The sequence below is a fragment of the Artibeus jamaicensis genome, unplaced genomic scaffold, assembly GCF_021234435.1.
Source record: "Artibeus jamaicensis isolate MK-2021 breed Jamaican fruit bat unplaced genomic scaffold, CSHL_Jam_final contig_1998, whole genome shotgun sequence".
NCBI classification, from domain to species: domain Eukaryota; kingdom Metazoa; phylum Chordata; class Mammalia; order Chiroptera; family Phyllostomidae; genus Artibeus; species Artibeus jamaicensis.
Genome location: NW_026521407.1, coordinates 9,172,091 through 9,244,179, shown reverse-complemented (window position 1 = coordinate 9,244,179; position 72,089 = coordinate 9,172,091). Strand labels below are relative to the sequence as shown.

Here is a 72,089-nt window from a genome sequence, read left to right as displayed (position 1 = left end):
ACAGGAGTTAGAGCTTGAACTGGAACCCCGTGGCCTCAGGGTCCATCATTGTCCCACTACAATACTGAGGACAGTATCAGAGCACTGGGGATATTTTTTAAGGTAAGCCATTTTATGAACAACTTCTTTTTATTTCTTTTTCTCTAAAGTCTTTGTAGTGGAAGACATTGCAGCAACTCATTTAGGGTTAATAAATTTAGATTTTATAATTTATATTATTAAAAACAGCATGGCTTCAGTAAAAGATGTCTTAAAGTTATAAACTTTCCTGTATATAGCTGTACTCATTTAAATGGGGTATTTCTCAACAAATTCAGTGAAGAATCAAGCACCTCATCTTGTGGAATTAATGTGTGTACAATACATCAGAGGAAATTTTGCTCATATTTCTTCCCTTAGGGTCAACAGTATAGATTATAATTAGCACATGTTGCACCTGGAGAAGAGACAATATAGAGGATGAGAAGAGTATCATCAGTCACTTAAAGGAATTTCATGTGAAAGGAGGAAAAGCTGTTCCGAGGGGCCACACAGATGAAATAGGACACTGAGTTCATTTCCTCTCCCCTCACCCCCACAGGCCCACTGTGAATGGGGAGAAAAGTGTGAAATGAGAACAGGAAAGTTAAAGTCAGAGTTGCCAGGGTGGATTAGAGAGAACCCCAAAAGACCTATTTCTTGGGTGGGATGGTTGCTAGAAGGAAAGAAGAAATAAAAAGCTTGTATACTATCTTCTTAACTTTGAATCAACATGAGACAAGGCTAGAGACTTTTACTAATGGAGGCATACCTCAAAGGAGATGGAGAGAGTAAACAGAAATATGATAGAGACAGAAATAAAAACTAGGTTCTGAAACTGACAGGGAAAGAACAAGATTCAGGAAAAGCAGACATGCCACTCTGTGTGAGGCACTAGTCAGGGTGCTGGGACTGTTTACAAGTGACTAAAGCACAGTGTCTGCCCTCAAAGGGCTCTCATTCCCGGGCAGAAGTCAAAGGGAACACCCACAATGGGTTGGCCTTGGAACTGAACTCACGACCCCAGACCTGGAACACTAATAGATGTAACCCTGCCTTCTCTGACCTTGGTTCCTACCTACTCCTCCCTGTCACCCATGTCTTCCAAGTGATGTAAAGACTGTGTTAGGAATGTCGAGCAGTTTACAGCCTATTCAAGGAGTGTTTGGTAGAGAGAAAACATACGATGGGCAAATGTGCTTATGGGAAATAATATTTATGCAATGTTAAAGGGGAGATGACTTCTTATATACCAGAGTGGGTGATTAGGCAGAGACACAGAGAGCAGAAAAGAATGTGATTGTTCCAGAGTTAAGATGAACCTGTTGACTATTGCAGGTATATTGACCCATAAATGAGGAACCCTCGGGTTTTCCCTTGCAGGTGTGGGAAACCCTGAGTTTCCAGGCCCACGCGCATCTCCTGCCTGTAACCTTGGAGTCAGAGGAAACACATGCCTGGCCAATGTCTGCCACTCCCTCGCTGCCCATTACTGAGCAAGTCATTTCTATCTGAGTCTCCTCATTCATCAAACTGTTGAATATAAGAATAATATATGCATCGTCAGTTTTCTGAGAATGAAATAAAAGTGCCCACCACAGTATCTGACACAGGAGTCAGTCCATAGAAATATTAATTTAATCCTAATTGTCATACTCCATAAAGACTTCTGCTTTCACATGGGGAATCAAAAGTTTAGAGAGAAGTTTGTCATTTCAAGGTGACCTATTTAAAGTTCAGCTCCTGTTGCAGATCACTAGGCGCTTGCCTAACTTCTTCATGGCTGCCTTCATGTCCTGGTTCCTCAGGGTGTAGATCATGGGGTTGAGCATGGGGGTGATGACTGTGTAGCTGATGGACACAGCCTTGTCCATGGGGAAGGGGGTGAAGGGCCGGGAGTAGATGTAGATACAGGGAATGAAGATCATAGACACCACGATGATGTGGGTGGTGCAGGTGGAAGCTGCCTTCCTCCTTGCCTGTCCTGAGTGGGACCTCAGCATCACCAGGATGACCGTGTAAGAGACCAGAAGGAAGAGGAACCAGATAAGAACCAGCATCCCACTGTTGGAGATCATGAGGAACTCTAGGAGGGAGGTGTCAGTGCAGGCAAGTCTCAGCACTTGCGGAACATCACAGTAGAAGTTATCTAGGACATTGGGGCCACAAAAGGGCAATGGGAGCATCAGAGCCAGCTGGACAATGGAGTGGACAAAGCCCCCTGCCCAGGCAGCCACCACCAGCCCCACACACAACCGAGTATTCATGATGGTGACATAGTGAAGGGGCCGCGAAATGGCTATGTAGCGATCATAAGCCATCACCGAGAGAAAGAAGACTGTCCCACCTCCCAAGAGATGGAAGAAGAAGATCTGGGCCATGCAGCCCTGGTAAGAGATGGTCTTGGTCTCATGAAAGAAGTCCACGAGCATCTTTGGAGAAGTGACTGTGGAATAGCAGAGGTCTATGACAGCCAGATTTCGAAGCAGAAAATACATGGGGGTGTGGAGCTGGGAGTCAAAGGTCACTGTGACCATAATAAGGAGGTTTCCCACAACAGTGGTGACATAGACAAAGAGAAACACCAAGAACAGGAGTTTCTGGAGCTCCTGGGTCTGTGAGAACCCTAGGAGGACAAACTCTGACACCCGTGTGGTGTTCTGTAGTTCCATGGGCTCTTTCCCACATACCTGGGCAGAAACCTGAAAAACAAAAATTGTGAAAATTCCATTATTTTCCTGTAAAGTATCAGGATGGAGTTGATCAAAGTCATTATTCTGTGCCATTCTAAGATGAAACTTAGAAGAGCCTTCCATGGAGATAAACACATTTTCCAGGCTCTTACAGACTTACCTCCCTAACCACACCCGACCTTGTATTACAGGCCTATATGGGTCTTTTTCTCTTTGAACTACACTATCCTTGTCCATGGGTTTCATACCTGATTCATACCCACTGTGCCCAATATGTGCCTTGTGAACCATAAGCAACACAAATACAGTTGGATGCATCAGTGAAGAATAAACATGTCAGCCAGCAGCTGTCACCACACATATTATCAACCTGGGTGCAAAAGTCTTGAGTATGGAAAGTAGAGACTAACTGTTGTTAAATAAACACATAGATGCTTCCTCATGGCAGAGGTTTGAGGAAGAGAGGTGTGCACTAGAGGAAGCTGTCACGGACAAATTCAGAGACAAATGTTTAGGAAAACAGCAGATGATCTTGGCCATAATACAGCCTGGACAAAGACTGCCTCTCCCACTTTTCCACAGAAATGCTTCTCTAATGGCATCTGTCATCATGGGGCCCTCTGCACAGGGAGCTCAATGCAGCCCAGGGCAAATGCCAAATTTCCTTGAATTCTCATGTCTCCTATTTTAAAATTTATGTGCATTTTCCAATGTATCTCTAGACAATCTTTGACAGGGCTTTTAAATGTTAAGCATTGTGGCTTGTAAATCTTTGGGAAGTCCAAGGTGTTATATAAAATATGGGATAGAGAAGAAACATTTTCTTTTGTTTAGTGACAGGTCTAGAAAGGATTCACTTGAAAAATAAACCGTGTTAAAACTCATTCCCTTGGGTTACAGTTTCCCTAAATTGTCTAATTGTTCAGGAAAATTGGCTGAGTCCCCGCCTGGGCCCATAATGGAACATAGAAAGAGGACCCCTCCTTGTCTGCCACCTCAGACACAGGAGGGACAGCGGAGCCACACTGAATAAACACATAACACTTTTTTGTCTGTCAGCTTCTGTAGGCAAACAGAAATCAGAATTATCTCTATAATTACCTGTGAGGTGTTAGCAGTTCTCAGAATATTGCCATGTTCATCTCATCAGAAACTTGGATTTATCCTAAATATTTGTGTAAAAATGATGTTTCCAGAAGAGGCACTCTGTTTATTCTGTGGCTTCACTGGCTCCCAGCAGAGAACCATTTGAAAAGCATCTCCATGGGCAGCCTTTTGAATGAAAATGGTAGGATGATTTAGGGTTAGAATGGGCTCATCCATGCCCACTAGGGCAGGAAGCCCTGAGGCAGGCAAGAGTGGAGCAGACACTCCTGGACAGGCAGGAGAGAACTGGTCTCCCTAGACTGCCTCAAGGTGTTTGGTGGAATCCCACAGATCCCGCCACCCTATGACAAGAAGAAGAGGAGTGTGGTTCCTGCTGTCCTCCAAGTTGTATGTCGTGAACCTACATGAAAGTTTGTCTCCCTCGGGTGCCGGCTCATGAGGTTGGCTGGAAGCACTGGGCGGTCACGGCCACTCTGGAGAAGAGGAAGGAGAAGAGCCAGATTTACTACTGGAAGAAAAAGCAGCTCAGGAGGCTATGAAATAGGCCTGAAAGAACATAGAAGGGGAAAAATGTATGACAAATATTGAGGTCCTCCACACCCATGGACTTCTGTTCTGAGCCCAATAAAATTGTTAATTCCTTTCTTAAAAATCTATGGTTCTTCACTGTCTACAGGAAAGAATTCACACTTACGTGTGTTTTAGGGGGTTCCACACAACCTGGCTCCCATCTTCCTTTGCAGATCCATCTGCTGCTCTGCAAAAGTAGTAAAACATTTATTGTTAGTGATAGTAATTGTTGTCATTGTAGTTAGAAACATTTATTATTTACTATATGCTAGGCCCAATGTTAAGCATTATTCTGCTTAATTCTCATGCATTATTCTCATGCTTATAAAATATAATAATTACTATTAATTACCCCCACTTTACAGATAAGTGAACTGAGGCTTAAAGAGGTTACATAATTTTCCCCAGATCACACAGAAAATGAGTAGCAGAGCTCAGACTCTGAACCAGCTCTAATTAGTCCCAGAACTGCACTCTTAACTAGAATCATCTTTTCACTTGCTCCCCTCTAAGAATCCTTGGCTTCATGTAAACTGAGCTCCTCGGTTCCTCTGGCCTCAGAGTCTTTTGCCAGGCCAGTGCCCAACCTGATCACCTTCCCATCCTGTTCACCTATTTGAATTCTACCCCTCCCTCAAGGCCCAACAGTAATGAGCTCTTCCATACATTACATGTATTCAAGTATTTCCATAAGGATGGCTCTGTTACCTCACACATGCTTGCGCTTCAATGTGAATCTGAAGTTTAGTGCTACACAGTTCCTAGTGCACATATAAACTTTCTCATAGATGTTTCCCCAAAGAATGCCTGATATTTTCACAGTGGATGGAGCTCCAGGACAGGTCAGACCACTGAGAGAGGTGAGAGGGGATAGAGGAGCCACCCCATGAAAAGGGTTCAGTTTAAAGGACCTTGAAGGGCACCCAGGATTCTAATGCCCAGCATTACCAGCTTCATGAACCTAGAAGCATCAGCTTAGCATTGCCAGCATTCTTTCTACACACTCATAAGAATCTTTGGAAATGATTCTTCCACCTACCTTCACAGAGAATAGATTTAGAGGAATTCTAGATGGGAAAGACAACAAAGGGACATAAAGGAAGGACACGATATATACATAGGGTAATGGAAGGATTCCAGGCCCTTTCCTATTGTTGCTAAATCTTGCCTCTCATCTGTCCTGCTCTCAGAACATCAGTCCACATGAGACTAAGAGGGAGAAGGGGAGAAGGAATAAGTGGTTCCAAAAATAGAGGCAAATCTAGTTGGTGGTCATCTTGGGAGCATTAAGAGGTTTTATTAGACACAAGATTTAAGGAAGGATAAGATGGAGGTATAGCAATAAAGAAGGAGTGAAAACCTGAAGTGACTGGGAGAGGCAGCAGACAGGAAGAGGAGAAAGGTAGTGTAATAAAAGACTAGAAGGGAAACATTAGAGGGTAGGAAGTATGAGAGAGGCCCTGTTTTTTTCCCCTGGGTGTGGAAAGAAACTGTAGATTGCATGTTGTAAGTAGGGAAGAAACTAGTATCATCTATATTCTGCTCTTTCTCCCACCCTCAGTTCTAAATTCCACCCAATGCATAAGCCAATACAGATCAAAGCCTTATTCCCAGATAAAATGCACTGTTCCCCAAATCCTGGCCCCCACCATTCTTGCCCTGTGACTTCCCCATACCTTCCCTCCACCCCATGCTTATCTTACAATAGGCTTTGGCAGGAGGCTTCTCAGTGCTGACTTGTCCATAAGAAGGACACTGGCAGCATCACCTACCTCCAGCCCAAAGTGGCCAAGTGGACTTAGAGCCCCCCATCTTCCAAGCCACCCTTCTCCCACAGCTCCACTTTTCTGGCCTCTCTAAAACCAGGAACACATATAGGATTGGCCTTCAGGGGAAGGACTTTCCTCAGAGGACAAAACTTAGGCTTAATTTGTGAATTGAAGCTGGGCTCAGGCTGCTCAGGGCAAGAGCAATGGGAGTTATTAAAAAGTATGTGAGCTGTTGCATCAGATGCACCCTTATAAACTCTTCAGGGGCCCTGGTTATAGGACCAAGATGAAGAAAGATAAGAGCCCTTAAGGAAAATAAATTCTCAGGAAGGTGTACAAGAACTAAGTCCCCTGGGGTCAGCACCATGGACAGCGCAAGGCTCCTGCCTCTGCTACCAGCAAGGAAGTGGGAAAAGTGAGTTGTGTCCTAGGACATGGTCCAGGTCACACCCTTTACAGAGGAAACACAGAAGCCTTTTTCACATGTACGATTCTTAAGGTCTCTCTCACCCCAGCCCCTGATCTGTCACCCTTACAGCTGTAGAGACCTTCCCAATATAAATTGGCAAGGTTTACCTTCACGATATCATTTACACACCACAAAATGCATCATTTTAAGGTGCGCTGCTCAGTGGGCTTTAGCATATTCACAAGACTGTGAAACCATCACCAGCATCTGACTCGACAGCTGCATCACTCCAAAAAGAAACCTCATATTTTTTCAGCAGTCTCTACACATTGTGTTTGTTCCCCAGTCTCTGGCAATGACTAAACAACTTTGTGTCTGTCCTCATGAATTGGCTTATTCTGGATATTTCATATACATGGAATCATATAATATGTAGTATTTTGTGTCTTCTTTCTCTTAGCATAATGTTTTTAAGGTCTATCCATATTGTAGCATGTATCAACTTCATTTCTTTTTATGACCGGGTACTATTTCATTATATGGGTATACCACTTTTGACTGTCCATTAATCAGTTCTTGAACATTTGGATTGTTTCTACTTTTTGACTATTATAAACAATGTTGCTATACATTTGTACATAAGTTTCTGTGTAAACATATGTTTTGAAATATCTTGGGTTTATGCCTAACAGTGGAAGTACTGAGTCATATAACTCTTATGTTCATCCTTTGAAGGAACTGCCAGCCTGTTTTCCAGTGAATGTACCATTTTATATTCCCAGTAGCAGTATATGAGCAGTGATAATTTCTCCACATCATCACCGACACCTCTTATTATCTGTCTTTTCATTTAAGCTATCTTAGTGTGGTTGAAGTTGTATTTCATTGTGGTTTTGATTTGCATTTCCTTAATGGCCCCTGGTATTGAACATCTTTTTATGTGTTTGTTGGCCATTTGTATATTTTTTGGAGAAATGCCTGTTGAAGTTCTCTGTCCACTTTTAAATTGTGTTATTTGTTTGCTTTTGAATTATAAGAGTTCTTTCTCTATACTGGGTATTAAACTCACTAAATGTGTGATTTATAAATATTCAATATTTTCTCCCATTCTGTAGGTTATCTTTTCATATTTTGATAATGTACTTTGATGTACAAAAGATTTTAGTTTTTATGAAATCTAATACATTTTTTGCTCATGCTTCTGGTATGAAATTTTAAAATATGCTCACAAATTTGTGGTCATCAAAGTTTACTTTTTCTAAGAGTTTTATATTTTTAACTCATATTTAGATAGTTAATTCATGTTGAGTTATTTTTTATATATGGAATGAAGTGAGGGTGCAACTTTATTGTTTTGTATGTGAAGCCAGTTGGCTCCACCATTTTTTGAAGAGACTATTTTTTCTGTATTGAATGGTCTTGGCACCATACAATGGTGCCAAGTAAAATCAATTGGCGTAGATGTTTTAGGTTATTTCTGGACATTCAATTCTATTCTATTGGTCTACATGTTTATCCATAGGCTGATACTACACTGTTTTAATTACTGTAGATTTAATAAGTTTGGAAATCAGGATGTATGAGCCCTCCTACTTTTTCATTTTCAATGTTATTTTGGTTACTTGGAGTCTTTTGTAATTGCGTATAAATTTGAGAATTGGATAGATCATTTCTGAAAAAAAAAAAAAAGCCATTGGAATTTTGATAGGAGGCCCTGGCTGGTGTAGCTCAGTGGATTGAGCACAGGCCTGCGCACCAGAGGATCGCGGTTCAATTCCCAGCCAGGGCACATGCCTGGGTTGCAGGCTACTTCCCTGCAGGCCAGTTTCCAGCAGGGGACACACAAAAGGCAACCATACATTGATGTTTCTCTCCCTCTCTCCTTCCCTTCCTTTCTAAAGATAGATAAATAGATAAATAAATAAATAAATAAATGGTATGAAATATGAATAAAATTTAAAAAAAATTTTGATAGGGATTGCATTGAATCTGTAGGTCACTTTGAAGAGTACAGCTATCTGAATAATATTAAACTTTTCAGTCAGTGAATATGAGGTGTCTTTTCATTCCTTTAGGTCTTCATTAATTTTATTTAGCAATATTTTGTAGTTTTCGAGTATTCAAGTGTTTTGTGTTTTGGCTTAAATTTTTTCTAGGTATTTTATTTTGGGGGGGTGCTATTTTATTTATTATATTTTATTGATTATGCTATTACAGTTGTCCCTCCCCCCCTTTATTCATCTCTGCCCTGGCCGCCCTCCCACCTGCATTCCCTCCCCCCTTAGTTCATGTCCATAGGTCATACCTATAAATTCTTTGGCTTCTAAATTTTCTACACTATTCTTAACCTCCCCCTGTCTATTTTCTACCTACTATTTATGCTTCTTATTTCCTGTATCTTTTCCCCCATTTTCCCCCTCCCCCTCCCTGCTGAAAACCCTCCATGTGATCTTCATTTCTATGATTATGTTTCTGTTCTAGTTTGCTTAATTGGTGTTTGTTTTTGTAGGTTCAGTTGATGATGATTGTGAGTTTGTTGTCATTTTACTGTTCACATTTTTATCTTCTTTTTCTTAGATAAGTCCCTTTAACATTTCATATAATAAGGGCTTGATAATGATGAACTCCTTTAACTTGACATTACCTGAGAAGCACTTTATCTGCCTTTCTATTAAAAATGATAGCTTTGCTGGATAGAGCAATCTTGGATGTAGGTTCTTGCCTTTCATGACTTGAAATATTTCTTTCCAGCCCCTTCTTGCCTGCAAGATTTACTTTTGAGAAATCAGCTGATAGTCTTATGGAAACTTCTTTGTAGGTAACTGTCTCCTGTTCTCTTGCTGCTTTTAAGATTCTCACCTTATCTTTAATCTCAAGTAATGTAATTATTATGTGCCTTGGTGTGTGCTTCCTTGGGTCCAACTTCTTTGGGACTCTCAGAGCTTCCTGGACTTGCTGGAAGTCTATTTCCTTTGCCAGATTAGAGAAGTCCTCCATTATTTTTTCAAATAAGTTTTCAATTTCTTGCTCTTACTCTTCTCCTTCTGGCACTCCTATGATTTGGATGTTGGAATGTTTAAAGTTGTCCCGTGGGTTCCTAAGTCTCTCCTCATATTTCTGAATTCTTTTTTCTTCATCGTGTTCTGTTTGAATGTTTATTTCTTCCTTTCACTCCAAACCATTGATTTGAGTCCTGGTTTCTTCCCCATTGCTGTTGGTTCCCTGTGCATTTCCCTTTAATTCACTTTTCATAGCCTTCACTCTTTCCTCTATTTTGCAACCCTGCTCAGCCATTTCTGTGAGCATCTGAGTACCAGTGTTTTGAACTGTGTATCTGATAGGTTGGCTATTTCTTCATCACTTAGTTCTATTTTTTCTTTGATCTCTTCTTTCATTTGGCCATTTTTTTTCTCTCAGCACACCTGTTACATAGTAAGAGGCAGAGCCTTAGATATTCACCAGGTGGGGCAACCCACATTGCTGCCTTGTGGGCTGTGGTGGGGGGAGGGGTCCAAGAGGGAACAATGCTACTTGCTCAGGTCTAGGCAGGCTTTCAGTCACTTTCTCCACCACCCACAAGCAAATTGGGCACTTCTGGTGCTGATTCCACAGTGGGTGGTTTTGTGTACTTTCTAGGACCCTGTGGGTATCTCCATTGAACTCTCCTATGAGGCTGAGATTTTCCCCCACCACCACAACCCCCACAGGTTTTTTCAGTCAGAGGTTTTGAGGTTTTATTTCCCCATGCTGGAATCCTGGGTTGCGCTTTGTCTCGCTTCTCAGTTATTCCTCCCAGTTTATCCACATGCAAATGTGGTGTTGTCTGGTCCACCAGCTGCCACCTCGCCTGGTCCACAAGCTACAGCCTTGCCTGCCCCAGTCCTCCAGTTGCCACCTTGCTGTGAGTCCTCTCCACCCCAGGTGCCCATCTCCATTTCTCCTACTGCTCTGGATGAATGTTTCTTCCTTAAGAGCGTGGTTGTCAGACTTTCGTACAGTTCAGTTTCCTAGAAGTTCTGGTTGGTTTTTGTTTTTAAATTTGTTGTCCTTCTTTTGGTTGTGCAAGGAGGCACAGTGTATGTACCTATGCCTCCATCGTGGCCAGAAGTTCTGGGTACTATTTTAAATGGTATTTTAAAAATTCTTTTTATAATGGTCTTATACTAGTTTATAGAAACACAACTGATATTTGTGCATTGATCTTCGCCCCTGCAACTTTGCCAAATTCGGTTATTACCACTAAAGTTTTTTTGTGGATTCTATAGGAATTTCTTTATATAGAATCATGCCATCTGCAAATAGTTTGTTTTCTCTTCCTTCCTAATGCGGTTGTCTTTTATTTCTTTCTCTTACCTAATTGCTCTGGCTGAAACTTCCATTACAATATTGAAAAGCAGTGCTGAAATAGGCATTTTTTTTCTATTTTCTCATTTTAGTGTGGGGTGGGTGGGAGGGAGTTTTTACCAGTGAGAATGATGTTTTTCTTTGGGTTTTTCATAAATGACCCCATTATATTCCTAATTTTCTGAATGTTTTTATCATGAAAGGGTTTTTTAATTTTTTCAAATGCTTCTTCTGCATCTATTGAGATGATGATGTGGATTTTCATTCATTTTATTAATGTAGTGTATTACATTGGTTGATTTCTTTTATGTGAAACCATCTTTGCATTCCTAGTGTAAATCCCACTTGGCTATGGTATGTAGTCCTTTTCATGTGCTGTTGGATTTGGTTTGCTAGTATTTTTTTGAGGATTTTTGCATTTATATGTATAAGAAAGACTAGTCTGTGGTTTTATTTTCTAGCGGGGTCTTTGCCTTTGGTATCAAGGTAGTGCTAACACATAGAATGTGCTAGGAAGTGTTCCCTTTGCTTCTATATTTTGGAAACATTGAGTAGTATTGGTGTTACTTCTCCTTTAAAAGTTTGGTAGAATTCCTCTAGTAAAAACTTCTGGTTTTGGACTTTTCTTTGTTGGGAGGTTTTTAAATACAATTTTTACTGGTTATATATATATAGGTCTGTTGAGATTTTCTATTACATTTTAAGTAATTTCTCTGTCTTTAGAAATTTGTCCACTTAATCTAGATCATGTAATTTATTGGTATATAATTCCTCCTGGTATTCTATTACAATACTTTTTAATTTCTATAAAAGTGGTACTAACGTTCCCACTTTCATTTCTGATTTTATTTATTTGTGTCTTCTCTCTCTGTTTTAAAAGTCAGTTTAGCTAAAGGTTTGTAAAATTTGTTCATCTTTTCAAAGGATCACCTCTGGTTTCATTGATTCCTTCAATTGTTTTTGTATTCCTTATTTCATTTGCTTCTGCTCAAATCTCATTATTTCTTACTTTCTTCTAGCTTTGTGTTTAGTTTGCTTTTCTTTTTTTGGTTCCTTAAAGTGTGACTCCACTGGACTAGGTAGGATTCAGAAGACATGTACGAGTGTCATGTGTCCTTTGAAATTTCACTTAAGCTTCTCAACTTCTATTCCAAAATCTCTAAAAGAAGGTACCTAGAAAAAGAACAGCAGAGCAATAGATGGCAAAGTAAACAACCATGGACCCCTACATACGAGTGAGAGAAATCTGTGCACGAGAGTTGCATGGCATTAGTAACTGTGAGGGAGGAAGCAGAGGGAAGCAAGGGGTGTCTGATGGACCTGAAAGGAAAATAATAAAAAATAGCCAACAGGATATACAACCAAAAGCAAGAAACAAACAAATACACCAACTCACAGACACAGACAATAGTATGAGGGTTACCAGGAGGGAAGTTGTATACAGAGATGATGAAGAGGGTAATGGGAGTCAAGTGTATGAAGACAGAAGCTCACTAGACTTTGGGTGGTGAGCACACAATTCAATATACAGATGATGTATTATAGAGTGGTGCACTTGAACCTCACATAATGTTATTAACCAACATTACCCCCAATGAGTTCAATTTTTAAAAATATCCAACAGGTATTCTCTGGAAAGTATGGCAGACCAATTTAAAAGTAGAAGCTGAGCCTTAAGTAGTGTGGCTCAGCCCAGGCTGAGCTTCATCTCAAAAACTGAAAGGTCTCCAGTTCAATTCCTGGTCATGGCACATGCTTCAGATGAAGCCTGGTCCTGGTTGGTATGCTTGTGAGAGGCAACCAATCAATGTTTCCTTCCACCCCTTCCCCCTCTCTAGAAATTAAATACCATATTTTACCATGTATAATATGCATCCATGTTTTTGGCCCAAACTTTCAGGAAAAAATCTTTCATTTTAATTTTTTAATTCAATGATTTATTTCTTTATATTTAGAAACAAAACTAATTATCATATTCTAGGGTATTGTTTTGAATACAGATATCATTATCACTTTGTAGAGCTACACTTTTAATACATAAGCATAAATAAAATAATTTAAAACATTTATATAAATACAGAATTAGTACTACCCATGTATAATGCACTCAAAAATTTAGGCAAAAAGTGCGCTTTATACATGGAAAAATACAGTAATAAATTGTTTTCAACAGAAGCTGAAACAGAGTGGTTCCTCCAAAGCTAGTAGAAAGGGAATGCCTGGAGCCTGGAGTCATCTCAGGCACAGATGCTCTCAGAGCCAATGAACCAGAGCCTCCTCCCAGCACTGACACCACACAGAAGAAACACCACTGGGAATGGGATCATACGAGATCCAGACAAGACCACAGAGACAAAGAAAAGAGAGGATACCGACAAAAAAGGTGGGGAAGACAGGGCAAGCTCTGACAGAGTTAGGAATTCTCAGCAAGAAACCACATTTTCGAATACTGCATAAAAACAATGGAAGGTTGGGATGTGTGAACCATGACCCCTTCTAAAAGTTCAGAAATGGTAGTTTCACCAAAAAATGAGCCACAGAAAATATAAAGGGAGAACCCCCACACAAAATTGTTATCAGAAATAAAAAACAAAAAGCAGAATAATATCCCAAGGACTATGAGATTACATCGGAAAGACATGTCCACCAAACAAATCAAAACTCTGACTTAGAGGTTCTAAGACCCCCTTCAACTTCTCCACTTACTACAAATAAAATCTGAGGACACTGGAAAAAGAACAACAGCTGTAGTTTGTGGAGGGAAGTCAAAACTTGAATAGCAAGCAATATGGGGATTGGTTTCCTGATCTTTCTTCTTTCCATTGCTATTGACGTAGACTCAAGAGTCCCAGAGGTGTACAGTGGACACAGACAGAAACATCACACCAAGAAAAGTCCTCTCTTTATGGCCAGAGGATTGGGAAAAAGAGCCCTTGCTGGCCTGAGAATGTGTAGGGAAAGCCCGTTTTATTTTTTGTTTACTTTTTAAAAATTTTTATTGACTTTACTGGGGTGACGTTAGTTCATGAAATGATGGGTTTCAAGTGTACAATTCTACAATATATCATCTGTATATTGTAGTGTGTGTTTACCACCCCAAGTCTAGTCTCCTTCCATCACCATTTATCCTCCCTTTACCCCCCTACTGCCCCTGAATTTACTTGCCCTCTAGGGGAAATTCTCTTGTTTCCCCCATTTCTCTGTTTCTCCTCCTAGTCCTATCCTCCAGTCATGGAAGCTATAATCCTGCAGCAGCTGCACAAATGCTACAACTATGACCAGGAACCCTCCTTTGCCAGAAGACTTGGATAAACAGGGTCCAAGTAACATGCATCCCCATGAATTTTTTCTCTCTTTACTTTCACCACTTTGGTCTGAGTAGGACCCAGTCATGGGAAGTTCGTGGTGACACAGGGAGACTAAACCTCTGGCTTTGTAGCAAGAGAAAAGGGGACCCTAGGAACCAGGTGGCATAAATCACAGAGTGCAAAGTGTGTTCCCACGCATAAATTTGTGCATGGGAAGATCAGACTTGAAGCAGGATAGCAAAGGGTTTGGGAACTGAGTTGTAGTGTGGACCACCACCCAGGTCTCAGACTGGCCCTTAGGTGGCACACACATGGTGCAAACAAAAATAGCCCCACAAAAACTTTGAAAAGTCTGCCAATATTGGAACTACAGGAGACACAAGACAGGTCAGGACCTATAGGGTTAACTGACAGCTAAAACAAACAAAACAAATCAACATTCTTCAGAGAGCTCGGTCTCACAATATATTTCCAGAATACAATTCAAACGTATGCAACATTAAAATAAAAAAGAGTAGGATAAACTCAACAACTTGCAAGGAAAACAGAACCAACAAATACCAACTCTAACATGAAGTCAATGTTGAAGTGATCAAACAGAGACTGTAAAGTAACTATTACCAACATAGCCCCTGAAACATGTGGAAAGGATAACAGTTCTCAACAACAACAAAAATTAAAACTCTAAAAAAGAACCCCATATGATAGTTTTAGAACTGAAAAACTCAACAATGGAAATACAAAGTTCACTTGAAGGGGCTCGATGGAGATGACATAGGACAGAATCAGTGAACTTGAAGATAGATCAATAGAAATTATCCAGTCTGAAAACAGGGAGGAAAAAGATCGAAATCATGGCCAAGTTCACACATAGCCAGAGTTTGCCTGGGAGACTGTATCTGGGCCTGATGATCTGGACTCACCATCTTCCACCTCTCCAGGGTCTCATTCCTTGTTTGTCTTCCCTCCTTTCTTTGCTTTAAACATCACTCCTTGCTGGAGTAAATGGGAATTACCAGGAGCCCAAGGGTTCTGAGGTCTCCTGGCTTCCCTAGGCAATTACCCTGGATTAGTTTTTCTTATCCAAAGACTCACCCTCATTGCTGTTTTAACTCTAAGGCTATTTTAGATTCACAAAATGTCCACGTCTGCCATTGGCTAGGTGCCTATCCTATCTCCTTGTCATATACTATCTGTCAGAGAGGTCTCTGTTATGGATTCAGACTTATTTTTATCTCACTCTCAAAAGCTGCCTTACTCAAGTTTGAGGGTATGTGAGTGAGTTGCATTCCTTTTCCCCCAAAAAATGCCTCTAAAAGTAACTTAGCCACTTTCCTCCAAGATTTTCAGCACTTATTCCCAGATCATTCTTCCTTATAGCCCTGATTTAAGTGCAAAGTGTTATAGCTCTGGTTTTTTTTTTATTCATCCACTCTTTCAGCCTACCCAGTGCCCTCCCATTTTCTTCCCTCCATCCAGTCCTTCTAGAACAACAATAGACAAGGGAGAAGGAGGTAAGAAGACACAGCACCCACTCATTCTGGAGGAAATTCTCATGGAGGTACTCAGATTGTTTGTGCTATACTCGGATAAGCACTGGACCAAGTGCCAAAAAAAACTTGGATTCTTACCATGGTTCTGCCACAAACAAGCCATGTAACCTTGAGCAGGATATAGAGTCATGGAATTTTGAAGCTCTATGAAGCCTTAAGGGGTCATCTAATCCAACTTTCTATTTTCACAAATGCAGACACTGAGGCCTGGGGACATGACAGAACCTGCCCCCAGTCGTGTGGTTGGTTAGTGGCATATCTGGGTACACACAGAACTGTAATATCACTGCTCTTTCCATCACCCCTTGCTGATTGCCTCCATTTCTTCATCCTGCAATGGGCAGACTGAGGATGATAGATGAGAACAAGCGAGCTAATGCTGCTGTGGGAATAAGGACAACAGAAAATCAAACATATATAAAGGACACATGGACAAAACCAAAGGGGGGCAGAATCAAGGTTGATAGGTGTGGATGGATGGTCTTGGATGAGTGGTGTGGGGAAAGTATACACAACTATGCTTGGAAAACAATTTTTAAAAAAGGAAAGAAAAAAATAAATTCTGTATAAAATATCATGTCATCAAAAAAATCATATTCAAATGAAAGGTTATTAACTTTATTGACAATCCCCACTGGAAACTGGTCTTCTGCTGTGTCCCAGCAGAAGATCAGAACCCAGATGAGTTCTGAACTGGCTCATCTGCCTCTCTTGGGGCCTGTAAACTTTTAAGGGAGGCACTGGGCAGAGAGCCACGGCCACTGCAGCTAATGAGGCTCACTGGAACCACTTTAAAAGTTGTGCTGTTCGAAAATGCCTGCAGTAAATACCCTGATCTCAACAATGACTGTGTTCAGGGATGTGGGGTTAGGAATGGTTTACCTTTTTCCTTTCTCTATTTCACAAATTGATTACAATGTGATTTTATTATTTTGACATGTCATTCCTGGTCTATTGTAGGCATTCAGCAAACTTTTGTTAAATATGAAATTAGTAACTTGAAATGAAATTTCTTGAAGAATCAAAGAGCCTCAAGAGACATGCCCAGGCATCCATGTGTAAGAAGTTGTAAGAATTTTTAAAAGCAGGGATGCTTACTCTTGCCAGTCCTATTTAACATCATACTGGAAGTCCCAGCATTGAGACAATAAAAATAAATGTGGAAAGGGAAAAGAACTAGAATAGCCAAAACAATTTTGAAGAGAATAAGGTTGGAGGAATCATGCTATTTGATTTTAAATTTTATTTATTTACTTTTAGAGAGAGAGGAAGGGAAGGAGAAGGAGAGGAAGAGAAACATTGATGTGAGAGAGAACATCCATCAGGTGCCTCTTGCACACACCTGACTACGTGACCAACTGGGGACCAACCCCACAACCTAGGCATGTGCCCTGACTGGGAATCAAAACTTTCTCTTTGTGGGACGATGCCCAACCAACTGCACCACACCTGTCAGGGTTATTATAAGACTTACTATAAAGCCACATGAGTCAAGACAGTGTGGTATTGATGAAGGGATAGACACACGGATCAATGAAATAGAATAGAGAGTCTAGAAATAGACCTACGTAATATGGCCAACCAGTTCTTGACAAAAAATGCAAAGACAACTCAAAGGAAAAAATGGTATTCTTTTCAACAAATGGTGTCACAGCAATTGGACATCCATATACAAAGAAGTTAATTTTGCCTAAAATTTCACACCTCATACAAAATTTTCAGTTCTGGTGGAAATCTTCAGAATGAATTAATATACAGAAATCTAAGCAAACAAAAAAGAGGCAATTATTAACTTCAGACAATACAAAAAATTGAGCAGTAATTATAGCACAATATATGGCTCACCTGTCACTATTCATTGTATTATCTTGGCAGTAAAACACTGAACCAGTGGTACAGGAGGGGCAGGATGGTGACAGTAGTCTGCCCTAAACGCAAGCAATGAGCGACACATTCCCCGTAGATAACTTGAAAGAAATATCAACATTTATGAGAGGTCAGTCTGGTTTTTATTGTCACTGCACACTAGCAATTCTAGATAACATCAGTGATAAAAAATACTCCTTTCCCAAAATATCTTTTGTCTTGACATATAATATTTGAAGTTACTGTTGAGCCTTACAAATATATTTGCAAGCATCAAATTAACACATTTTTAATATTTGTCCTTTAATGGACGTTTTCTTTTACATGGAAGTTAATTTGAGGGACTCCCAGTGGTAAGTTGGTCTCCAGCGCACATGGATTCAGCTACAAGCAATCGTTTTGATGGTAAATTTCTAATGGTTCAGAATAATTGTTCAAGTTCATTTCAGGTCCAGTTTATGTCTCCAACCCTGCCATACCTCATAGCCCTACTTTTAAACCATAGATTAAAAGTAAACAAGGCAAGACCTGGCCTGTGTAGCTCACTCAATGGATTGAGCACCAGCCTGCAAACTGAAAGTCTGCTGGTGTGATTCCCAGTCAGGGCACATGACTGGGTTGCGGGGTAGATCCCCAGTTGGGAGCCTGTGAGAGGCAGACAGTCAGTGTTTCTCTCACACACCCATGTTTGTTTCTCTCTTTCTCCCTCCCTTCCCTCTTTCTAAAAATAAATACATAATATATATATTTTTTAAATCATCTAATCCAGGTGTCACACATGCAGGTACGCCCCGCACTGGACGATGCTTCAGTGGAAACTGGTGATGATTCTTTTCGAATGAGAGGAGGTTGAGTGTACGCATGCGCTTTTGGGAGAGGGCCCAGTTAGGTATCTAGAACCTCACCTGCCACAGCGGGAAGTCAGTGCTCTGGGGCGTGAGTGTGCTAGCAAAGGAGAGCACGGTGGGAGATAGGACTGCACCTTCAGAGCGGTGAGGTTGGATGGGTGAGGACACGGAGCAAAGAAAGGCTAGCTTTCACTCAGAGCCAAGTGGTAAGATGACTTAAAGTTATGTGCATATAGTACTTAAAAAAATAATTATAAAATCAAAAAAACTTAAAAATGGAGAAACCAGTGTGAAGAGACTAGGCAGTCGGCTTTGGACACATTTATTTATATAATCTTGAAATTATGCTTATGAGACAGAATGAATACGTGTGTGTGTGTGTGTATCCCAGTGAAAGGAAATTCAGTGGGAGATACACACACACACACACACACACACACACACACACACCCACCTACCCACCCACCCCGGCTGGGGTGGCTTAGTGAATCTCCCAGTGAAAGGAAAATCCACAGGAATAACAAAATTGGGTGATTTACAAAGGGAGCGGAAGGGTAACTGTGCTAACTACCTCATCTTTTGTAGCAGGGAATCAATCAATACTGTTTAAAATTGAACCGTGAGATTTGAAAAATTAATGACCCTAACGTCTTTATGGTTTAATGGGTTTTATAATCATTTTTCTTTAACCTTGAGGGAATCTTTTAGTAATTAATACATTCTGTGATGGGAAAAATGTTTAAAGCACAGCATTTACTCCAGATCTACCTCAATTTCTTTTTCTGCTGTTGAGTGTGATGAAAATTAATCTTACACTTTGATGAAATGTAGAGTAGGGATCGACTTTCCCAAAAATCATTTCTGTCTAACCTTATCTAAAACTTTCACTTATTCATTCACTATTCTTTTGCATGTAAGCATAGAGAGATAATGGAAATAATGTTTACCAGAGTTTCTATCTTCACACATTCTAGGATGCAGATTTATTTTCCACATTTAAACAACTTGGAAATCTAGGGAGCTCATGCAGAGGCTGCTGGCTTGATGTCAGTAGTGAAGCAGTTGTCACTGCTGACACCTCCTGGTAAGACAAGGTGCCAGCATCAGAATTTTCAGGTGGGCACCAGTAATTTGGAAGAGTTCAGAGCACTCTTCTAACAGATTCTGTATCACCCCATACTCTTGAACACAAAGAATTATGTGTAGTCACACACACGACCTGGGGTCAAAAACTGTTTCAGCTTTTGGCTTGGAGGAGGTGAAGGTGCAACTTTCTCTGGTTGTCCTGAATCCTGGTTCACCTGATACCAGCCACCTCCAAGGAGCCACTGCAGTTCGACCCCAGTGAGGTCAAAGTCATACACCTGAGGTGCACGGGTGGCAGGTGGGGAAGTCGGTGCCATCTTTGCCCTGGCTCCTAAGATCGGCATCCTGGGCCTGTCTCCAAAAAAGGTTGGTGATAACATCGCCAAAGCAACACATGTTAAAAGGGACTGAGAATCACAGTGAAATTGGCCATTCAGGACAGACAGGCCCAGATTGAGGCAGTGCCTTCTGCCCCTGCCTTGATCATCAAAGCCATCAGAGAACCACTGTGAAACAGAAAGAAGCAAAAAACATTAAGCATGGTGAAAATATCACTTTTGATGAGATTGTCAACATTGCCCAACAGATGCGACATCAGTCTTTAGCTACAGAACTCTCTGGAAGCGATAAAAAGATCCTGGGGATCGCCCAGGCTGTGGGCTGCAATGTTGATGGACGCCACATTCATGACATCAACAGTGGTGCAGTGGAATGCCCCACTAGTTAAGAACTACAAAGGGAGCCCTGGCTGGGGTGGCTTAGTGAATTGACTGCTGGCCTGTGAACCAAAGGACACAGGCTTGATTCCCAGTCAGGGCATGTGCCTGGCTTGCAGGCCAGGTCCCCAGTGAGGAGTGCATGAGAGGCAACCACACATGGATGTTTCTCTCCCTCTCTTTCTCCCTCCCTTCCCCTCTCTAAAAATAAATAAATAAAATCTGTAAAAAAGAGAACTACAAAGGGAAATATTTCAATTAAAGATTATTTGAAAACCAAAAAAAAATGATTCAGAAGAGTTGAACTCTAAATGTAAAATGGCTTAAGAATATAATGCCCCATTTATTTCATTTGTAGTTTCCCTTTTATGTTTGCATGAGAATAATATAAAATATATATTTAAGTAAGTCTAAGAGCTCTTTCAATAAAAATTCCAAGTGATAAAAAGTACTGTGTCATGGTTTAATTGGCAGCAGTTTTTTTAGTGATACAAGAAATTATTTGTCTTAGAACCAAAGCCTAGATATATGAAATAAGGTATTTCCGAGTGACAGAACAGGATTATTCATTGCTTCCTTCTTTAAAGTTTTTCATATGCCTTAATTTTATAGTGAATATATAATAATAAGTATTAGATATTACGTGTGATATTATATGTTATAATTATGTATTATGCATAATATATTACTACATATTATAATACTATATTATGCATAATAGTTTTGCAGTATATTATATAGATATGTATAATGTACATAAAACATTTATGTGTGATATTATAAATATACATATTACATAACTAAGATGTAAGTTTTTCATGTGGTATAAATTTATAATAAATATGTAAACTATACATATTATGGGCTTTTTAGTATGACTAATATATCACTTGAACCATCTTGATATTTTTTCTCAGTCTTATCAATACTCACCCATATTTGCTTAGCTTAGTGCTCAAATTTCTCCACAACTTTCAGTTTTTCAGTATTTGGGCCATAGTCTGTGTCTAGGGTGGTTTCTTTCATGGTGAAAACAAATGTTTCAAAATCAAAAGACCCTTTCTTGCAGCAACTCCTCTCCCCACCGTGTATTTTCTGCTTCCTCATCGCCTTCTGTTTTTCTTCACCTTTTCATTCCTTCCTTAGTTCAGGAGCCCTAAGTGATATGACGCAGATGTCACCATTGTCCCTCGATTAGAAGAAACAGTCATAAGCTAATGATCGACAATGACCATTCAGCACCAAGGACAGTAACACATGGCTCTGAAAGTCACACAAGCTCCCAGTGGCCCCACAGGGCCTCTGTTTGGAGTATAGATGGTGGCAGAGTGACAGGAAGGACCCAAAGAATGGGCAGTTCTGGGGGTAGCATGGACCAGGGTGGGGATGAACAGTTGATGGCGCTGAACACAGATGCACCTAATCAGAACCATTCATACCCCATGTGTGCACCAAGCCAAGTGCACAATGCAGAGACTGCAGTGAGGGCTCCTGGGTCAAGTCCTGGAGCCTTTCACTAGTGTGAGACCTTATGTAACCCTTTTATTGCCCCCCCCCAGCCTCAGTTTTTTTCACCTGGAAAATATTGATGATAAGATCTACCACCTGGTTTATTGTGGGGATTGAAGTGAAATAATTATAGTTATGGTAGATGAGGCCTTAAAAATGACTACATAATCTTGCCCTCCTATATTCTGTGTGACCTTGTAGTTCTTCTCATCAAGAGGTGGCGTCTATTTATCAACCCCTTGAATCTGAGTTCATGACTTGTCTTAGCCAAAGGGATAATAGCAAAGTGATGGTAGAATAGACTTCAATATTGTTCATTATGGGGCTTACTTAGAACCCAGCCACCATGTGAACAAGGCCAGGCTAGCCTTCTGGATGATGAGAGACACGTGGCCCTGTTGCCCACCTCTGTCCAGCCAACAGCCAGCAAATGCCCTGGAAGCAGAAGCCCCTAGTGGGCTCACAGCTGACTGCAAGCACAGGAGTTAGTCCAGCCAAGACCAGCAGCACTGCCCAGACCACACTGCCAACCTGCCCAAATCATGAGCTAGTAAATACTTGTTTTAAGCCACTAAATTTAGGGTCACTGTTATGCAGCAAAATCTAAGAGCTAGACATGTGCTCCTTATATGTCCTGAGACCTACCCCTCCAAAGATAAAGTAGCAGGAATCAGATTTATCTTTCTGCCTGACACAACCAAAACAGCCAAGCAAGACTCTGGACATTGAATGGGTAATGAAGGACAGTGATCCTCAAGAGACAGGAAAAGAAGTGACGTGAACCCTGAGATCGCCCTGCTCACTGCCTAGGAAGTTTCCGGGCTGCAGTGCACAGGGGGAGACCCAGAGGGATCCTGGAGAACTCCTGAGCTGACCTAACTGAAGGTCTGGGGAGACCAAGATGGTTAGATATCTTAGGACAGAGAGCTGGAGAGGGGAGAGAGAACCCCAGAGACATGCAGAGGGTCCCCCTCAAGTATTCAGCAGAGTACTGATCAGTTCATGTGTGTGAGAAAACTCCAAAGCCAGTAAAGAACCATTGAACAGATGAGAGAACAGTGCCTGACACTTGCACAAAGCCAGTGACAGTGTCTGCTGCCACCAGCCAGATGGTAAAAATTCACAATTCACGGGCATTGAGTAGAATACTCAGGAAGGTCATGTCTCGGTAGTGGGGGATACTCAGTCCTGGACAGAACACGTCTCCAGACCTGCCTAGTAAAAGCAAGCTCTGAAGTGCTCAGACTCTTTCTAAGTACCCTCACTGAATCCCGGAAAATCCGATACAAAACCTAAAGCTTATGGATTGCTTACTAACTATACTCCAATAACTTACATATATGTCAGCATTTACACATATTACTATGGTTATATTACTTTATAATAACTCTCTGAAATAGCTGCAATTATTATCTCCATTGTACTGATGATAATGTCTAAGATGATACATATGAAGTGCCCAGCACGTAACATGTTCAGAAAATAGTGTATTTCCCTCACCTCCCCAACCTGGATCCCTGCATGCAACCATCAACAACCAAATGACTTTTCCCGAATTGCACATCCACTTCAAAGAGATGATGGCTTTCAAAAGCCATGAACTTCAGCCTTCAGGACAAAAGTGTCCTCTGGCTGGGATCCTGGGAAACGTCCTAAATGAAGAGTCGGGAGTGCTGGTTGCAGTCCTGGCACTGCAGCTGCCTTGCAGGGCCACCTCGACCCCAGTCTTCACCTCTCTGAGCCTGACCCACCCATCTGCAGCGCAGGGGGAAAGAGGTGGTTCAGTCACACTTCCTCAAAGCAACCCTGGCCATCCAGAGGCCAGGATGCCTCAAACATCCTCTGGCTAGTATTCTGGTTGTGGAGAATGGAAGAGTTGGAAAAGCAAAGTGGTATCTACTAGACTTTGCGTGTGTGCACGCGCACGCATGCACACACACACACACACACACACACACACACATACACACACAGGGAACCTCTTTGTTGAGGTCTGACAGGTTTCTTACACTTAGGAGATCTCTCTCCCGCCCCAGTGCAGCATTACCCACTTTGACCAGAAGATGGTGCTGCTTCTTCGTGTGCATTCAACTGCTTTTTTTCTGTGTGCACAAAACGTTGTCGTAGGCACAGAATGTATTCAAAGGGTTTTACAGTATAGCCCTTTATTTGCAGGACCTTACAGTCGAGTCACAGGAAACCAAAGATAATATAAAATTAGAAGGGGATTGGGACTTTCCTGGAAAGAAACTAAACATCAGAAAGTGCTAAGCACTATACCAGCTGCTTTACAACCCTTCTTTTAAAAACTGGGTGCTCTAGTGCTCAGAGATGATAAAGTACGAAATAGGTGCTTAGTAAATGAAGATTTGTTTTCCACTTCTTTGTAGCCTCACAGCACAGGGCACTTGCTTATTGATCAACAAGTCTGTGTCGATTGATTGATTGATTGATTGATTGATTTACAATTGCAGATAGGGACCCAAAGTCTAAGCCAGAGTATTGGGACTAAAGGTAGCATTCAGTTCAAACATTACCATTTCTAGATGAAACACGAGGTTCAGAGAGAGATGAGAATAAACACTATGTGCCTGCCAATAGTGTGGCAGGTGTTCCCCAAACACTTAAAGTGATAAAATGCTTTTGCCTACATGGTCACCCTACTCCATGAGGTGACAGTTTTTACCCCCACTTTACAGACACCGCACCTGAGGGCGTCGCAAGGAACCAGCCAAGTCACAAGGTGACTTTGAAGCACATGGCGCCATGCCCCTATGAATAATAGTTTATAGTTCGTATCCTTCTTGGTAGGTTGTCAAGCACTTTCGTACATACTTTTCCATTTATTTTAATCAACATAAGAATCCTGAGGGATTATCCTAAGTAGTATTATCCCTATTTTTCAGATAAGAAAGCAGAAGCCTAGCAAGACTGTCTGCCCACGCACACTTAGTTGTTAAGGGGTAGATGGAAGGATGAGGGCCACAGCCTCCGAATGCGCTCTTCTTCCCCAACATCCCTTTGACTTTACCTGAGTGTTCTTGGGAGTACGAGAAATCTCTGGAATAATTTTTCACTTTGCGCTTTCATTTGCTAACTTTCCCCAGTTTTACTGAGACATATTTGCCGTATGATATCATCTAAGTTTATTTGATACATGTATATATTTTGAAATATATACCAGCAAAAAAAGTTAGTTAACACATCTTTCACCCGGCATAGTTACCATTTTGTTGCTGCTGTTGCGGTGAGCCTATTAAGAAAGCTTGACCATCTTAGCAGTTTTCAAGTTCACAGTACAGTATTGCTAACTACAGACACCATACTGAATGTTACGTTACATCCCTGAAACTCACCCATCTTTAACTGGCTGTTTGACATTTGACAGGCATCTCCTCATTGCCCCCCACCCCTCAGCCCCTGGCAACCACCATTCCACTCTGTTCTATGAGTTCAATGTTTTTAGATTCCACACATAAGTGAGGTCATACAGTATTTGTCTCTCTCTGACTGACTTCACCTACCATAATATCCTCAAGGCCATCAATGCTGTCTCAGTGGTAGTTGTTCTTTTTTATTATATATTTTATTGATTATGCCATGTTTTTAAGATTTTATTTATTTATCTTTAGAGGGGAAGGGAAGGAGAGAGGGAGAGACACATCAATGTATAACCATTGAGGTCTGACAGGTTGCCTTTCATGCATCCCCTGCTGGGAACTGGCCTGCAGGGAACCGGCCTGCAACCCAGACATGTGCCCTGACTGGGAATCGAACCGTGACTATCTGGTTCGCAGGCCCGTGCTCAATCCACTGAGCTACACCAGCCAGGGCTTGCCATGTTCTTTTTTTTAATGAACTCTGGCCACTTTAAAACTAAGAGCTGCCTCCCAATTTCAGTGTCCCTGTTTGTGCTTATTGGTTGCTTTGGCCACTTTGATTATTCAGAGCCAATAAGAGGACAAGAACAAACAGGGATAGACCTGGTACCTAAATGATGCACTTGTACTGTGTGACAGTCAAACCTTCCTGAGATGCATTCTTAAAGGGGAGATTTGTAGGAGTTCAAATCAAGTGCATGGGGACACAGGAGAGATCCACCTGGCACACCCCGGTACAGCACACCCAGGCAGAAGAACCTGGGCGGTAGCTGGCAGGCACTTGTTCCTGGTGGGAGGGGTGACTTCGCTACAGAGAGAAAAAACAATAAATTAGCGTTGTTCATTTGAGTTTTATAGGTTTTATAATCTTGCTCCTATTTAATTTGAAAATTTGCCTTTGGTTTCATAGCCACATAAGAGCTATAAAGCTACATTTATACCAATTTTATGTTTATACATACATAAGCAATATTACAGTGGAATTAATTTGTTAACATAGGGCATCCCTGGGAATTTATTTTTCCCTTAAAAGGACTGTGCACAAGTCAGGTGAGAGAAACACAGACTTTTTTTTCCCTCTGGATGGGAAGGAGGCCTCTTTATACAGAATAAGGAAGAATTCACCCCCGGGCCAGACACCGGGCAGGAGAAGGGCAGTTTTTGGTCATTTTCAGCTGGGGGTGGAGGCAACTGCTTTGAAGCTAAGAGGTGGTTCCCTGCAGAAGATGGACGACTCTCACCAGGTTAAATGAGGAAGTCAAGAGAGTGGGGGAGCTCAGAAACGAGGATGAAATGGGCCCGCCTTCCCCTCACCTGACTCAATAACAGAACGCCCAGGGTCTATGTCTGGGCAACTGAGGGTGGTGACAATTAGGCCCAAGGTTTCCATCAGTTTCCTTTAGAATTTTACTAAACTCTTCAAACATTACAAAGGGAACATGCTCATTGCATCCAATTAAACAACTGAATACCAAAAAAAGTACTCTCTTCCTGCCCCCATCAGTATCAGCAGCTTGGATGCAGCTCTTACCTGGTCTCCATACTCACACAGCCATGTCCATACGACAGGTCCTGTTTAGACGGTGTTTGGTCACTGTGTGTTCAACAGTATAGGATCGTCCCACGTGTGGGTCTCTAACATCATCACACCTTTCAGGGGAGAGATCCTCACATTATTCTTTCTGAAGAGCTACAGAGCACTGGGCCCTGCAGGAAGAGGACATGGATACCGCACACACTTCCTCACCCCTTAATCTACATCTACCTTTTTGGGGTACTATTACTTTGTTGGTTGAATAGAGCTTTCCAATAAGTACTAGTTATCCAATATGTAACTAGTATGTGATTAATCATTATTTATGTAACTAATATATAAATAACTCCTTAGAACTCATATGCCTGGAGAGCAAAGCCTCGTCTCGTCTTGCTTACTTCTGTACCTCCAACACAGCACCCTGCACGCGGGAGATGCTCAGTGCGCATCTGTGGAAACAACACTTGAATGATGGGAAGTAGCTGTTGAACTCAGAAAGAATGACCCACATATGCTGACCTAGCTTACTTCTAGGAGTGCATCCAGAAGGGGCTGTAAGATAGAGAGCCGCATGTCCAAGGATGGTTACTGCAGCGTTAAAAGTAATGGTCAAAAAGGGCTGTCCATCCTTAGGGAAGGGCACGAGTACCCAGGTGGGGGCAAATATTGAGGTTCTGCCTCTGGGCTCGCCCTTCTCATCCCTGGTCACTCACAAGAGACAACCCTCTGGAACTGGAGGACATTTTTCCCACTCATTTTTTATTTTTTTAAGTGAAAATAGCACTTTAAAAAAAAGATTTTATTTATTTAGAGAGGAAGGGAAGGAGAGAGGGAGAGAAATATCAATGTATGGTTGCCTCTCATGCATCCCCTGCTGGGGACTGGCCTGCAACCCAGGCATGTGCTCTGACTGGGAATCAAACCACGATCCTTTGGTTCACAGGCCCACGCTCAATCCACTGAGCTACACCAGCCAGGGCCCCACTAATTTTAACCATTGTTTATTATGGTGTTCTTCTGGGTATCGTATATTTCATATATATTCCTTTATTCACGCTAATACTCACAAACCCACTGCCTTCATTTATATATTACTGTCTAACAACTTACCCCAAGGCTTAGTGGCCTCAAACAATAAATGTGTATTATCTCACAGGTTTTATATGGCCTACAGTACCGGCTTTTTTCACTGATCATCATGTTCTCATGCTCTACCCATGACATGAGCATGAATCAGTGCTCCATTCCTTTGCCTTAAACTCCGGCCCCCTACAGCCAGTTTCCTCCCCAGAGGATTCAAGTTTATCCAAATCTCTCTTTGTGCATGTATTTAAATGTATACGTATGTGTATTAGTTATCTGTTGTTGTGTAACAAGTTACTCTAACACTTAGTGGCCTGAAACAATAACACTTACTATCTCACACAGTCTCTGAGAATCAGAAGCTCTGGAGTGGTTTTGCTGGGTTCTAACTCAGGTTCTCTCCTGAGGTCGCAGTCATCAGAAGGCTTGAGTGGGACTTCCCAAGTGTTTTATTTACATGGAAGTAGGATCAGCGCTGGCAGTTGGCAGGAGGCATCAGCTCCGCTCCACCAAGGGTTGCGGTGTTTAGCAAATAAAAATGCAGAATGCAACTAGTAGATAAATAATTTCTGGAGATCTAGTGTATAGCATAGTGATTACAGACAAGAATACTGTGTTATAAACTTCAAAGTTGCTAAGAGACTAGCTAGATCTTAAATGTCCTCACCACATAAAAAGAAATGATAATTATATGAGATATATGCTACAGTGGTAATCATAATTCAATATACAAATGTACATATAAACCAACATGGTGTACCCTTTAAGCTTACACAAGGTTATGTCAATTATACCGTAATATTAAAAAAAGAAAAGGAAGACCCAACTACATGCTGCGTACAAGAAAGCCACTTAACTATAAAAACAGAAATAGGTTAAATGGAGAAAGGTGGGGGAAAGATATGTCATGCTAATATTAAACCAAAGAGAGTTGATTTCAGAGCTTTCAAAGAATATTACTGGGGATAAGGAGGGTCACTTTATAATGATAAGTCCATTCATCAAAAGTATATAACAATCTTAAATGTTTATGAGGAGCTTCAGAAAACATGAAAAAATGCTAGAAATTCAAGGAAAAATAGATAAGTCCAAAATTATAGTTGAAAATTTCAACACTCTTCTTTCAATAATTTAGAGAATAGACAGAGACCAGTAAGGATATAGAAGATTGTCAACAATTGGCCCAAATGACTTTTATAAAACACCCCGCCAGTAGCGGTAGGATATGCATTATTTTTAAGTGCATGTTGAAAATGTACCACGATAAACCATATCCTAGACCATAAAACAAGTCTAAATAAATTTAACAGGATTCAAATCATATAAAGTATGTTCGGTAACTACAATGAAATTAAATTAAAAAATCAGTAACAGATAACTGGAAATCCCAAATATTTGGAAACTCAGTAATTTACTTTTGAATAATCCCTGGTTCAAGGGGGGGAAAGAAAGTAATTTGAACCAAGTAAAAATAAAAATACAACAATCATATTAAAATTCATGGAGTGCAGCCTAAGCTTAGAGGAAAATTTGAGCACTAAATACCTTTGTTAGAAAAGGAGAAAGATCTCAAGTCAATGACTTCAGTTTCCAGCTTTTCTTCTTTTTCTAGAAGAGCACTTTAAACCTAAAGTAAGCAGGAGAAAGGAAATAAGAAAGAGTGGGGTGGACATAAATAAAAATGGAAAACATGAAAATTAAGAAAATAAATGAAACCAAAACCTAGTCCCTTGAGAAGATCAATAATGTGGATAAACTTCCAGCAGGACCGATCAAGGAAAAAGAGGGAAGACACAAACTAGCAGTATTAGGGTTGGAAAGATGACATTGCCATAGAGTCTTCAATACTGAAAAGACAATAAGGAAATATTATTGACAACTACGCCAGCATATTCTACAATCTAGATATGCAGAAATAACTTCAAAGACACAAACACCAAAGCTTACTCAAGAAGACGTGGGTAACCAAACGGACCTAAATCAAAGAAACTGAATTTGCAGTTAAAAATCTTTGCACAAGAAAACTCAAGACACAAATGGATTCACGGGTGAATTCAATCAAACACTTAAGAAAGAAATAATGGGTATTCTCCATAAACACAGGCAGAAAATTAAAGAGGAGAGAGTCGTTCTCAACTCATTCTATGGGACTAACATCACTGATGACAAAACCAAAGACATCACGAGGAAGTAAAACCGTTGACCAGTATTCTTCCTGGAAGTAGGTGCAAACCTTCTTCACAGGATTTTGGCAAATAAAATTCACCAGTATTAAAAGGATACTCCTCATGACCAAGTGGGATTTATACTAGTAATGCAAGTTCAGTTAAACATTCAAAAATCAGTCAGTGTCATTTTCCATATTAATAGAGTAAAAATGACAACTACATCGTCATCTCAGTAGGCACGGAAAAAGCATTTGACAAACATTAACATCTATTCAGGTTAAAACTCTCAAAAACTAGGAATAAAAGTGAACTTCCTTAACCTGAAAAAGGTCATCTTTTAAAAAAATAATGATCCTACATCTAACCTCATGGTAAAAGATGGAATGCTTTCTCCCTAAGATCCAGAAACAACCAGATGTTCATTCTCAACCACTCCTACTCAGGATATACTGGAAGGCCCAGCAAAAGCAGAAAAGAAATAGAAAAGCATACAGAAAGGAAATAAAAATAAATAAATCTGTTTCTTTTCACAGATAACATGATTATGTATACAGAAAATACCATGGAATTTACAAATAAGATCTTAGAACTTAAAAAGTGAATTTAGTAGGATCACAGATTACAAAGCCAATATACAAAAATCAATCATGTTTCTCTATACTAACATTGGACAACTGGAAACATTAGTGTTTAAAAATACTGCTATTACAATAGCACGGAAAAATAAAGTACTTAGATACAAATCTAATAAAATATGTGAAGAATCTGTATGCTGAAAATTATAGCAAGGTCATGGAGAAAATCAAATATGACAGAAAAGATATATTATGTTCATATATCAGCAAACTCGATATTGTTAAGCCATCAGTTGTCTCCAAGTTGATCTATAAATTCAATGCAAAATCCCAGAAAGAGATTTCATAAATATAAATGATTCTTAAATTTATATACAAAGGCAAAGAAACTGGAATAGACAAAATAATTTTGAAAAAGAATAAACTTGGAGGATTCACAAATTCAAGACTTACTATAAAGCTACAGTATAGTATTGACAAAAGGATAGACTCATAGTTTGATGGATCAGAAGAGAAAATCCAGAAATACACAGATAGGGTCAACTGAATTTTTACACAGATGCAAGGCCAATTTCATGGGAAATGAAGTATTTTTAAATATGATGTTGAAACAATTGGAAGGGATGACAATATGCAAAGGAACAGAGGGAGGGGAGAGGAGAAAGGAAGGAAAGGAGAGGGAGAGAGGGAAGGTGAGAGAATGGGCAGGAGGAAGAGGCAAGAAAAGAGAGAAAAGAAATAAATCACAATCCATACCTCACATCATGTACAAAAATTAACTCCAAATAAATCATAAATCTAAATGTGAAATATAAAACTTTCAGGAAAAAATAGAAGGAAACCTTTCTTTCTTTGGGGTATGCAAAGTGTTCTTAGATACACCAAAACAAAATGTGAAAAAGTAAATAAATAAATTAGACTTCATCAAAATGTTTTAAATGTTTGCTCTGTAAAGACAATTAAGAGTATAAAAAGACAAGCCACAGATTAACAAACATTATTTGCAAACTGTATACTTGAGAATGGACTCGTATCCAGGACATAAATTTTTTTTTAATTTAACCACGAGAAAACAAACAACCCAACTAAAAGATGAGCAAAGAATACAGATAGTGACATAGGCATTTGAAAATATGTTCAACATTATTCGTCATTTGGGAAGTAGAAGTTGAAACCACAATGAGATACCACTGTATACCTATTTGAAAAGTTACAACTGAAAAGGGAAATCTGACAATAGCAAGTGTTGACAAGACAGGGAGCCATTGAAAGTCTCATGCATTGCTGGTGGGGATGTAAAATGATGTGGCTACTATGGTAAACAGTTTGGCAGTTTAAAACTAAACATACGTTTACCATAAAATCTATCAATCACACTCCTACTTATTGGTACAAATAAAAATCTACATTAACACAAAAATTGTACACAAACATTTAGAGCAGCCTTATTCATAATTGCCAAAATGGAAGCCCAAATGTCCCTCGCCTGGGGAATGAAGACACTTTAGTAGTATATTCATTTTCTGAAATACTACGCAACAATAAAAAAGAATAAGTTAAGATGCACAGAAGAACATCAATGAATCTCACGATAATTATGCTGAGTGAAAGAAACCAGACCCCAAAAGAATACATATTGTATGATCTTATTTTTGAAAAAAAAAAATCCTAGAAAATGCAAACTAATGTAGTGGCCAAAAGCAGATCAGTGGCTGTGTAGGTCTGGGGCCTGAGAAGGAGGCAAGGAAGGGAAGGGGGGTTATGGAGGGCCATGGGAAGACTTGCGGGTATGATGAGAATGTTTGATATATTGATTGTGGTGGTAGTCTTACTGGTGTAAACCTGAGTCAAAATATCAAATTGACCAGGCACCGTGACTCTGTAACGCTGGCACCTCCTCCAGCTCACAGGACTCCAGCTGAAGGAGAAGGGGATAAGTAAAGAGGCCTCTATATACCGTGGCTCGTGCAAAGCAGACTGCCCGCTGATCGACCAGTGGCAAAGCACTGAGGAAACAGTTGGCTACTAAAGCCGTCGCAGGAGTGCGCCATCTACTGGAGGGGTGAAGAAACCTCATCATTACAGGTCTGGTCCTGTGGCATTTTGTAAAATTAGACGTTAGCAGCAGTCCACTGAACTTCTGATTCGCAAACTTGCCTTCCAGCATCTGGTGCGAGAAATTGCTCAGGACTTCAAAACAGATCTGTGCTTCCAGAGTGCAGCTATTGGTGCTTCGCGGGAGGCAAGTGAAGCCTGTCTGGTTGGTTGACCTTTTTGAAGACACCAACCCGTGCTATCCATGTCAAACGTGCAACAATTATGCCAAAAGATATCCAGCTAGCACACCGCATACGTGGAGAACGTGCTTAAGAATCCACTCTGATGGGAAACATTTCATTCTTTAAAAAAATTCTCTTCTTCCTGTTATTGGTAGTTCTGAATGTTAGATATTTTTTCCCCATGGGGTCAAAAGGTACCTAAGTATATGATTGCCAGTGGAAAATAGGGGACAGAAATCAGGTATTGGCAGTTTTTCTGTTTTCATTTGTATGTGAATTTTTTAATATAAATGCAGGGATATTAAGTATTAATGCAAGTCAAGATGTTTCAATGAACAAGTTTCGGCAGCTCAAATTTAAAACAGTATAAATAAACCTGCTAAACTTTTCTAGACAATGCCAGCATTTATAATTTTTTAAATAAAGATTTTATTCATTTATCTTTAGAGGGAAAGGGAAGGAGAGAGGGAGAGAAATATCAGTGTATGGTTGCCTCTCATGAGTCCCCTGCTGGGAACTGGCCTACAACCCAGGCATGTGCCCTGACTGGGAATTGAACCACTATCCCTTAGTTCACAGGCCTGCGCTCAATCCACTGAGCTACACCAGCCAGGGTTTAGCCATAATGGTCAGTCTTACCTGACAACTTGGCTAGGCTTTGGTACCCACTTATTCAATCATACACTAATCTAGGTGTTGCTGTGCTGATTGTATTTATCTACAAGCAGTTGATGTTAAGGAAAGGAGATTGTGCTGGATAATATGGGTGGGCCTAATCCAATCAGTTAAAAGGCATTAGGAACAGAACTAAGGTATCCCTGAGGAAGAAGAAATTCTGCCTGTGGACTGCAGCTTCAGCTCCTGCCAAAGAGTCCCAACCTGCTAGTTTAGTGATTTCAAACTTGCCTAGCCAGCCCACATAAGCACAGGGTCAGGTGCTTGCAACAAATAGTTCTGTCTGTCTGTCTGTCTCCCTCTCTCAGGGATTTTTATATATATTTATCCTAATATATCTTTAGGATCATATTTTGATAATTATAATTATCAATAGTTTTATATATGTGCATGTATGTCTATTACATATTGCTGGTGGTTCTGGATAGGAGATAGGTATCTTCTGCTGGTTCAGTCTTTCTCTGGTATGATGAAGTAACTCAAATGCCCACAGTCCCTATTTCTTTTATATAACCGCTCTCCCAGCCTGAACCCATGGCATCATGGGGACTTCCCTGTGACCAGTTGACTGAGGAAGAGAAAACTTGAAACTTGCTACAGGCACCACCCACAAGTGGGCAGCTGCGGCAGGCACAGCCCCTCTCTAGGATACCCCTGCAGGACAGAGGTGAAGGCAAAACTTTCCAGTGGGCAGAACTTTCAGTAGGGCACCTAAGTATTTATTGTGCTTAGAAAAGAAATGGCCAAAAGCATAAACCTATATTGATTCATGAGCTCTGGTCAGTGGTCTGACTGGATAGTCAGGGACTTGATAGGAACATGACCACAAAATTGGCGACAATCTAGGGTGTGGGTCTCCCTAAATGGGCAAGGGATGTGAAGGTGTTTGCGTCCCATGTGCCCTCTCCATTGGAGGATTTTAATAATCAAGTGGATAGGATGACCTGGTCCATGGATACCAGTCAGCCTCTTCCCAGCCACCCTTGTCATTGCCCGTTGGCTTATGAACAAGGTAGCCTGGTGGCAGGGATGGAGGTTACTGATGGGCTCAGCAACATGGACTTCCACTCACCAAAGCCAAGCCAGCTAAGCCACTGCTGAGAACCCTATCTGCCTGCAACAGAGACCAACACTGAGACCCGACACCATTCCCTCGGGTGATCAGCCATCTACCTCATGGCGGGTTGATTACATTGGACTATTTCCATCATGGAAGGGGCAGTGCTTTGTTCTCACTACAACAACTCATTCTGGATATGGATTTGCTTTCCTTATAAGTAACGCTTCAGCGAAAACTACTGTGGACTTCCAGAATGCCGTATCCACCATCATGGTATTTTACACAGCTCTGCTTCTAATGAAGGAACTCACTTCACAGCAAATGAGGTGCAGCAAAGGGCCCATGTTCACAGAATTTACTGGTCTTACCATGTTTCCCATTATCCTGCAGTAGCTGACTTGATAGAGGGGTTGAATAGCCTTTTGAAGATCCAGTTACAGCACCAGCTAGGTGGCAACACCTTGCAGGGCTGGGGCAATACCCTTCAGGAGATTGTATATGCTCTAAATCAGCATCCCATGTATGGTGTGGTTTCTCCCCCAGGCAGGGTCCATGGGTCCAGTAATGGAGGAGAGGGAATGAAACGGCACCTCTCACTAGTATCCGCTAGCAAACTTTTTGCTTCCCATCCCTGCAACCTTAAGCTCTGCTAGTCTTCATTCCAAAGGGAGGAATGGTCTCGCCAGGAGACACAACACTGATTCTGCCGAATTGGAAGTTAGACTGCCACCTGGTCATTTTGGGCTCCTCACACCTCTGAATCAAAAGGCAAAGAAGGGTTAGCACGTTTTCTGTTGTAGGCAGGGTAACTGTACCATGTTAAGTGGAAGTATGACTTTGTTATTGATTTTATTTGGAGCCTTAGTGTGGTGTAAGGAGACATGTACAGGTGCCAGATTGACTAGGTGTGAACTGGGATCAGTTCTGTGTGTCGACTAGGCTCTGATACCTAGATATTCAATCAAACAGTAATCTAGATGTTGCTGTGCAGGTATTTTGTAGATATGATTAACATCTACAGTCAGTTAGCTTCATGTAAAGGAGATTTTCCTGGATAACACAGATCGACCTGATCCAACTCACTGAGAGGCCTGAGGCTGTAGTCACCTGTGGACTGTAGTCGGCTCCTAAGAGCTTCCAGCCTGACTTTCTTTGCAGCCTGCAGCATGGATTCCACAACTGCCCACCTAGCCCCACAGTCAGGTAAGCCAATTTCTCACCACAAATCTAGATGGACAGATGGATGGCACAGATGATAGATGATACATAAAAGGTGATGGATAAAAAAAATTATACCCTACTGGTTGTGTTTCTCTAGTGGAACTCTGATCAGCACAAAAAGTACCCAAGAAGAACCTTGTGTCCCTTGAGAGTCAGAGCTTGTTTTTGATCCAAAAGGGTTCAACCAACGTATTCATTAGACATAGTCCCCAAAATTCCTGGGAAAATCCCGTGAGTTCGAAAGATTATTCTGACGGAGGAGTCAATTGGGCAGGTCAGCACAACACTCTGGAAATAGTGCTCCATGTTTCAGGCTAAGCCTTCAGACATATTGGTCGCTGCATGTTCATTAACCTATCTATAACACATTGGAACTTTACACACCACTCAAAAATGCGCTGTTTATCAACTGCCTCTGAAAGGAGATGCAAAATTTCACAACATGAATTGCTTTGAAGGAGGGAAATTTGTGGCGGGAGGACAGAGGTGGGAAGGAGAATTTCCACTTTTTGTAGTTTTGGAATATCGAATTATGTAGAAAATCATCTAGATGAGGGGCCGACAAACTATAGGCCACAGTCCAAACATGGCCCACTGCCTGCTTCCCGTTTCACTGGAGTGTATCCACAGTCATTTGTTTACATAATGTCTGTGGCGGCTTTCATGTTACAACTGCAGTTCAGCACTTGCTGGGGCATATGGCCCACAAAACCTAACATATTTACTATTTGACCCTTTCCAGAAAAAAATTACCCGTTTCAATCCAGATTTTAAAAAATAGAAACTGACCCTCAAAAATGCCGCAAGAATTTGAAAACCTACATCCACACAAAAACTTATACATGAAGGTTCACATGTAAGTTTTTGTGTGGACGTGTGTCTAGCTATTCACACTAGCTAAAGAGTGTAAACAACCCAACCCAAAATCACACACATGATGAATAAATAAAATGTGAAATACACATGCAGTGGGATATTAGTTGGCCTAAAAACGGAATGAAGTAGTGATAAATGCACAGCACAGATGAACCTCGAAAACATCATGCTAAATGAAAGGAGCCAGACACAAAAGGCTATATATTGTATAATTCCATTTATATGAAATGCCTATAATAGGCAAATTCATAGAGACAGAGATTAGTTGTTTCCAGGTGCTAGAGAAAGGGAGGAATGGAGACTGATTGCAAATGAGTACAAGGCTTCTTTGGGAGTGAAAATGTGATGGTTGCACAACTCTTTGAATACACTAAAACCCACCGAACTGTACACCAGCACCACGTACAAGTGCTGTACAGGGCATTCCACAATTCAGTAGGGGCTCGGCATCTAGTAATGAATTGGTCCTCTCCATCACCCCAAACCAGGATCAGCCCTGGTGTGCCAGTTAAGAAACCAGGTTCTATATCCCAATTGTCCCAAACATCCACGTGACCTTACATATGTTTCTTTTCCTGTTTGGTTCTTAATTTCCTTCTCTGTGAAGTGGGATAATTTAGGGAGCCTGGCTTCCCAGAATTATTCTTTCAGTGTCTTCATCATCATCATCGTTTTCCAATTTCAAAAGCACTTTCATACATACGATATCATTTGTATCCTCGTAACAGCTGTTCAGGGTAGATAGGTATTAACCCCATTTTACAAATAAGAAAATTGAGCCTCAGAGAGGTCAAATGACTTGTTTAAATGCAGACAGTGGGTGTTGGAGCTGGGACTCAACCCTAGGTCTTCTGAGTCTAGAGCCTGTGTCCTACCCACACCACCACGCTATTTTTGCATGGTTGGCCTCTCTCCACAAAGCCCAAGACAGCAATGTCCGGTAGCATCACCAGTGTCCACCTTTGTTTTGACCAAGCAAGGAAGGAGAGGCGTAGGGACTTGGGGTCCTCTTTGATCTTTTCTTCGGAACCTCTCTCCATTGGCACAGCAGCAGCCTGTGCATAGGAGTATGCGTGTACACTGGTGTGGACACCAGCCCAGCGCATCCCAAAGATACACATACAAGTACACTTGCGCTCTTCCGCAGGCACTGTCACTCCTTGTTACCAGGGTGGTAAGAAGGCTGTCCCTTTAGTTATGGGGAAGCCTAAGAGGTCACAGATTTAGGAGTCTGCTCTCTCTCCTTCCTAAGTCCAGAAGACTCACCCCTCCCTCTCATGAGACCTCAAGGAGGAAGGGGCAGCTCCTGGATCCTTAGGAGACTGGAGGAGTGAGAAGGGAGGGAGGGACAGGGAATTATCCTTACCCTTGCTGAAGCAGAACCCAAGAAAGGGAACATCAGTGAAACCAGGGAGCCAGTCCTAAACTCAGAGGGCTGGGCCTAAATCTCGAGGAATGTCAGTGAGTCCCTGTCAAACCCAGCACAGTGCCTGGCTCCAGCAGCACTACCCACTACCCGGGCTTTGGCACGCTGCTTACCCTGTTTATCCAGAAATCTGGCTAATAATGGCTGCTGGACCTAGCTCAAAGTGGTGCTCAGAGGGTTCAAAGACATAAGCCAACTGAAATGCTTTAAAAATAAAATGTCCTTTATGAACACTTTCGTTCTTCCACAGTTGGCAAGGAAGTGGGGCACGCACTTGTGGGCAGGGGGACCCACTCACTCCTGCTGCCCAAACAAACAGGGCTGGAGGCAGCAAGGGGAGTGAGGCCAAAGGCAGAAGTCTTCAGGAAAGGCCAAGCTTCCCTGAAGCAGAGGGGCTGCCCAGGCTGGCTGCCACTCTTCTTCTTTGACCAAAGCAGTGAAGAAAAGGGAAAACGGTTCTTTCAGAGCTTATATTCTAGTTGTGGGAGACCAAGTAAATCAACAAATACGTCAAGCATTGGCAGGTGCTGTGCTGAGTTAAAATGGGTAAAGTTAATAGTGATGGTGAGAGGTGCTACTTCGTATAGAATGTCCACAGACCTCTCTGATAAAGGTGTTTGAGTAAAGACCTGAAGGAAGCAAGGGGATCGTTTAGGGCACAGCAACGCCTTAGGTCTAGGCTGGAGGACTCTGGAGTCCTGGAGAGACACAGGCACGTTGCCCACAGCAACAGAGACAATTTCCTACCACACTGGTTTGGTGGGTCCCCTTAGATTCATTCTCCGCCTTTCTGTCCTCTAGGCATAGGGGAGCCGACCCCTAAAGACTGCAGCCCTGAGTCAGCCTTGCCATCCACCTTTCACTTCGGTTCAGTCAAAAGGATCCCTCAGATGATTGGAAAACAGGGTGAGAGGTAGGACACTGACACTCCACTGTCTTGGTCTGGCCACAGTTCTGACAGTGGGTGCATTCCCCTATGCCACAATTCCTGCCTGCCTTCCACACCCCCTCTGTAACCCATGCTCCCATCCTGTCCCAACCCTGGGCCCCACAGGGTCAGGACTCAACTTCTCCAGCAAGCCTTGCAGAATCGCCCTTTCAGATGAGCACCACGCACTACTTATGCAGGGATGTATCGACCCTAGAAGCCACCTGGACTGCCTCTCCCATTCAGGCAGGAAGAGGATGAGTTTTAGCCCTAGAGACCCATCACAGACCAACTGTTGGCCTCATACTTCAAGGTTCCAGCTCTGTCAAGTGGCCCACACCAGCAAAGGCAGGAATGGAAGTTGGGGTCCTAGAGCCCCTCGTCTTCCTCCCTTAGGACTTTGCTGCCCTAGAAACAAAGCCTTCTCTCCAGGATCCAGCCCACCAACCTCCCATGTGAAGGAACTCTCCAGACCTACTTCCAAAAATCAAAAGCTCACTGCCCAGTTTATCTCCTTGATAGTACAGTTAAGACTACTGAAGAAAGCTTATCAACATATATATCTGCTCTAACAATTAGAACATGCATGTCATAGAAGCAAAGAACTTGCCTATCTTGTTCTCTTGTGTGAGTAGCATCCTAGGCCCAAGTACCTAAGAACTCAGTAAAAGGTTTTTGAGTGAATAACTGATCATAGAAATGAGCACAAATCACCTCTGCTCTCTAACACCTCCACACACGTGGCCATAAGCCCAGATACCCAGAGCTTAGGGTCAGGAATGGGCAGACACTCTCAGAAGTGCCTCAGTACTACTGACTTCTCCAGATATGTTGGGGCAGGAGCCCCCAGGTGGGACAACCAGGAGAGCCCAGGAATCAAAGAATTACTAGGTTTCACCAAAAGTTTCCATCTTTCTGAAGACCCCCAGCTTTTCCATTTCTGAGTTGCTAGAGCAGAACTTAGCTAGTAGACACAGTCTTCAGGTCTCAGGGAAACCTCAAATGAGAATTATGAGGGATATGAGCTTTGGTTGAAGGTTCTAAGCCAGCTCCTACAGGTCCAGTACAGCAACATCAAACTGCCGTTCTGAACCTAGAAACTGAACCTGTAAATTGGGAAGGCAGCATTTATTATATTAAGGACCCAAAATGTGGCACACCTGGCCATCTCTACCCAGGGACCTAAGAAACCTTGTGGATGAGTGCTACTGGTTAGTTTTCTGCCATATAAGGGACCCAACCCTAAGCCCTACAATTAAAACCTGATTCAGGTTTATCAGTATCTCTCTGCCTGGCCTTATCTCTTCAGCCCCCATTCTATTCCACCCTAGATACCTTCTGCCCCACCCATGTGTGGCACCACTGCCACCTGACCAACCCCTTTAGCCCCAAAGAAACCCAAACAGCTCGGAAATGCATCAATCAACCTTTAATGTCCAAAAGAGGCATGGATGCAGAGCACAGATGTGGCAGGGTCTCAGCCCCAGCTCCAGAAATGAGGGAGAGACGAACAGACACCAGACATTTCCAACTGGCCACGCAAGTCTGGGAGGGCCGGGGAAACACAGATTTGGACATTCATAAAACGGTCTGATACAGGGAACTCACTCACCATCCCAGTCCCCACCCTCCCATCAGCAACAGAAAGCAAGCTCGGCACACACTAAAGGCTTGGGGTGGGGACATTTTCCTGCCTCCCCACCAGCCCCAAGGATGGAGTTGAAGAAAAAAGAATGAGCTAGATCCCAAACCTCCCTTCCCCAGTGTCAACCATACACTAGTTTTATTTTAAATGCAATTTACAAGAATCAACAGCTCAACCAACAATAACTTCCCCCACCCCCCGCCACCCCATCCATCCCTATTTGATCAACAGACAAGATTTGCCCAGCATTCTCCTTGGAAATCTCCTACTAGTGGCCCTGCTTCATCTCCTGATACCTGGCTTCATCACTGCAAGACTTCCTCCCAAGCCCCTCACAGCCCTTTATCACTTCCATTCTTATCATCCACAAAGTCAGTTTCCCTCTCCACTGACAGCCAACTCCAGAGCAGACAGCAGGCAGCATGACCATATCACTGTGGGCTATTCTCCTAAAACCTTCCTGGGGGCAGCCAGCCATAGGTCATGCAGTGTCTGGGCAAGATGGCTGAGGGGGGCAACATGTGTCTTCACCCACAAATGTTTTTTAACATAAAGGCCCATTTAGAACTAATTGGGCACCCTATCTACCCATATACCTAGAGATTTCATACTGTCTTGCCCCTCCCTCCCCTCCACCCCAAACCAAGACACACACACACACACACAGATGTACACAGAGAACAATCAGGGAGACATTGATTTGGTTTGATTGCTAAGACCTAACTAAGGAACTACGGTCACCAGATATTCTCTTGTCAGCCAACAGAGGCTGCTCTAAGAGAACTCCAGAGGAATGAGAAAACCAAGGACTAAGCAGGGAGCAGACAGAAGTAGAGAAGAAAGAATCATCAAGCTAACCCTACCTCCAGCATCCTCCTAGCACGAACTCTGGCAGGAAGAATAAAAGATAATCCACAAAGACAAAGCCCTTACTTAGAAACTCTTCTGACAAAGACACCAAGACAAATCTGCTCCCCACTCCCACACATCACAGACAAACACGTCTCAGGGCCCCTTCAAAAATCCACCCTTCCAACCCCACCTTCTATCCCAAGCCCTGGAATCACAGTTCAGTGGAATAGTCTCCCTGGTACTAGATCAATCCCCCTGCCCTCCTTCCTATCCCCTCTCTCCTTGTTGATCCTAACACTGTCCCCCTGCAGCATCCCTGGCCCTCCCAAAGCAGAAGAGGCAGCTGCACAGTTTTAGTTCCACCTCCAGAAACTGATTTCTTTTCCCCAGCCTTCCTGGTCTTAGTGGCTCTTTTTTTTACGGTTTATTTTATATAGAGAGAGAAAGGGAAAAGGGAGAGGTGGGAGAGATTTCCTAGTGCAATACAACCAAAAAAATTTGTTTTAAGTTTTGAAAAATAAATGTAAAGCAGCCTTCTTCCCCAGGCAACTAAACAGAAAGAAGTTTGGTTTTGTTTACTGCGACATACACATGAAATCGAGTATACAGTCCATGCAGTAGCACAGCCATTGGTGAGGACATCCTGATGCTGGCCCCAGTGCAAAATAGTCCCAGCAACGTCATCTGCTTGCCATCGCTGCTGCCGCCGCCACTGACACCTTCCCTGCAGCCACCTAGCCTGACTTGAAGAGGAGGATTGCAACTTGACCCAAGTAAAAATAGATGAAGTGCTTTGTCTCGTGTGTAACGTAGCTGCCAAAATTTCGGCCCACGATACAATGCCAGGTAGGGTTGTATTTCTTGTCAAATTCCTGAAAGAAAAATAAAAGGGAGAGAAGAAAGGTGATTAGGACAACCAGAGGACGAGAAATCAGAATGGGAGTCTGGTCAGTTTAGTTATCGCCCCCAGCCCAGCCCTCAGCTCCCTGAACCTCAGGAGCTCAGGTTCTAAGGCTGGCAGGGACACTCCTTCCCTCATTAATAATGTACCACCACAAAGGCTCCACTATTTCTCTCTAGCACATTACACCCTGATCATCTCTCCTCCCTCTAGCTACTCTATTCAACAGCCCATCCTGTGACTCTTCAGCAGAGGAATCAGAGAAGAGTCAACCAATCCAATCCAGTGCTATGCAGCATGAGTAAAACAGCATGGGCAACCTCACTGACTGGCCACCATCTTCCACATTACTAAACCAGTATTTCCAAATGCCAAATACCAAGACACCAGAGCAAAACAGGGACCAAAGGTCAGGAGTACCAGGAAGCAACTCTGTGTAAGTCAATATTAAAGGCATTCTTGTGTGCCAGGCAATGTGTGGGCTGTAAGCACCAGAACAAGGACCTTAGACATGAGATCAAGGCAATTCCCTCCTCTCTCTCTGAGGCAAAAGTACAGCACCAAAGCCACCTAGGAAATCCATGTGACCTAATCCAACAGGCAGCTCCCTGTCACCCTGTGGATGCAAGTAGGAAACCAATGGCTCAGTTCTAGATGCATACTGCCATAGCCATGAAAGGGCAATAGACCACATAAGCCCTGCAATGCTGCCTACCCTAAGGCTCAAGATACAACTTGTTTGGCCTCCTCACAATTCCCACAGCATGACTCCAAAAAGTATTAAGAACATGGAAAAGTGGAAAAGGCATGCATTACCAAACCCAGCTTTAATCCTGACTCAAGACTCCATAACTTAGGAGAGCCACAGTCACTTTCCTAGGTCTCATTTGTCCCACCAGCAACACAAGAAAGCTGGACCACATATAGGATTTTTCTGACTCTGAGAGTCCATGATTCTCTCCTTGGACAGGACAGCAAGGCAATCACTCAGCAAGGAGCTGGCATGCCCAGGAGCCTTGCTGGCTCTATATTCAGTCTTGCGGAATTCCAGAGTCTCCTGTTCTCATCCCACCCATTTAGGTAGGAAAGCAGAGTTCTGTTAAACTCAGCAACCACCTCTATAGACCAGAATGCCACTACTTAGGCATCCTTCTTGGGATGTCAGAGAGCTGAGAATATTGAAAACTAGGACTATGCCACCAATGGACATGGGTCCTGACTCGGGATCAGGGGCCCTGTGTACCACTTCTCACTTCTAGCACAGCTGATTCCTCACCATGTTTACCATATCCATTCACCCATTCACTTAGGAATTTTTTAGGAACTAAACCCATTGCTTCAATATTGCTCATCCACTTTTAAAAAACTATATATTTAGGCCCACCCTTTTCTTAAGAAGGTAGGGGAAAAGGGCATGATGCAATACCTGAATCCTTTTTATTGTTTATTTTTATGTGTTTTTCTCCTGAGTCTTTTTTAAGAGAAATACAAGGAAACCTCCTACATCATAATAATGATGAGTATTATTATAGATACACCACTTTAACTGATGGAGTTCCCTGAAAATTAGTATACTGTCTTATATTATCCATTCAAATATCCTTGGTGTTCATTTTGAATAGTTCTGAATTGGGCCAGTTATATTTAATCCTGAAGCTTCTCTCCCTGATCTCCTGCAGTGACACAATTATCTGTAAACACACACACACACACACACACACACACACACACACACAAGCAGAGTTCCTATTAAGAATGCCTAAGGTAAATTATTTGGCAATTAATAATCACTCCCTAATCTATCTGTTTTGCAAGTTCCTAGGATTTTGTTTGTGTGGGTATAGCTGATTTTCTATGTCCTCAGCTTCAGCCTTCCGAGGGGTACAGCTCAGCTGCCTATCCCCACCCCAGTCACCAGCCACAGCACTCCCAGTGCACCTTCTTGATATAGGCAGCAATGTCCTTCTCTATGTTGTACTTCTCCATAGCCTGCGTGGCACAGTCAACGGCATCCTGTTGCATGTCCTCAGACATGTCTGCGTTCTTGATCACTGCCTTACGGTCAGACATTGTGACACTGCAGGAGAAACAAAGAGGTAAGGCTGACAACCCCATGACTCCGAACAATGAACATTAGCATTGGTTGTGGGGCCTCAGTGGGAGAGGGGAGTACCAGAGGAAAGGGCAACAGAAGACAGGGACAAGAGGCAAAAGGAGAGGGAGCTCACAAGCTTTTAACCAAGACATGGTCCCCAAGCCTGGGAAATACAAGATAAACAGTAACACAAATATAATAAACCACCAATTTTTATCATAAAGTGAGGATTTTCTAACTCTAAATATAATCTATTTCTGCTATCTTGAATGGCACCAATAATCAAGATACTACAATACATCACCTGCTAGCTGTGTCCTTAGGCAAATAACCTTTGTGTTTTCATGCCATCACCTTAAACAGGGGACCTGCAGGATTATCCTGAGGGCAAACCAGGTGGCATCAACACCTGAAGATAGTAAGTCCTTGATTTAATGACCATTATTACATCACCAGTATCATAGTAGAAAGAAGACAGGATAGGAATCACCAGACCTGACTATGAACTCTTGTGGGTTTGGACAAGTCACTGAGTTTTTCTGCATTTGATTACTTCTATTTAAACAATGAGGGTGGCTATCAGGGGTTGTTATAAGGATTAATTAAAAGTATACAAGAACAGGCCCTGGCTGGTATAGCTCAGTGGATTGAGCACAGGCCTGTGAACCAAAGGGTCGCTGGTTCAATTCCCAGTCAGGACACACGTCTGTCTCTCTTTCTCCTTTCCTTCTCCTGTGTCTAAAAATAAATAAATAAAATCTTAAAAAAGAAAAACAACTCATTGAAAAAAAAGTACGCAAGAACACCTGCAAACAAGGACAGTCTATACAGGGATCTGTCCCACTGGCTAAATTCAGCCTGCCACCTGTTTTTGCAAATAAAGTTTTAAAGAAACACTTTACAATGACAGAGTTTAGTAACTTCAAGACACTGTACTGCCTACAAAACCTGCAATATTTACTATTTGGACTTTCACCAAAAAATGTTACTAACACCTAGGCTAATCAGTGCCCAGTGGTGAGAGGTAACAAAAAATTATTATTTTAATTTCCCTTTTTCATAATTCTGCCATCTAAACCAAGGTATTCATCCTACAGCAACCTACAGATTTCTGGGGTAGACTCTGCATGGTCCCTTCCTAGGATGACAGGAATCTGAGGAGGGATGGCCAGAACCTCCCTGGCAGTCTGCAGGCAAGTGAGAGCGCTTTGCAGGAATAAAGGACATGAGCTGCAAAATCCTATCCTCTGTCCTTGACCACAGTCCTGTCACACAGGGAAGTAACAATCCACCCCTTCCCATGCCCCATCCCCCAAAATACAACTGTGTGGCCCAGCCCAGTGGACTAAAATGCTGTCATTCCAGCCCTGTCTGATGAAAGGCTACACAATCAAGGTGAGTTCCCTGGTATCATTTCAGACTATCCTGATCTGAGTCCACACCAGCCTGTGGACTGGGTGGGCTGAAAGGGAAACAGAACTCATACCCTTTTAGCCTGTACCAGAGACAAAAAAAAAAAATGCATGCAGGCCAGCTGCCAGTCAGGCAGCCCTTGACTGAACCCACAGCACCTGTGTGTGGCACTGCCAACCTAAGCAGGGCTGGTTCTACTTCCACAGAGGCTGGCAGAGCCCAGGATTAGTGGACCAGCACCCTCTGCCCCCACATCCTGAGGGTAAAGTCAGAGCCTCGAGGAGTGTGTGAGCGTTGCCTGGTGCTGGAGAAAGGTCCGGAGAACCCCGTTCACAGCCATCTATATGACCTTGGGCAAATCAACATCTTTTTAAAAACCAATGCTTTTTAAAAATAAGGTAAATGAGGCAACTTGTGTGAATTTAAGCAATGGTATCAGAGCAGTACAGGTAGAACGTGCTATTATAACGCTCTTTACATGTGAAGAAAACTAGTGTCACTTGGCCTTCTACACCAGCTCCTGAAGGAGCTACACTAAGAAGGGGACCCTGTTTATCAACCCAGGGTGGAAGTGGGGCCGGGTTAGACATTAGCACCCTTTCCCAACAAGCTCACCTTGCTGCACTGCCTCAACCCCAAAGTGCAAAAGAACTACTTTATCACAGTAATTAAAAGCCACCTTACTCTACAAGAGGGAGCCTGCAGTTACATAACGTTGGTCTTGTGACTACAATGCCACGATTCTTCACCTCGGGGGCACCCCAGGCGTCTGAGAGGTGAGGCCCAGCCCGAACCTCCCCAGTCCAAGGTGCCAGTGAGAAAAGGATTGGGAGGTGCCCGACCTAGCTCCTCCCTGCTGGAAAAAAAAGCGAGGCACCTGGGCCTCCAGAAAAGGATGACCTGAGGGCCCCTGGCCAGCTGCCTCAGTCACGAGCCAGGAGCTCCTTTCAAGAGCGAAGAGGCCATTCAGCACAGACCCCATCCTCTGTCCTCGGTTTTGCGACCCCCCCCAAAAAAATATATATATATGTATTTATATATATCCTTCCACCACCCCACCCCCCAGAAGGCCAGCACCAGGTGAATGAGCAAGCACCCGCCACTCCACCTCCGCCACGGCAGGTCAGCCGCCCTCCCCCGTCCGGCCTGGAGCAGCGCCGGACTGACTGGGCGTCCTCACCGCAGGAAGGGCGCCCCAGAGGGTGGCGGTGGTGGTGGCGGTGGTGGCGGAGACGGCAGGAGGAGCCGCGTCACGCCCGAGCCCTCTCCACCCCACCCCCTCGGCCCCAAACACTAGAAGCCTCCACGCAGCGCAGGGAGACTCCCGGGGGAGACGAGAACCGCACCCCCGCACCCAGGGCCTCCAGGCCCGCCCCGAGGGTCGCGAGGACACAGGGTGGCGCAGCTCCGGAAGCGAGGGACGCCGGGGGCGTCACGCCGAAGCCAGCCCTTCTCCCGGCCCCGCGTGGGTAGACGAGGCCTGAGGGGCACCGCTCGTAGGGCCGCACTCGACCGGCGCGGTCTACCGCCCCAGGGGCGCCCCCACCCACCGCTTACCTTCACGCAGGCGAGTCCGCGCGAGGCCCCGGGAGAGCAGCGATGGCCTGAGGCAGGACGAAGGCAGGGGCGGTGTCCCTCCGGCTACTCCTGCAGCAGCCGCCGCCGGGGCGGTCTCCCGCTTCCGCAGCACCGGGCCGAGCGCTCGCCGCCGCCGTCCGCCCTTCGAGCTTCCCCGGCCGCTCTCACGCCTCCTCGCTCCGGCGGGCCCGCCTGCCTGCTCCGCGCAGACACCTCGCAGCTCCGATCAGCTCCGCCGCCGAGAGCGACCAACGCTCGGCCCCCACTGAAATAGCGCCCCGCCCCCGCCCCCCCTCCCGCCGCGCGCGCCGCCGTCCGCGCTCTCCATTGGCTGCGCTCTCCAGGCCCCGCACTGCGGGCTTCTCCCCGCGCCGCTCTCGCCCCACATCTTGTTTCCTCCCACAATGCTTCGGGGCGGGGAGAGGGGGTAGGGAGAGGGGAGCTGGAAAGGGTGGGGGAGGGCGTTGTGGCCGTGAGAGAAAAAAGAATGCGGACCCCTTTACCCAAGGCTGGAGAGGCCAGCCTAATAAGGAGTAAAGAGGCGAGGCTCAAGGAGAGGGAGAAGGTAGAGGGAGGGGCTAAAGGCCTCAATTCCAAGAGGAATAAAGAGAGGGTGACGGAGATTTCAGACCCTGGGAGCTTGATGGGGAAGAGGTAGGAGATCCTAACCTTAGGGAGAGGAAGGGGAAGGGGACTAAGTCAACAGGATCAGAAGAAAAGACAGTACCCCTTCCCTCCCCCCAAATCTGTGGGAAAGAGAAGAAATGCCAGCCCTACGGAGAGGTAAAGTCATAAACAGCCCCAGGGCTCCCTTCCGCTCACATTCAGGGAAGGTCCCTATCCCATCCAGCTCAGGCTTTGTCCCCGAGTCTCCAGGCCACTGCACCTAAACTCCCAGCCCGAGCCCCACCTGCTGTTTATCTTCAAAAGCAATGGAGGCAGACCCCTAAGCACGACTGTGAGGAGGGAGGTTTGTCTTTGGTACCCAGGCCCCTGTGATAGTCCCTACCTGTCTGGTTAGACAGGACCTGAGGGGGAGAACCCCTTAGACGTGGGCACTGGAGCAAATCAGAGCTGACAGAGCCGTAAAATTCGCCCCCTCCAAATTGCTCACCTTATAAAGGAGAGAACCAAGGTTCTCTAATAAAGGAGTAAAGGAGAGAGGGGCGTTCTCTTACCAGGGCACTACAGGTCAGGCCTGGATGTGAATTCTAGGCTGAAAAGTGGTGCTTGTGGGCGGGAGCGTCTCTGGTAGGTGAAGAGGCTGTTTGTGGGAGTGTGTGTAAAATGTATGGGCACATTGGGAGAGTGCCTGCCCTCCACTCCACCCCACCCAGCTCTAAAGAACAGGAAATGCCTGCTTTTTCTTTCCCTTTGTTTCATAAAGGAAGTGTCTACCTAAAAAAAGTGGCGAGAATCTTCATTGGGAGCCAAGCATTTGGCCCACACAGTGAGGATTAAAAAAGCTTCCATTCCCATCATTTTCCCTTCAGTACCCCAAACCATAGTGGAAAAGTCAGACTCCCTGTGGCCCTGTCCTGCTATGGTTTGGAACATCATTAGTTAGTGTTCATTATGTGTCAGGGCAAATATGGAAAGTCATCCCCTCCCACTTATGCTTTCCACAGCTCATTCATCCGCCAAACTCAATCCTGATTTCAGAGAAATAGGCAAGGCCTGAGGTATCCCCTAACACCAAGGGTATTCTGATGTCAGCCTCTGAATGAATGGGGGATGAGACATATGTGGGGGGGGAGGGAGGGAGGAGGAGAAGGATGCTTTATCCACTGAGGGTTTGTGAAGAGTTAATCTCATGGACTACTGAAGGAAAACTCATACCTCTTTCTCCAACATCATTAGCTTCCAGCCTCTTCTGTGGTCTGAGGGTCAGAACTGCCATAGTTGTGCTGGTTCATTGTACAATGACATTCAGCCTAAGAAGTAAATGGGAGCAAGAAGACAGCCTGTGCTCCACTCGCTGTGTGCCTGGTACAGGCCCGTGTCCACCCAAAAGATGCTTACCTTTTTCAAGCGGGCATAAAGGTGACTATGAACTAGCAGTGGCCCTTGCAAGGCCACACAGCCAGAGTAGAAATCCTCCCCTTCTCTGGCCCCCCTCCATAGACTAGAGTAGGGCAAGAGTTTGGTTGTTTCCAATCCTGGACTGTGGTGGGGTGAAGGTTGGGACACAGAGAACTTCAACTAACAGGGGTCAGAACCAAGACTTTTGACCTTTAAGAAATATGAGAGTCTGTGTGTGTGACAAGAACTAAACTCTAAAATAATCAGGAGATTTGTTAATAACAATATGGTTTACAGTTAAGCGTTAATATTTGTAGAGCCCTCACTCTGTTACAGGCTCATTTCTAAGTGTTTTAAATGTATATATTATTGCATTCAATCTCTGGAAGAATCATGGTGAGTATATTAGTATTCCCCTCTACAGAGAAGTTGAGTAACTTGCCCAAGATTACCTAGAGATTCAACCCCAGGCTCTCTGCTCCTATTATCTACATTCAACCATTCAACTCTTCTAGCTCCTGAGAAAAAAATTGTACAGGGGTTCGGTGCTCTATCTAACTAAATTATACCAGCATTTCCTGAACTTATCTGGCTCCAAAGCCCTTTTTCATCCAAACATTTGTTAACATTTCCAAGAACTATTCCACAGGACACAGTTTGGGGAATGTGTGCTGTACTAATTCCTGCCATTTATATAAAACGCTTACTGTTTATGATAATTACTGTACAACATAGTAACTGTTATAATTAATGTTGGCTTAACTTGATCATGTTTTTATTTGATGCCACTACACCTTTGTGATTACCCAGTTTTCAGTTGCCCAGATAGCAGAGCCATGTCTTCAAACTTGAAAATCAGAGGGGATTTTTGTTATTTGTCTCATCTGTGGGCCCCTTTCCTTCTGGCTACTTCTTTAACGTAGGGGTTTCCCAGGGCTTCAGTCACTTGAGTAATTTCATCCACATGTATGGTTTTTACAGTGATCTGGGCCCTGATAGGCCCCCTGCGTCCCAGACCTCTCCACTGTGAGTACCCCACAGGCTCTTCAGACTCTTGACATACGCGCACATAAACCCTGGTTGTTAAGAGCATTGGCCCTGGAGCCAGAATGCCTCAATTCTCACTGCCTTCTACCAGTCTTTCGGCTGTGCAGACCCGGCCAAGCTATTCAACATCTCAGAGTTTCTTTTTCCTCATCTATAAATCAAGAATAATAATATCTACTTCATAGTGTTATGAGAAAATGCATGAAAAACTCTTGGCACAATGCCGGGCCCACATAAGTGATTAATAAATGTTAGCCACCATGAGCATCTCTCTTCCAGGCTTGTTTTCCTTCCCGGCCTTTCTTACCTCAGTTCATGGCCCTATTATCCACCCAGGCACCAAGTCAGAAACCTGCAAACCACCTGGATTGGCGTTTTTTCCTTACCCACCACATCTCCATTATCACCCACTCCTGAGATATTTCCCCAGTGCATATACCTCCTTTCATTATAAGTGCCTCATTCTCATTATGAATACCCTGCATCAGGTGCTCATCATCTCTTCCAATCGGTTCCCTGCCTCCCATTCTTGGTACTTCCTCCCCAAATCCACACTGCAGTGATCTATCTAAAATGCAAACCTCCCAGCCATCACACACTCGGCCTCTCTGCCTTATCTCCCCACACTTCCCACCTCCTTCAGTCTCTAGCAACACCATCAATGGCCTGTGTTTTCCCTCACACCCAGATTCCACACCTTTGTCCATGTGGTTTCTCTTGCCTGTGAAGTTGTGGCTTTCTTTCTTGACTAATTCCTTCGTTTGAGTGTCCTCTGCAATGCCTTCCCTGAATCCCAGGTGGGATGCATATTCCTCTTCTTTGCTTTGGTCCATCCAGGGCTTATCTCTGACCACATTCTATTAAACTTGCCAGTTTTATGTTTGTCGCTAGGTCCTTGCAGACAGGGGTTATGTGTGGGCTGCTGAACCTAGCACAGTTCCTGGAACATGATACGTCCTCTGTAAGTATTGGTTAAACTGGTCATGCTCATTAATGGCTGGAAAATACAGCTTGGAAGGATACTCTGTCTCTTACTCTACTTGAAGAGCCATGGCCAGGCTCTTCTGTTTCTGTAGGCCTGATTTTTAAATTGAGTTCCTCCTCACACTCTCTGTTGGGTAAATCGACACCTCAGAGGTAAAGACAATCAAGGGCTCGCCCACCCCAGCTGACTGGGTAACCCAGAAAAAAGAGGCCATCCAATGACAGGTCGTTTCACCAAGCCGTTTAGCCATTACTTCCTTCTAGGGCTCCAGGAGGATGGAGAAGGGTGGAAACACACACGCTGATACTCCCATTGCAGTACAAACCGTGGTGCCAAGTCCCCAGTGGGAAAACCTAAGGAAGAGAACAACATGGAATCTGCCCCATTTCCTAGCTGATTTCTGGGGTGGCCTTAAAAACATTTACCAAGCCCCAAATGTTGCCCTTTTCCCCCAAGTTTCCTGAAACCTGGAAGAGCCAGCCAAGGTTAACCATGTGACTGGGAGCTAATGAGATGAACACTGGCCTGGCAGTCAGAGGAGAGATCCTGAGCCCAGTGTGACTCTAGTCATTTCACCTCTCAGAATCTGGATTTCTTCATCTAGACAATGTAGGACCAGATAATCTATCAGGTCCCTGTCAGCTCCAAAGTCTCTGATTCTCCGATTTCAATGCCCGATCATGAATGGTACCTTCCTTCTGGGTCAGAAAAATTTCTCTGCCTTTAGCCAAGGTTAAATGCCTTCTTTTTTTCTGATCTGATAAACTCAGAAGTCAGAGAGCATTTCTCTACACTCCCACACTACCCTCCAAAACTGGGATATCATTTTGTTCATCTTTGTGCTCCCTCAAAGTAACCAAGTACCTTGACATAGTTAAGAGTCAGTGAATGTTTAGAGCTTTAATGAAAATATTAAAGCAAATGGTCACCGATAAGGAACCAAAGAGAAGATGCTCCAATGGAAGTATAGTAGTGGTTTCTAGGTCATGACTTTTCCTGAGTTAGGGGTCTTCCTCCTTCATTGTCTGCACAATGGAACCCCGCCCCTGCCATGGGAGAACCATGACAGTCATGTGGAATTTGTCAGCCTTTGAACATCCAAATGATCAAGTTAGGATTCTTGGCTTCAAGAAACATCTGAAGGGAAAAACAGGATCAGAATAGCGGTCCCTGACTCCAGGGCACAGGAACCATGGAGAAGCTTCCTTGGGGGCATTCCCATGGGGCAAATCACTGGCATTTTCCTTGAGTCACTACCCTACTGTGGATTCGGATTCCCAAAGAAAGGTGTCTGGACAAATTGAGTCACAAGTCTACCTTTTGGTCATGGAAGTGAAGGGCATCATGACTGGCAGGCCTTCTGAGATTGAGGAGGGAAATAGTCAATGGGAAAGAAATCTGCATGCAGTTACAAGAAGCAAGAGAATAGGCACAGGCCGGGCAGAAACCATCAATGGCTCTTGGAGAGTTTCAGGAGTGGGAGGCAAGATTATCTGCATGGAAGATCCTTATCTCCACTGTCATACAGGCATAGGCTGTGATCTTTCACTCTCAGTCCCTTGGAGTGAGGTGGGGAATGGTGAGGCGAGCCCTAAACGATGAGGTCTGCACAACTTTGCCTTTCCCTTCAGGGCAATTTTGGAGGAAAACTTTGCCGTGTCAGGCATGCTGCAATAGATTCCAGTTGTCAAAAACCTTTTCTTTTTTTAATCTTCTCACTGGGAAATGGAGGTTCTCCTTACATTTCACATGATAGGGTAATACTATATATATAAAAAACAGCTTTATTGAGATATAGTTCACATACCATAAAATTCACCTTTTTAAAGTGCACAATGGCTTTTTTATTCAGTGGCTTTTATTTACAGAGCTGTGAAACCAGCACCACTATCTAATTTTAGAACATTTTCCTCACCCCAGAAAAAAACCCCATACTCACTGTCGGTCACTCCCGTTTCCCCCTAATCTCCACTAATTTACTTTCTGTCCCCATGGATTTGCCTGTGCTGGATATTTTGCATGAATGGAATTATAAAATATATGGGCTGTTGTGCCTGCGTTATTTCACATAGTATAATGTTTTCAAGGTTCATCTGTGTTACCCATGAGTCTGTACTTCATTCATTTTTATGGCCATAGTTAATATTTTATTTTGTGAGCTTACACTTTTCTGTTTATCATGAATCATTTGTGCTGTTTCCACTTTTTAGCAGTTATGAATAATGCCTCTAGAAACATTCAGGTACAAGTTTTTGTGTGGATATGTGCTTTTGATTCTCTTGGATGTACAGTGGATATACAGCCTAGGTATAGAATTGCTGGGTTATATGGTAACACTGTGCTTAACCTCTTCAGGAAGGGTCGGACTGTTTTCCAAAGCAGCTCTTCCTTTTCACATTCCCACCAGCAGTGTATGATACATCCTCACCAGTGACTGTTGTCTGTTTTTTGTTATAGCCACTGTAGTTCATGTCAAAGGATACCTCACTGTGTTTTTTAAAAATATTTTTTATTGATTATGCTATACAGTTGTCCCATTTCCCCCTTTTATTCCTCTCTGCCCCGTATACTCCCTCCCACCTGAACTCCCCCCCCCCACAGTTAGTTCATGTCCATGTGTTTTGCATATAAGTTCTTTGGCTTCTCCATTTCCTATACTATTCTAAACCTCCCCCTGTCTATTTTCTGCCTACAATTTATGCTACTTATTCCCTGTATCTTTTCCTCCATTCCCCCCACTCCCCTTCCCCACTGATAATCCTCCATGTGATCTCCATTTCTGTGATTCTTTTCCTGTTCTAGTTGTTTGCTTTGTTTATTTTTGGTTTTTTATTCGATTTTGATAGCTGTGAATTTGTCATTTTACTGTTCATAGTTTTGATCTTCTTATTTTTCTTAGATAAGTTCCTTTAACATTTCAAAAAATAAAGACTTGGTGATGATGAACTCCTTCAACTTGACCTTATGTGGGAAGAACTTTATCTGTTTTTTCCATTCTAAATGATAGCTTTGCTGGATAGAGCAATCTTGGATGTAGGTCCTTGCCTTTCATGATTTTCCATACTTCTTTCCAGACCCTTCTTTTCCGCAAGTTTTTTTTTAATCAGCTGACAGTCTTATGGACACTCCCATGTCCTTTTCTCTTGCTGCTTTTAAGATTCTCACCTTATCTTTAATCTTGGGTAATCTAATTATGATGTGCCTAGGTGTGTGCTTCTTTGGGTCCAATTTCTATGGGACTCTCTGAGCTTCCTGGACTTCCTGGAAGTCTGTTTCCTTTGCCAGATTGAGGAAGTTTTCCTTCATTTTTTGTTCAAATCAGTTTTCAATTTCTTGCTCTTGTTCTTCTCCTTCTGACACCCCTATAATTTGGATGTTGGAACATTTAAAGTTGTCCTGGACATTCCTAAGCCTCTCTTCATTTTTTCTGAATTCTTATTTCTTTACTCTGTTCTGGTTGAATGTTTTTTACTTCCTTCTGGTCCAAACTGTTGATTTGAGTCCTAGTTTCCTTCCCATCACTGTTGGTTCTCATACATTTTCCTTTATTTCACTTTTCATAGCCTTCATTTTTTTCCTCTATTTTGCAACCATACTCAACCAATTCTGTGAGTATCCTGAGCTCCAGTGTTTTGAACTGTGCATCTGATAGGTTGGCTATTTCTTTGTCACTTAGTTGTATTTTTTTCTGGGGCTTTGATCTTTCATTGGGGCTTTTTTTTCCCCTCAGTGTGCGGTTAGTAGTAAGGGTCAGAGCCTTAAGTATTTGCCAGAGCAGGGCAACCCGCATCATTGTGTTGTGGCGCTGTATGTGGGGGAGGGGTCCAAGAGGGAACAATGGCACTTGCTCAGGTCTGGACAGGTTTTCTTTCAGTCACTTCCTCCACCACCCCCAAGCAAATTGGGCCCTTCTGGTGCTGATTCCCAGGTGGGTGGGTTTGTGTAGTTCTAGGACCCTGTGGGTCTCTCCAACAAACTATCCTGTGTGAGGCTAGGTGTTTCTCCTGCTCCTTCGACTCCCACAGGTTTTGTCAGTCAGAGGTTTGAGGCTTTATTTCCTGGTACTGGATCCCTGGGTACTCGATCTGTCTCACTCCCCAGTTGTTACTCCCAGTTTACCTGCACACAAATGTGGGACTGCCTGGTCTGCCAGCCACCACCTTGCCCTATCCACCAGCTGTGGCCTTGCCTCATGTCCTCTCCAGTCTGGCTGCCTGTCTCTGCCCCTCCTACCAGTCCAAATGAATATTTCTTCTTGAACTCCTTGGTTGTCAGACTTTCATACAGTTCGATTTTCTGGCAGTTATGGTTGTTTTTTGTTTTTAAGTTTGTTCTCCTCCTTTTGGTTGTGCAAGGAGGATTATGCCTCCATCTTTCCCAGAAGTCTCTTATTGTGGTTTTGATTTGCATTTTCTTGGTGGCTAATAATGTTAAACAGCTTTTCATGTATTTATCAGCAACTTGTATATTTTCTTTAGAGAAAAATATTCAGATCCTTTGTTCATTTTTTGTTAGGTTATTATCTTTTTATTATTGAGTTGTGGTATATTCTGGATACTAGACTCTCATTAGAGATGTAGTTTAGAATTTTTCCTATTCTGCAGATTGTAGAAACTTTGAAGCAGAAAAGTAATTTTTCTTTCTTTTTCTTTTAGGGTAAGAGCATGAATGCAGCCCCCCACTAGCACAAATTATGCAGTGGAGTTTCCCACATTTGGGGAAGTCGCAGGGGTCAGCACATCCAGAGTGCAGTAGTTGAGCCTCGCCATGGGAAATGCACCTTCTTGATCATGGTGTCTCCCCTTCTAGGTAAGTAGACAAATTTGTCTGTTTTTCTTTTTGTCCCTTTTGCTTTTGATGTCATATCCAAGAAATCACTGCCTAACCCAAGATCACAAAGATTTACTCCTATATTTTCTTCCAAGAGTTTTAGCTCTTGCTAAATTATCTATTTTGAGGTAATTTTTATGTACAATGTGAAGTGCAATCTAACTTCTTTGTTTTGCGTATGGATATTCAATTGTCCCACATCTTTAGTTAAAAAAAAACTATTCTTTCACCACTAAATTGTCTTGGCATCCTTATCAAAAATCAATTGACCATAAACATAGGAGTTTATTTCTGGAATCCTAATTCCATTCCATTGATCTATGTATTCTTATGCCAGTACCACTCACTCATCATAGCTTAGTAGTAAGTTGTGAAACATGAAATTGTGACTCCTGCAACTTTGCTCTTCTCTTTCAGGATTATTTGTCAAACTCAGTCCTTTGCATTTATTTCCATGTAACTTGTATATCAGCTTACTAATTTTTAATTAAAAAGTCAGCTGGTATGTTGATGGAGGTTATGTTGAATCATAGACAATTTGAGGAGTATTGCTATCTTAACAATATGAAGTTTTCTGACTATGAACATAGGATTTCTTGCCTTTTATTTAGGGTTTCTTTAATTTTTTTCAATCATGTGTTACAATTTTCGGTGTATATATCTTATTCTTTTGATAAATACATTCCAAAAATATTCAATATTTTTGATGTTACTATAAATTGAATTATTTTCTTAATTTCATATTCATATGGTTCATTGCTGGTGTATAGAAATACAATTTATTTTTGTATATTGTAGTTTGTATTCTGCAACCTTGCTAATCTCATTAATTAATCCCTAATTGTGTGTGTGTGTGTATTGTTTAGAATTTTCTATATACAAAATCATATATATGAATAGAGATAGTTCTACTTCTTCCTATTTGATCTGGGTGCCTTTTGTTTTTTCCTTGCCTAATGGTCCTGTCTAGAAGCTTCAGCATATGATGAATAGAATTGGTGAGAGCAGACATCCTCATCTTGCTCTTGATCTTAGGGGGAAAGCTTTCAGTCTTTCACCACTAAGTCTAATATTAGATGTGGGGAGTTTTGAAGATGTTCTTTATCAAGTTGAAAAAATGCACTTCTACTCCTAATTTTTTTAGTGTTTTTGTAATGAATAGGTATTGAATTTTTTCAAATACTTGTTCTGCATCTGTTGGGATGATAGTGTGGTTTTGGTCCATTACTTTATTAATATGGTGTATTTTATTAATTTGGTTATATTAGTTTTCAAATATTAAACCAATCTTGCATTCCTGTGATAAATCCCAGTCTTTTTATATGTTGCTGGGTTCATTTTGCTAGTATTCTGTTGAGGACTTTTGCATCTAAGTGATGTTGATACATATTTTTCTTGTGATATCTTTGTCTGGTTTTGATATCTGAGTAATCCTGGACTCATGGGATGAGTTGAAATATGTTCCCTCCTATTTTTTTTTTTGAAGAGTGTGAAACATTAGTATTAGTCCTTTAGACATTTAGTGAAATTCACTAGTGAAGACATTTGGGCCTGGAATTTTCTTTGTGGGAAGTTTGTTTTGTTTTGTTTTGGAGTTCTTTTATTATTATTATTGCTGTATTACAGTTGTCACAATTTTCCCCTGTTGCTCTCCCCTGCCTTGCCTGCCTCCTCCCCCTCCCACAGCCAATCCCCACCCTGTTGTCCATGTCCATGGGTCATTTATACTTGTTCTTTAACTGGGCTCTTCCTCTTCTTTCTTCCTTTATCCCCCTCCCTCCTCCTCCCCTCTTGTCCCTGTCAGTGTGTTCCTTGTTTCCATGCCTCTGGTTCTATTTTGCTCGTTTGTTTGTTTTGTTCCTTAGGTTCCTGTTATAGGTGAGGTCATATGATATTTGTCTTTCACCACCTGACTTATTTCACTTAGCATAATACTGGAGAGTATGCTATCACAAATAGTAGGAGTTCCTTCTTTCTGTTGTGTAGTATTCCATTGTGTAATGTACCACAATTTTTTGATCCATTTACTGATGGGCACTGATGGGCACTTAGGCTGTTTCTAGCACTTGGCTATTGTAAATAGTGGTGCTATAAACATTGGGGTGCATAGGTTCTTTTGAACTGGTGTTTCCGGATTCTTAGGGTACAATCCTAGCAGTGGAATTGCTGGGTCAAAAGGCAGTTCCATTTTTAGTTCTCTGAGGAAATTCCATACTGTTTTCCATAGTGGCTGTACCAGTCTGCATTCCCACTGACAGTGCACTAGGGTTCCTTTTTCTCCTTATCATCAGCACTTGTTTGTTGATTTGTCAATAATGGCCATTCTGACTGGTTTGAGGTGGTATTTCACTGGTTTTAATTTGCATCTCTCTGATGTCTAGTGATGTTGAGCATCCTTTCATATGCCTCTGGGCCCTCTGTATGTTCTCTTGGAGAAGTGTCTGTTCAGGTACTTTGTCCATTTTTTAATTGGATTGTTTGTCTTCCTGGCATTGAGTCATATGAGTTCTTTATATATTTTGGAGATCAAACCCTTGTCTGAGGTATCATTGGCAAATGCATTTTCCCATATGGTTGGTTCCCTTTTCATTTTAATGATGGTTTCTTTAGCCATGCAGCAGCTTTTTAATTTGATATAGTCCCATTTGTTTATTCTTTCCTTTATTTCCTTTGTACCAAAGGATGTATTGGTGAAAATATTTCTACATGGGATATCTGAAATTTTACTGCCTATGTTTCTTTGTGGGAAACATCTTTATTTTTAAGATTTTATTTATTTATTTTGAGAGAGAGGGGAAGGGAGGGAAAAGAGAGGGAGAGAAACATCAATGTGTGGTTGCCTCTCACACACCCCCAACGGGGGACCTGGCCCGCAACCCCGGCATATAGCCTAGACTGGGAATTGAATCAGCAACACTTTTGTTTGTGGGCTGGCACTCAGTCCACTCAGCCACACCAGCCAGGGCAGTGTAGGAAGTTTTAAAAATCCTAACACAATCTCTTTTTTTTAGGTCTATTCAAACTACCTGTTTTTTTGAGGTAGTTTCTGTCTAATAATTTTTCTATGTTTTCTAAGTTATCTAATTTGATAGCATTAAATAATATACTTGTTCATAGTATTGCTTTATAATCCTTTTTATTTCTCTAGGCCCTTCTTTCATTCCTCATTTTAGTCTCTTCAGTCTTCTCTTTTTTTCTTGGGCAGTCTAGCTGAAGATAGGTCAATTTTGTTCATCTCTTCAAAGAACCAACTTTTATTAATTTTTTACTGCTTTTCTGTTAATAGGATGCTATAAGCTGCTTGGTTGAGGGGACATTCAGACTGGGACTATTTCTGGAGCAGCTGGATTCAAACTCAACTGCTTGTCTATTTTGCTCTAAGTAGGGTTTTACTTTAGTGTCTCCCTCATCCCCATGACTCCTGGAGTGATATGACGAGGAAAATAGAGACTACACTATAACTTGGGCTGTGAGGAACAGCTGTTCCATTAAATCCATAAACACTTCTTAACCATCAACAAGCTGTGAAGAAGACACCAAGGGGGCAGGGACGAGTAGCGAGAATCAGCCACAGACTTTCCTAAGCCCACAGTCTAGTTGGGGAGACGCACATGTAACAACCAACTTTAACACAGGTCAAACTACAATGAGGGCTGTGATTGACTGTGAGCAAAACACTTATGGGGGGGGGATGGGGTTGGAGGGCAGTTAACCTGTCTGGAAGAGTTAGGGAACAAAAGAGTTGGCATTTGAGGTGTCTTTTAAAGCATGGTAGGATTCAGGCAGGGGGAGAAAATGGAGGGAGGGAAAGTTCTTCAGTCAGAGAGAAGCACACAAGCCAAGGCAGGCAAGGTAGGAAGCAGGCCTGTCAGGGACAGAGTGTGCTGGGGAAGGAAACAGGCTGGACAGAAAAGCTAGGGCCAGTCTTTGGAGGGGGTCTAAACGGTGTGCTAAGGAGCTAGAGCATTATCCTTAAGAATCTTGGGACCCTGGCCCATGTGGCTCAGTGGTTAGACATTGTCTTACATACTGAAATCTGCCTTATATCCTGATTGCGAGTCATGGGTTTGACTCTGATCAGGGCACATGCATAGGTTGTGGGTTCACCCTCGTCAGGGAGCATAGGGTAGGCGACTGACTGATGTGTCTCTCTCACACTGATGTTTCTGTGTGTGTGTTTGTGTGTGTGTCTCTCCCCCTTCTCCCTCTAAAATCAATGAATATATCTTCGGGTGAAGATTTTTAAAAAAGAAAAAGAAGGAAACTTGGGGCCCATTGAAGGGCACTGAGCCAGAGGATGAATGATCAGCCTGTATAGATATGTGGGCTGCAACAGAAACCTACATTGGTTTATCCGGGTTCTATGGTGCCATCCACACCCATGGAAGCAGCAGAGACAGCTGCCTTTACCGTTGTTGATCACCCTTCCTTGGGACTGTGTCCTCCCCAAGGTTCCGTGGCACAGTACTTCTGTGACTTCCTTTCTCTCTGGCTGCCTGAGCAGGCTCCTCTTCTCTGCTCGTCCTGAATGTTGGTGTTCCTCAGAGTTCTGTTCTAGATCCTTTTCTCTGTCCACTAGACAGTTCTCCCTTGGAGATCTCACATGTTGCCATAGCTTCAGAGACCAGCTACAGATTGGGAACTCCCAAATTTATATGTAGCTTTCTCAGATCTTTCTCTTTATTTAGACCCATCAGTTCTAACTGTCCATTGGACATCTCCATTTAGGTGCTATCTTCATTAAAATTAGGTCCAGCTGTGAGTAGAAGGAAAACCCCAAGTTAAATGGCCCAAACAAGGCAGGAGTTCATTTCTCTTTTAGATAAAAGAGCCCAGTGGTATTAAGTCCAGGCCTGGGAGTCATATCTCTGAAATCTGCCCCTTTGTCTCTATCCCCAAGCCACCGTCCTCCTCTAGGTCAACTGCAACACCTTTGCCATTCTTGCTCCTCTCAAGTGATTCTCTATATCTGTATTGTTGACCTTGGAGCCACTTAAACACATGTGGCCACTGAGCACTCAAAAGGTGGCCAGTTCAAATTGATGTGCTGTAAGTGTAAAATACACACTGAACTTTGAAGATGTAATATGAAAAAGTAAACTATCTTATTAAGATTTCTCCACTGATTTTATGTTAAATGATAATATTTTTGATATATTGAATTCAATAAAATGTATTAAAGTAAATTTCACCTGTTTCTTTCTATATTTTTAAAATTTTGTTGATTATGCTATTACAGTTGTCCTGATTTTTCCCCATTTGCCCTTTTCATCCAACAGTCCCCACTCCCTCAAATAGTCCTGCTGCCATTATTCATGTCCAGGGGTCATGCATATAAGTTCTTTGGCTACTCCAGTTCCTATACCATACTTTATATCCCCATGGCTATTCTGTAACTACCTATTTTGTACCTCTTAATCCCTTCACCCATTCCCTCACACCCCCTCCCATCTGGCAACCATCAAAGTGCTCTCCATATCCATGATTCTGTCACTGTTCTTGTTTTCTTAGTTTGTTTTTCAGATTCAATTGTTGATTGATATGTATTTTCACCATTTTCACCATTTTGTGGTTCATAGCTTTAAATAAGTTTCTTTAACATTTCATATAATAATGGTTTGGTCATAGTGAACTCCTTTAGTTTTTTTTTTTGTTTTTTGTTTTTTTGTTTTTTTTCTGTCTGGGAACCTCTTTATCTGCCCTTCAATTCTAAATGATAGCTTTCCTGGACAGGGCAATCTTGGCTCTAGGTCCCTTCCAACCATTTCTTCCATTGACTCAATTCCTGTTGGTTTTTGAAGCCATAAGTTGTGGGGACTTACCTTCTAGTGCTGGAACCCTGGCTCAGGGGCCTGGTGTGGGGCTGGGACTCCTCACTACTGAGATATTCCTCCTGAATTTTTTTTTTAAATAAATGCTCAGTGTGTGGTCTAGATGACATGGTCCAATATATTATTTCTTTCTTTTTTAAAGAGATTTCATTTATTTATTTTTATAGAGGGGGAGGGAGGGAGAAACATCAATGTATGTTGCCTCTTGCACGCCGCCCCCCCCCCATGCCTGGCCCGCAACCCAGGAATGTACCCTGACTGGAAATCAATCCAGAGACCCTTTGGTTTTCAGGCTGGCACTCAAGGCACTGAGCCACCCCAGCCAGGGCCTCCCTCCTGAATTTTTATTCACCATATGTGGATGAAGGACCAGCCTGTTCTGCCTCTGTGCCCCTCCTACCAGTCTGGATAAATGTGGTTTCTTTAATTCTACAGTTGTCAGACTTCTATTCAACTCAATTTCTGTCAGTTCTGAGTGATGGTTGTTCTATATTTTAGTTGTAATTTTGATGTGGTTGTGTGAGGAGGTGAGCCATGTCTGCCTATGCTGCAATCTTGTCTGGAAGTCTCTTTCTACATTTTTTATGTAGCTACTAGAAAATTTCAAACTGCACATGTAGTTCACGTTTGTGGCCGTCATTGTATTTCTATTGAACTACACTGCTCCCCACAGAAGCAAAAAGGATATTTCTAAAACACAGATCTGAACATGTTACACATCTTCTTAAAAGTTTTCAGTGCTTATCATTGTCTTTAGGATAACATTTGTTCTACTCAATATGGTTTTCAAATCCTCCATTACTCAGACCCAGCCTCTGCTTCCAGCCTTATCTTTCACCACCTCCTTCCTCCACCTGCCCCTTGCACAGCGTGCTCCAGCCCTACACACTTCTTTCAGTTTCTTACATGCATGAGCTGCTCTCTAGCCTCTGGGCCTTCACCCATTCTATTCCCTGTGCCTGGAACACTCTCCTGTCTTGGGTGACTTAATGCTTCACTCATCTTTCCAGCCTCATCTTAGACGTGCCTCTTCTCTGGGAGGCCTTCCTAGTTGTCCTGCTTTTCTGAGCTCCTATTACTTTTCTATGCTGACCTCACCCCACTCCAACCCCAAATAATAGTGTGCCAACGAACGGTGTCCTTCCCCAGACTGGTGGAAATCTTGCCTGTCACATTCACGATGGTATCTCACCATGAGCAAAGGCTGGCACGTGGTCAGTAGTCAACAGTTATTTGCTGAATCAATGAATGACTCACCCTAAAGCCAGATAAACAAAGTTTCAAATGGAGGGTAAAGCCAGACCAGAGGACTCTAAGTTTCAAAGAAATGGCCACCCAGTGACCATTAGGTTCCCAGTTCAGGAGGTGAGAAAAAGGGAACCCCGCAACACATTGCCTGGTCTTTGGTCCTGACTGTCCTCCCAGAAAAGCTCCCTGGCACATGCCCCAGCCATTTCAGAAAGAGCTGTAATGATGTGAGCTTCCTCCTGGTTGGTAGGGCGGGGTGGGCAAGGAGCAGGGAGGAGGTGAGAAAGGTGCCTGTTTTGAGTTGCTATTTACCCAGCACCAGGAGAATTGATGCACGTGTTGCTAATGGCGTATGAGCCTCTCTATGGAGATTTCCTTTCAGGAGACGGGAGGCAAAGGAGATGAGGGAGTGAGGAATCAGAGCTGAAGACAGGAAAGAACTTGAAGTCAGGAAGCCAGAGAAGGGATCCCTGGGGCTCCATTGCTAACTTGCTGTGTGATCCAAGTCACACGGCTTCTCTGGGACCCAGTTCCTCATTTATAATCAAAAGAATCAGCTGCCTGCACCTCTGGAGGGGCTGTTGTAAGCATGGAAGGCAACAGTGGATATAAATGGGCTTTGAAAATACAAGTACTGTGGTAAAAGTACCATGCAAAGGCGAGGTTTTTAGACTGTTCTGTGTGGGCAAGAGATGAACATACAGTTATGGAAATGCAGCTGGGAGTGGTGGGTGGGAGCTCACTTTCTCTCAATGAAAGTGGCAGAACTGGAAACCATTCTCCTGGCCACGATCTTCCTGTTCTAAACTTGGACTAGAAAAGCTGAGTCTTGAACAGAGCCTTGGAGAAAGTGAGCCCAGCTGGGAACCTGATCTTCCTGTTCTAAACTTGGACCAGAAAAGCTGAGTCTTGAACAGAGTTTTAGAGAAAGCGAGTCCAGCCAGGAACTTCAAGGTCCTGAAAGAAGTACAGTCCCATTTTGGGACCCCCTCACTGCTCCTGACACACTCGGGTGAGTATGAATGCACACAAGCACGCACCCTCTGTAACTGATGCCCTCACGCCACCTTAGAGCTTCCTGTTACCCCTTCTCAAGTTGGAAGGACTCCCAGCAGATTGACACTGCCCTTAACCCAGCTAGAGACCACCCTGCCATGGGCAGCTCCATGTGGAGTTCCTGATCCCAAAAGAGACCACCACAGAAAGGGTGGCTAGATTCCCCTCTGCCCTACCCAGGTGGGTCCTGAAGGTGGGACGCCCGCTGGAGGCCCTCCTTCCTGGAGAAGACCCCACACCTGACAACGCCATTGCTCACAGCCTTTATTATCCAGTGTTCTCTTTTCCTTTCACAGCCAGGTCAGATCTCACAAAGCAATCCGTAGTACCTGCAGTTCCCGACCTGGAGAATCTAAAACACATTCCCCAGCATGCTGCCAACAGCAGCCAGCTCAAAGAGGCTCTGTAATTACAGACAGGCAGGGGTTTGCCTTGCTGTTCTTACTCATCTATGAAATGCTTCCATTCCCTTCATGTCCCATGGTGCCTTAGAAAATGAAATGTGAAGCTGAGCCCTTCAGAAAAGTGAGTTCCAACTCCCCGTTCCACCAAGGGCACATGGTGGATCTCATCACAATTCACATCCATTCAGCCTTGTATTCATTCCTTCATCCAGAACACATTTAATGGCCCCCTGTTATGTGCTAGCGCTGGGCCTGGCGCTGGTGACACACCAAATACGACCCATGCCCTACTTTTGAAGAGCTCCCAGTCTAGTAAGGAAGTTAAGGTATGAAAGTAGAAACAGGAAAAAACCAAAAAGTGATGCATAAAAATCCTAGATAAGAGAGAGATAATGTGGGAAACCGTGGCTGTTTCTTGAGAGGTAATGTAGCATAGTGGCTGAGGTATAGACTCTGGAGACACAGGCCTGGGCTCAGATCCCGACTTTGCCCCTTAATGATAACTGTCTAATCCAGTGGGGAAATGAGGACAACTTTGAGATTATGGAGAAAAGTATAGCGTCCAGCACATGGTAGAGCTCAATGGATGTCATCTGGTATCATCAGGGAACATAATGTAGAATATGGGTTTTCCGTACATGTGGAGCTTGAGGGTAGGGCATTCTAGAAGGCAGGGACACAGAAAAAAAATGTGGTATTTTTATAGAATGCCAGTTGAATACAGCATAGCCTGTTAGAAAGGAAGAAAGAGGTGAAGCCAGTAAACTGGGTTGGAACACACAATGTCTAAATGAACTTAAGGAGAAGTACAATGGCACAGACAACTTTGATAGAGCAGATCACCCACCTAGGCCCAAGCAGTGGTCCTCATCTTTAGAGCCACATTCTGGTGAACTAAACTTAAGGGTCTCCAAAGATGAGGAGCCAGCCTTCAGGGCTTGGTGCAGTGTATTGGCCTGTCTCCTGGATTCCACCCACCTGGAAAGGCTTATCCCTGCCTCTTGGCAGATCAAGCCCAAGAACTGGGACTGAGGGAAATGAGCCATTTTCTTTCACAAAGACCAGTGGACATGGGCATCTCTGCCCACAAAAGGACTGGTATTGGGACATTAAGGCTGGGAGAGGCCTCAGGAAAGGTGGCAGATGGGGAGAAAAGGCAGGTGAGGCTGATCAGCCTCAGTTTATCCCCAGCCTCTTTTCCTCTGGTATAATACACAACATCCTTCAACCCTATTTTGGAGTGGGACCCACTGAGAGCAAAGATTTCATCAAGTGCAAAGCGAACTAAGGAGAGGCCCTGCTGGCAGACTGCAGAGGAGACAAGGGTTCTTGTCTACGTTGTGTCTCTCCTTGTAGACTTTGAGAAAATCCCTTCCCCTTCGCCTGTTTCTTCGCAGTAAAACATAAGGGTTTTGCCAGGAGGATCCCAGATGCTTTTATAGCTCCGTACTCGAGTTAAGCAATGCCCTGCTGTTAGGATTTGGGGTGTTGGAGTGTGTCCTAAATATTGGGGAAAACCCAGAACAGCCAGACCTAGGAGAAGAGGAAACTAGAGGGGCTGTCCTGAGCCCCCAGTCATGAGGGTACACAGGGGCAAAGCCTGTAGAAAAGGTGGGGAGAGGAGGAAGAACAAGGGGAGGGAGGGGTATAGCCCCTGCCATCTCCAGGACAAAGGAAGCTAACTGGTAAAAGGTATCTTCTCCCAATGCCAGCTACCTCAGGATCCTGTGGAAAAGCTGCATTATAATCGATAGCCTCATAAATAAATAAGGAGTCAATGCATCCTGTCTCCAGCTCAGTGCTTCTTTAGGAAAATTGAACCTTGACCCACTTCTGACTCACCCATTCTGGATTTCTACAGAGGCCTCCAGAGGGAAGAAACTCTTACAGGTCATCTTAGGCATCACCCTGCCTCTGGCTGGCCTGCCATGCACGTCATCCAAGAAGGTCCTGTCCCCACCAAGGCCCTCCCTCTCTTGCAGTCTCCTTTCCCTGCTCCACTGGGGCTCTCTCCCTATGAGCTCTGGCTCTTTATTTTCATCTTCTTACCCCTGATAAACTCTCCCTGTCCTTTCAGCTCTGGCTCTTTGCTTCTCACCTCTCCTGATTTTACACTTTTCTTCTGACCACTGCTTGGTGCTAAACAGAATCAGCAGCAGGAGGAAAGGAGCTGCTTCCCACCCCCTGCAGTCTCCCTCTGTACCCATCCCTTGGACTCCCTGTCATGGATCATCAGGGAGCCAGCCTTCAGGGTCTGTCTGGAAGAGTAAATGCATTTCTGGAAGCAATAAAGATCCTTGTAACTTCCAGAACAGATGTATGCCAGCAAGTTGACTTCCTCTCTCTGACTTCTATTACAACAATGGACATGTGTTTCTCATAGGAAAAGGCAAATCTCAAATAAAGCAAGTTCAATATTTTGGACCCCAAAGACCAAGATAGATGGTGGTGAGCTCTTCGTGGTGATGGGCAACTACCTCTGGGTGTGTCTCGAAACATATCAGGAACTTTCCTCTGCTTAGATGTCTCACTCTTCTCTCCAGCTCCCAGGCCCAGACAGAGGACACTCCCGTGCCTAGGGCCTCTTAGGCGCTGCTTGGGCAGTGAGCATGGAGAAAAGCGTTGTTGGGCTATGACATAATTAGTGACCACCACGCTCTACCTGACTCCTGGGGATTGAACATTCTTTTAATTACAAGTTTCTGACTAGAATATACCATATCCCTGCTTTCTCCATTTTCCAAGTATAAAATTTAGAGTGTTCCATTTTCTTCTGAGTTATCCATAGCAGAGTCTCCACCCCAGCTTCCCAACCCCACCTGGTCTCCTCCTGACCTCGTCAGTACCTAAAGGAACAGCTAGGAGGGTGAGTCTGTAGCCAGCGTACCCACGTGGACAACACAGAGTTATTCTCAAACATCTATCCAGTGTACTGACGATTGGGGTTTCATCGTCCCAGGGAGGAACTCTGTCCTAGGAAGCAGTCAGTAATCCAGGCTCCTGGCTATGGTTTGGCTGTCTCCTAGCTGACAGGAGGGAGCTCTGGCTGGCTGCCCAGAAAGTGGCAAAGGTACCTCCTAAGAGGCGAGGGTGGCCAGTAACAGAGTTCAGTGGACTTGTAAAGCTGGTTACTAATTGACAAGACTGCATTCATGAAGTTCCCCCAAATATAGGGAACATGTCTATCTACTGGGCTTTCTACCCCAGGAAGAAGTTGTGAATGCAGCACATCAACCTTCAGTTATAGCTCTTAGAGCCAAAGGGGTCTTCAAGAAATTATTTGGCCCAGGCCTCTCCCTTTCAGTGGCCACCAGGACCTGGGCTTAAGGTGACTGGCCCAGAGTCTCATGCAGGACAGTGGGGTCCAGCCCTAGGCTCCCAGCTCTACCTACAGAACAGGTTGGCGGTGGCACTGAGCAAATGGCTTGTGGCTGTCACGAGAGAAGAACTAGCAGCAGACACAGCAGATTGTTTTCTTTGCAGGCTGAAGGTAACTAGAGGAAGCTGAGAATTCCTCTGCTCTGTTTCAGGCAGGAGGAGGGGGGCGGGAGGAGGAGAGGAACAGGGAAGGCCAGGGATTCTTAAAGGAGAAAGGGTTCTAGCTCCTAGGATAAGTGAGGTTGTGAGAGCCAAAGATGGCGGGGAAGACAACCCCAGGGCCCCACGGAGTCCCTGAGGAGGAGGTCAGAGCCTGGGTCTCCAGTTTACAACTGTTTTGGGGAAGTCATGTTGGGAGCTCTGTGACCTTGGGTAAATTACTTAAACTCTCTGTGCCTCGGTTGTTTTATTAATAAAATGGAAATAATAATAGTACCCAGCTGATGAAGTCATTTGAAGATTAAGTGTATTCATGTACATAAAGCTCTTAGAACAGTATCTACCATGGAGTGAGCAGAAGGTAAGTTGCTGCTGTCACTGCTTCGTTGAATCCTCACCCAAAGCTCTGAGGTTGATACTAATCTCTGAGGCTCGATGAGGTCAAACAATGGACAGCATGGGTGTCTTCTTAAGGTTCTCTTCAGAGCAAGCAGCTTCAGACTCACAGCTCTCCCACCTCCCCTCCCCTCCGCCCATCCATTTCTGTTTGGAAACTCCATAGCTGCTTCAACAGCAGGAACAAAGGTGGATCTCCGTCCTGCCTCTGAGGCCTGGAATGCCTCTAGGGTCCAGGCTGGCTGGTGGCTTCAGGCCCAGGCATAGGTTCTTCCCACCAACTCTCGCAGCACCCAGATCCTGAAGCCTCCTAGAGCCCTCACCCTGCACCACCGTTCCTGGTCTCCCTCCCCATAGTCTCACCTCCCTGTATGAGATGATGGCTGCCCAGACTGGAGGAACCCTTTCGATTCAGATCTCAGGATAAACAAACTGCTACTCTGGCCCAGCTCTCAGCTGGCTCACTGCTCCCTGCCCCCCTCAATCCGCAGTGCACAGTCGCTCTGTTGTTCTCTGTTCTCCTGCCAACTTGGCAGCTCATCTTTGCTGTTACTATCAACACCTCCAAGGGAGAAGGGAGAGGAGTCAGCTCTGATCTCCTGGCACACTGAGCAGCAAATTCATGTCAGAGCCAGCCCTGGGATGTCTCCCAAGCTCCCGAAGCTCCCGGTGGGAAAGGAAAGGTGGGCTTGATCACAACAGCCCTGATTGCAAACCAGCCTCCCAGCAGAGCCTCTGGGCCTGGCCAAATCTGCAGGTTTCCCAGGAGCAGACAGCTCTGATAGAAAGGGCTGTGAAGGATGCTTTTGAGACCAGGCAGGCACAGAGGAGAGGGCTACAGGGTCTGTCTCATCCTAGCTCTTGCCATGGTCCAGGGCAGGGTTGGTGGCTCCAATTTCTGAATTTGTTGGTCGGGGGCCAGGGTTGAAGAAATAAGTCTTCTTTCTCCAGACTGTGAGCCTTGGAATGCGTGGGCTGTGCCTTCTGTCTTCTATCTTCAACTTCTCATGTGCAGAGCTCATGCCTCCCTTGTCAGATTGGATTGGGAGCCCCTATGTGACCCCAATTTCCCCACCAAATGGAAACTTCCCACAGACAGAAACTACCTTTTCCTTTCTCCAGACTTCTCAGGCCCTGTCCATTTGCTCTGTAAAGCAGCTGACACCTTTCTCTGGCTCTTGCCAGGACTCCTGGGGCCTCCTTTGGAAAAAGAAAATCCATATCTTCAGGGACCCAGTGCCCACCCTTGAGACTGTCTATGGCACAGGGTCTGTGGCCAGTCATCTGTCCCTTGACAGCACTGAGAGTGATGACTATTCAGCCTCTCCCAGAAGGAACTCCCTTTCCATCTTTCTCACTGCTTGTCAAGGGAAGGCCTTTGGGCCCTGCTTGAGGCCTTTGGCATCAACAAAAGTGGTGGGTTCAGAGACAGCTTCCTAATCCTTGTACTATCCAGCCACCTGGCCTACCTAATGATGCGGTTGTAAGCTCCCACTCTGGGTGTTGCCAACCTGTTTCTTTTTCTGCAACATAGACATTACCTTTCAGAACTCACTGGGTTACAGCATTGGTGGTAAAGACATGAAGATGACATCTATGTGTTTCTAGGGTTGTGCCTGTCACGTGGAGTCAGTGTTTCCCTCCCTCCCTCCCTTCACTCCTTCTTTCCTTCCTTCTCTCCCTCCCTCTTTTCTTCTGTTCTCTACTCCTCCTAGATGTGAAACTGATCCTAAGAACGCCCCCGCCCCCCCATACCCTGCTTCGGAAATCTGAAAACCACCACCAAGAGAGACACAGCCACCCCCTGGTTAGAACCCCCCATTTCCCTGGAAGGCCAGCTGACTTTCCAAGAGCCAGGAAACAGGAAAAGAGAATTCATTCAGTGGACCAGGATGTAAATAAGCCTCAAGAGGCTGTGCCATTCCGGGCTGCACCTGCGAGCATCCCTCGAATGAAGCCCTGTCAGCGTTTCCATGACAAATTGGTATTTCTGCAGGCCTCTCTTCCAGCTTCAAGAGCATGCCTCCTGACGAGACTTGACACTAAAATGCTTTCCTCATGTTTCTCCCCTGAAAAAGGTTGCATGCTCTGAAAACCCACCTGCTCATTGTGTATTTACTATTTACTCTGTTTTGTGGGTATTGTGTTTGTACGGTATGCATAAGAGCATGTGATACACACGTGGGAGTTCTGCGGGGGAGAGCTGTCATGGCAAATGTGCAATCACTACACAGTGTGGTCATGTGGCTCCCCTCCCTACAACACGTCCCGAATTCAATTTGTCCCAAAGTCTGAAATCCTTCCATTAGAGATTTACTACTTTTGAACTTTAATGATTATTCATCCCTAACATTCCACGGTGACAATGTACCACCCCCTAAAAAGTGACTAAGCTACCATCTGATAAGAGGTTAGGAAAAGAACCAGAAGGCATCAGGAAGGATGGCCAAAGGGCAGAAGAGCCCTAAAAGAGGAATGAGAGGCATCCAAGACAGATTACCTGTTCGACAGGTTTTCTGAGCCTGCCTGAGGGAGGACATATACACACACATGCACACACAGTGCTCTTTATATAGTTGTTCCAAAACCCAAAATGGTGCTCCAGTTCACCTGGAATGCTTCCCAAAATGCAGATACCCTGGATCTGAATCAGGCTGAATCAGAGTTCCTAGGGCTGGAGCTGAGCCCAAGACTGCATTGTAGGGAAGTATCCAGGTGATGCTGGTAATCAGTCGGGTTTACAAACCACTGATGTAGAGGTTAAAGCACTGAAAGAGGAAACAGAATACCTGACCTTGGGATATAGCATCACCACTTATTGAGGGACCCTGGGCACTGCACTTTGTGAACCTGGGGAAAACATGAGACCTGGTGGCCATGGCCTACAGGAGGCAGAGTGATGGAAATGCCCATTGAAGATCATCAGACAATGCAAGTGTTCATTGTTATCTCATACTTACACAGGGCATGTGGCATACAGGGTACATGTTCATGTGCATCCATGCACCTGGGTTTTCTACACAGAGGGTATGTCTAATCTTCATTATTCTCCTTCAACCATGAGATTGAAGGAGATTGTGGCTGATTTTACTTCCTGATGGACTTTTTCACTTCAGGACATGCCCCCTGCTCTCCTCTTCCAGTAGCTTGGCAAAGTCCCCAATAACTTACAAAATATTTTTCTATCTAATAGGTTTGTCTGCCATCTATGATCTTTAAGAAATTCATTCCTTCTGGGGAGTAAGAAG

At 43.5% G+C, this 72,089-nt stretch overlaps 2 protein-coding genes, 1 non-coding gene and 1 pseudogene across 3 annotated transcripts; 1 reads left to right on the top strand and 3 right to left on the bottom strand.

Moving 5' to 3' along the window:
* Positions 1-1,754: 1,754 nt before the first annotated feature.
* Positions 1,755-2,693, bottom strand: LOC119062702 (olfactory receptor 4D1). Its single transcript, XM_037163793.2, has one exon. The coding sequence runs from the start codon at positions 2,688-2,690 to the stop codon at positions 1,755-1,757; it is 936 nt and encodes a 311-aa protein (XP_037019688.1). The 5' UTR covers positions 2,691-2,693.
* A 17,464-nt stretch (positions 2,694-20,157) lies between these two features.
* LOC119062701 (histone H3.3A-like) lies at positions 20,158-32,906 on the top strand (annotated as a pseudogene).
* Positions 32,907-40,415: 7,509 nt separating this feature from the next.
* Positions 40,416-47,747, bottom strand: DYNLL2 (dynein light chain LC8-type 2). The gene is made up of 3 exons (XM_037163704.2): positions 47,465-47,747; positions 44,338-44,476; positions 40,416-42,370 (listed from the first exon to the last, which is right to left on the bottom strand). The coding sequence occupies exons 2-3, from the start codon at positions 44,467-44,469 to the stop codon at positions 42,233-42,235; spliced, it is 270 nt and encodes an 89-aa protein (XP_037019599.1). The 5' UTR covers positions 44,470-44,476; positions 47,465-47,747; the 3' UTR covers positions 40,416-42,232.
* An 8,445-nt stretch (positions 47,748-56,192) lies between these two features.
* LOC119062733 (U1 spliceosomal RNA) lies at positions 56,193-56,356 on the bottom strand. The gene has a single exon (XR_005085035.2). It is a non-coding gene; the product is annotated as a U1 spliceosomal RNA (small nuclear RNA).
* Positions 56,357-72,089: the final 15,733 nt, after the last annotated feature.

Excerpts from the sequence above, each read along its gene's own strand:
- LOC119062702 (XM_037163793.2), bottom strand. The coding sequence starts at position 2,690 with ATGGAACTACAGAACACCACACGGGTGTCAGAGTTTGTCCTCCTAGGG.
- DYNLL2 (XM_037163704.2), bottom strand. The coding sequence starts at position 44,469 with ATGTCTGACCGTAAGGCAGTGATCAAGAACGCAGACATGTCTGAGGAC. Across the intron at positions 42,371-44,337 it reads TTGCTGCCTATATCAAGAAG|GAATTTGACAAGAAATACAA; the intron begins GTGCACTGGGAG and ends TTTTTCTTTCAG.